The 72,089-nt window shown below is 27.7% G+C and overlaps 12 protein-coding genes across 12 annotated transcripts; 9 read left to right on the forward strand and 3 right to left on the reverse strand.

Annotated features, from left to right (window-relative positions):
* Positions 1-1,361: 1,361 nt before the first annotated feature.
* On the forward strand, positions 1,362-1,922 carry GO595_007284 (40S ribosomal protein S7; the record flags this gene model as incomplete). The annotated part of the gene is made up of 1 exon (XM_067920731.1): positions 1,362-1,922. One exon carries the CDS (start codon positions 1,362-1,364, stop codon positions 1,920-1,922), a length of 561 nt encoding a protein of 186 aa, XP_067772803.1.
* A 1,250-nt stretch (positions 1,923-3,172) lies between these two features.
* On the forward strand, positions 3,173-4,264 carry GO595_007285 (HEAT repeat family protein; the record flags this gene model as incomplete). Its single annotated transcript, XM_067920732.1, has 1 exon — positions 3,173-4,264. The coding sequence occupies one exon, from the start codon at positions 3,173-3,175 to the stop codon at positions 4,262-4,264; it is 1,092 nt and encodes a 363-aa protein (XP_067772804.1).
* A 410-nt stretch (positions 4,265-4,674) lies between these two features.
* Positions 4,675-5,685, forward strand: GO595_007286 (UDP-glucose 4-epimerase GalE; the record flags this gene model as incomplete). Its single annotated transcript, XM_067920733.1, has 1 exon — positions 4,675-5,685. The coding sequence occupies one exon, from the start codon at positions 4,675-4,677 to the stop codon at positions 5,683-5,685; it is 1,011 nt and encodes a 336-aa protein (XP_067772805.1).
* A 923-nt stretch (positions 5,686-6,608) lies between these two features.
* On the reverse strand, positions 6,609-7,436 carry GO595_007287 (SAGA-associated factor 29; the record flags this gene model as incomplete). The annotated part of the gene is made up of 1 exon (XM_067920734.1): positions 6,609-7,436. One exon carries the CDS (start codon positions 7,434-7,436, stop codon positions 6,609-6,611), a length of 828 nt encoding a protein of 275 aa, XP_067772806.1.
* Positions 7,437-12,275: 4,839 nt separating this feature from the next.
* Positions 12,276-13,283, forward strand: GO595_007288 (uncharacterized protein; the record flags this gene model as incomplete). The annotated part of the gene is made up of 1 exon (XM_067920735.1): positions 12,276-13,283. The coding sequence occupies one exon, from the start codon at positions 12,276-12,278 to the stop codon at positions 13,281-13,283; it is 1,008 nt and encodes a 335-aa protein (XP_067772807.1).
* Positions 13,284-15,488: 2,205 nt separating this feature from the next.
* Positions 15,489-16,508, forward strand: GO595_007289 (39 kDa initiator binding protein; the record flags this gene model as incomplete). Its single annotated transcript, XM_067920736.1, has 1 exon — positions 15,489-16,508. One exon carries the CDS (start codon positions 15,489-15,491, stop codon positions 16,506-16,508), a length of 1,020 nt encoding a protein of 339 aa, XP_067772808.1.
* Positions 16,509-16,824: 316 nt separating this feature from the next.
* GO595_007290 (Acetyl-CoA hydrolase) lies at positions 16,825-18,381 on the forward strand (the record flags this gene model as incomplete). The annotated part of the gene is made up of 1 exon (XM_067920737.1): positions 16,825-18,381. The coding sequence occupies one exon, from the start codon at positions 16,825-16,827 to the stop codon at positions 18,379-18,381; it is 1,557 nt and encodes a 518-aa protein (XP_067772809.1).
* Positions 18,382-19,085: 704 nt separating this feature from the next.
* GO595_007291 (WD40 repeat-like protein) lies at positions 19,086-20,639 on the forward strand (the record flags this gene model as incomplete). Its single annotated transcript, XM_067920740.1, has 1 exon — positions 19,086-20,639. One exon carries the CDS (start codon positions 19,086-19,088, stop codon positions 20,637-20,639), a length of 1,554 nt encoding a protein of 517 aa, XP_067772810.1.
* A 9,496-nt stretch (positions 20,640-30,135) lies between these two features.
* GO595_007292 (60S ribosomal protein L22-1) lies at positions 30,136-30,456 on the reverse strand (the record flags this gene model as incomplete). Its single annotated transcript, XM_067920741.1, has 1 exon — positions 30,136-30,456. One exon carries the CDS (start codon positions 30,454-30,456, stop codon positions 30,136-30,138), a length of 321 nt encoding a protein of 106 aa, XP_067772811.1.
* An 11,036-nt stretch (positions 30,457-41,492) lies between these two features.
* Positions 41,493-42,641, forward strand: GO595_007293 (IQ motif, EF-hand binding site; the record flags this gene model as incomplete). The annotated part of the gene is made up of 1 exon (XM_067920742.1): positions 41,493-42,641. One exon carries the CDS (start codon positions 41,493-41,495, stop codon positions 42,639-42,641), a length of 1,149 nt encoding a protein of 382 aa, XP_067772812.1.
* A 5,196-nt stretch (positions 42,642-47,837) lies between these two features.
* GO595_007294 (ARF GAP-like zinc finger-containing protein) lies at positions 47,838-48,737 on the reverse strand (the record flags this gene model as incomplete). The annotated part of the gene is made up of 1 exon (XM_067920743.1): positions 47,838-48,737. One exon carries the CDS (start codon positions 48,735-48,737, stop codon positions 47,838-47,840), a length of 900 nt encoding a protein of 299 aa, XP_067772813.1.
* Positions 48,738-57,209: 8,472 nt separating this feature from the next.
* Positions 57,210-59,156, forward strand: GO595_007295 (ARF GAP-like zinc finger-containing protein; the record flags this gene model as incomplete). The annotated part of the gene is made up of 1 exon (XM_067920744.1): positions 57,210-59,156. One exon carries the CDS (start codon positions 57,210-57,212, stop codon positions 59,154-59,156), a length of 1,947 nt encoding a protein of 648 aa, XP_067772814.1.
* Positions 59,157-72,089: the final 12,933 nt, after the last annotated feature.

Genomic DNA, 72,089 nt, shown 5'->3' on the forward strand with positions numbered 1-72,089 from the left:
AAATATTTGCTGCTTTGATATCTCGATGAATAATATGGTACTTATTATGAATTAATTTTAATCCAAGTAATAAATTATACATAATAAATGCTATTTGATCTTCACTAAAAACTTTTTTCCTTGAATCAAGAATATCCCGAAGAGAACCTTTATCACAATATTCCATTAATATCATTAATGAACCTTCATAATCAACGCACCCATAATATTTTATAGCATGAGTAGAATTAATTTCTTTCATTAATTTAATTTCATACTCAAGATCTTGTTTTGATTCACTATTAATTAAACTATCAATAATTATTTTTCCTGCAAGTATTTTCATTGAAGGCCTATGAAGAATTTTAAAAACTGTTCCAAATCCGCCTTTTCCAATTGTTTCTAAAATGGTAAATATTGTTTTTGGTTCTACTGATACATCAAATGTCCATTTTAAATCATTATCGATATGCAAAAGATGTTTAACTTTTAAAGGATCTGAAATTTTTCCAAATTGCTTTTTTAACCTAGGCATCAATGATAAATAAAATATAAAAAATTGAAAGAATGAGATAAATTTGAAGAATTTCATTATCGTTCTGTGTTTTCATTGGAGCTCAAAAATATCCTAAATATAACATAAGATTTTTTATTAATGACAATTAAAAAAGGAATAATCAAAAAATCTAAATAACGAAAATAATATTGGAAAATTAAAAAACATAATTATGTCATAAATACTGCAATCAACACTATAATATATCTTTTAATTTTGAAAATGCAATTCATAGGTGGCAAATGAAGTTTTATTAAGCTGATGCCATAGATAAAAGATTATGTAAGTATGTTTTTCATTACGGTAAAAAACTTAAAATTAATTTTTGTATTTCTGCTTTCTTATTGGGAATATCATATATATATATATATATATATTTGAAAAAATTTGCACCGAAGAATCAGCAAGAATTTCTTCTGCAGGAGGATTTTACACATGCTTCGTTTGGGGATTCTTAAACCCTTATGATATGAGTATCATGATGTCAATTTACTTAAGACCATCATGCAAACCTCCTATTCATATATTTTCAACCATTTATTTTCAGTTGAAATATGATAAACACTTTAAACATGCTGAATATGATGAACCAGTAGATTTAGATGTAAGCTGTTTGTTATTGGATTTGTGGAAGCTATTATAATCATTTTAAAAGCTTTTTTATATGATGATTACAGTTGCACATATCCTTTACTATATAAAAGCAAGCTTACAAATTTAAACTATAAATATTTTGAAATGTTTACAATTCCTGGAGAATTGACAGTCTCTGTTTGTTCATGAATTGAATGTCATTGGCGGTTAGCTTTGGCTCTTCCTTTTTCAAATGAGCATCCTCGAAAAGAAGGGTGAAGCAACAGCTCTCGAACAACAAGTTGCCACAGCCATCACCGAAATCAAGGCCTCCGCAGAAGAGGGAATCAAAAAGTCTATGAACTCCCTCAAAATCACTGGCGCCAAAGAAGCTGATTCTAATGGTGTTAAGGTTATCATCATTGAAGTTCCATACAAGCAAATCAATGGCTATCACCAAATCCAAGGTATTGTCATCCCAGAACTTGAAAAGAAATTAGGAAACGCTCAAGTTGTCATTGTTGCTAAGCGTCGTGCTTTTCCAAAGACACCACAACCAGGACGCCGTTACAAGGCTATCCGTAACGCTGGACGTACACTTCGTGCTGTTCATGAAGGTCTTCTTGATGATGTTGTTTACCCAACAGCAATTGTTGCAAAGCGTACACATTACGGCCTCGATGGTAAACTTACAACATACGTTACACTCGATGCCCATGATAAGACACGCGTTGAAGATCGCCTTAATTCATTTGCTGCTGCATATCACAAGCTTACTGGATTAAAGACGGTCTTTGAAATTGCTACTCATTAAAAAAGACCTATAAAATATTTTTTAATTTAATGTAAATCTTTTAAAAATTTAGAAAAAATGAGAAGTTGGATATTTAAAAAATGTATTTAAGTTATTAATTATGTTGATGTTTTTATTTCATTGATCGAAAGGTCAGGTGGCCGAGTGGTCTAAGGCGCTAGTTTTAGGCACTAGTCAGAAATGGCGCGGGTTCGAACCCCGTCCTGACCATTTTTTTCCTTTTTTATTGATATGTTTGCCTTTTTTGTTTTTTTCTCAGATATAATGAAATAATCTTCATTAATATTACTACCATGTATATTACTCAATTGTATCCATCAAATTCTATTAAATTATAATTTGAGGTTAATTTATTTTTCAAATATTATGAATTTGTTTTTTGCTTCATCTATATAAGACACATTGATGACTGTCATTTGATGTTATATGTTTTAATGAAATCGTATCGATAAGATTAATTTCTATAATTCAATATTTGTTAATTATTTATTATTAAATTTTTTTTCGTTTTATTGATATTTTTTGTTGCAGCCTAGGTAAAGCATTATAATGTCTAAATTCAATTTAACATTTATAATATTTTCAACATGATGTCATTGATACTAAAAAGGTCAAATCTCCTCTCGAAAATTTGATAACAGAAAAAACGTACAGCTTCATAGAAAAGTAAATTTTTACAATCAATGTAAATCAATTTTTTATTCACGCCTCACAAAACGAACTTTTCTCTATTCAAAATTGAAAGCATTCTATCGTTATTGTGAAGTCGGTTATAAAACAGAAGGATGGAAATGCTCTCTCACATTCAATGCTCACTCAACACAGAAGATATCAATGAGATTATCAAATTTCCTAAAATGTTGGAAGAGTGTGTACTTGATATTGATATTCGAGCATTCCTTACTCAAGTAATTCCAATTATTAAAAACTTAGTAACTTCTGAATATGAAGAAGTAAATCAATCAATGGTCGAGTCAATGCCTTACATATGTGAAGCTGTCTCAAATATTATGAATGGAAAAACATATCAAGATTTTATCATCAAAAATATTTTACCAATCTATTTATTAATTGATGACTCAAATAATGAAGAAACGGTCGAGCTAGTTGCAAATTCCCTAACCACTATTTTTGAAAATTTTTTTCAAAAAAATTTTAAATTTTTACCTTTTTTACATCGACTTGCAAATGAAGAAAAACATGTTCTTCGAGCAGCTGTTGTTGAAACACTTGAATACATTGGGGAAAGTATGGAAATAGCTTCTGTTTTTTCAGGCATTTTACCAATAATTTCAACACTTTCCAAAGATCCATTATCAAAAATCAGGGGAATGTTACCCAGCATGATAGATTCTTACATCGGCAAAATAAAAGACAAAAATTTAGCAAAACAATTATATGATATAATTGCAATACTTTCCAAAGACAAAGTTCCTTATGTAAGGCTCAAAGTGACAGAGGCGCTTTATCAGTTTTCGCTCAAAATGGACGAAAATTCTCGTATGGAAGTAATTGATCCGATTGTTTCAAAAGTAATAACAGACGATGACGCATCTGTTCGGACATTAGCCATCTCCAGACTTGCTCCTGTGATGAGCACATTCGGTGAAAAGGTTTCAAAGAATTTGGTTTCGAAATATTCAGAAATTTTATTATCCGGAAATCAGAAAGACTCTTATGCGACTGCGTTCTGCTTCTCCGCAGTTGCATTGTCGATCGGAAGAGAGCGATTTAGGGATGAATTATTACCCTCTTTTCGTCAATCTTTGCATAATAATGATAAGAAGATCAAAAGAACACTTTCGTTTGCATTAATTGCCCTTACTCAACTCTTCGAACCATCGGAGCTACAAGAATTTGTGGAACTGATTCTAAATGACTTGCCATTTGTTGCAATTGGAGTCATGTCGAATTTGTCAGATTTTTTGGAAAAGATTGTTGACGTCAATAAGATACTTCCTTTTCTTTTAGAACCTTTGTCTAAGTACCCAGAGTGGAGAATGCGTCTTCAAGTATCAATTCAATTACGAAAATGTAAATCATTTTTCCCCAATGAAAAACTTATAGAATCAGCTTACTCACTAATCGGAGACAAAATTGCAGCAGTTCGAAATGACGCAACGACTTCATTTGCTGAGTTAATGACAGAAAAAGATTTACATTACATAAACGTTCTCGCAAAAAGTGACAACCACTGGGACCGTTTATGCGCCGCTGAAATTATGAAAAAAATGAATCCAATGTTTATTCATCTTGTACAAGATAGTTTGGATTTGTTATTAGCGGATCATGTTTTTAGCGTTCAAAATACTGCAAAAAGTATAAAAAATGGAAATGATTAATTTCCATTTATGTTATTAGTTGAATTGAAAAAATATTTAATTTCATTTTCGCATGAAACAATGTTTTGGGGTTCATGCGTTGGAATTTATATATATTCAGATATTTGTTCTTTTTGGTAAAAATTGCTTTCTTACATCATGTTTTTATTTTGTTGTTGTGCAATTATATGTTTTTTCATCTTATTTCAAATTTATTGGATTGAATGATTTGATTCTAAATCGAAATATTAATATTGTAGTTTGGTATTTATAAAGATAAAAAATGTACGTTTTTACGCACAAAAATAAGCTAAACATAACATAAAAGAATTTTTCATTTCAAGTTGAAGGAATTGATATTGAACGACCGTTAAATGTTGACGATGATAAAAACGGTTTTGATATTGGGCCGCCCTAAGCCTTATCTGTGGATGTCGATCCTTGTAACTGGTGGCGCAGGTTATATTGGAAGCCATACTGTTGTTGAATTGCTCAACGCAGGAAAGCAGGTAATTATTATTGACAACTTTGTCAATTCTAAACCAGACGTATTAGATAAAATCAAATTAATCACGAAGAAAGACTTTAAATTTTATCAAGTAGACCTCCTTAACAGAGAAGACATTGATAAAGTTTTCGCTGAAAACCAAATAGATGCAGTTATTCATTTTGCAGGCCTCAAAGCTGTTGGTGAATCAATGCGTTTACCAATTCTTTACTACCATAATAATATCACAGGAACTTTACATCTTCTCCAAGTCATGATGAAATACAATGTTAAACGTATTGTATTTTCCTCCTCTGCCACTGTTTATACGCTTAATGCCCATCCTCCATGCAAGGAAACTGATCCCCTTGCTACAACCAATCCATATGGCAGTACTAAACTTTTCATTGAAAACATTCTTACTGATCTCTATAATTCAGATAATGAATGGAGCGTTGTTTTACTCCGTTACTTCAACCCAATTGGTGCCCATCCGAGTGGACTTATTGGCGAGAATCCAAATGGAATTCCCAACAATCTTATTCCATATGTTGCTCAAGTTGCAATTGGCAAATTACCATATTTGAAAATTTATGGTAATGACTATGACACTCCTGATGGAACTGGTGTCCGAGATTACATTCATGTTGTTGATCTTGCCGAAGGACATATTTGCGCATTAGATTACAGCATGAAACATAAAGGTGTTGAAGCTGTAAACCTTGGTACTGGATCAGGAAGCTCTGTGTTCGACGTTGTTCACGCATTCGAAAAAGCTAGCGGAGTGAAGATCAATTACCAAATCGTTGGGCGAAGGCCGGGCGATGTTGCCATTTACTACAGCGATACGAGTAAAGCATTGAAATTGTTTGGCTGGAAGGCCAAATATGACCTGAATAAAATGTGCGAAGACACTTGGAACTTCATTAAAAGAGTAAAAGAAGAGGAACAATAAAAAATTTATCACATATTATTTTGTAAAGTTAATGATTTATGGTTAGTTACAAATTGAATTATTTAAAAAAAATGTTGATAAATCTTGTGGAAAATTATATTGATGATGAAAGTAGAAGTACTGTCATAAAGAATTTAAATCATTTCCAAATATTATTTGAAAAATAAATTTTAAATAAAACAAATAATATTCATTTTATTAACATCAATATCTTTTTGTTCAAGAAGTAATTTAACTATTTTGATATAATATTTCTCAATTACTTAAAAAGACTTTGAGGAAAAAATTGAAATATATTAAAAATAATATTATTTTCTTTTGGTTTTTCATTAATTAATTTTAAGTAGTCAAGATAAATTTTTACTTCTTTATTTTGTGCAATAAAAGAGAAAAAAACATTTTGCCATATTTGGAAATAAAATGAAATTGGATTTTCGGAATCATATAAACAAATGTAGAAAAAACAGATAAATCAAGATTATCTTCACATAAGTTCCAAATGACATCTTGGAGAGCATGTAAATATTGAAATATTTGATTGAATCTTGGGAGCTTACTTTTGTTTTATTATTCATGAATAATAATAACTATTGCATTCGAAATAAGTTAGTGACCAAATAATATCAACAAACAGATAAAATTTCAATTCATTCACTATTATGTAAATTATTGTTACAACATTTTTGTTTATTTAGAAAATTTTAATTTTCAGACCTTAGGTATTTTCTTATAACTTTTAAATGCAGTGAAAGTCTTTTGTTTCTTATAACAATAGTTTCGAAATTAAAAAGACATTTTTTGTACATAAATTTATATTAAATCAAATTTCACAAAAAAATTTATTAACATTTTATTATTACAAAACAAAATAAAACATTTATATTTATATTTACAATCACGGATACAAACAAACATAAGATTAGTTAATTATAATCTGTCGCATATTCTGTTTCTTGTTCTGAGCCTGAAATTTCTTGCGGCGCTTGAACAACAAATTTTTCCGGAACGTCCGCAAACACAGGCGGATCGCCGTCAAACTGCAAGTAATACCATCCGGGCGATGACGTTGGCTGTGTGATCACTGTAGCGGTATAAAAAACTGATGTCCATCCAACAATTTCATCATGCCAAAGAGACAAAACGCGAGCGCCAATAGGGTACATTGTAGCCTTAGAGCGACGCGCTGGTGATGATGTTGGTAGGGGAATGACTTTTGATGCTAATGAATATATTTCTACAATTACATTATCTTCTGGATCAGCATCATAGACTAAATATTGGAACGTTTCAGGATTGAAGCTCTGGATGATGCCAAGAATATAATCATTGTTAGAGTTAAGAACACATACAAATGAACCTTTTGATAATAACTGATCAGGTTGAAGTGGTAAGGCACCACAAAGTGGTGGATAAGGAGCAGAAGCTAATGGCTGACGATTATTTATGAATGCTTTGGTTTGTTCACGAATTGTTTCAATATCTGGTACTTCGGGTTCCGGTGGTGGGTGTTTTCGTTCTGCTATTAAATGATCAATTTGTATAAGAGCTTCTTGTATCCGATGCTTTTCGGTTTCGATGAGATTATTAACATTTTCTGATAATTGTTTGAGGGATCTGTATTTTTCTATGTTGTCTTGTATCTCCATTATTGAGCTAATTTTAGTGGAGCATTGTTTAATATCATATGCACGTTTGAGAAGTGTGTGGAACCTCCATTTGTGATCTTTTGTTTGGAAATTTGTTTCCCTCATCTAAAAAAGTGCCGCCGAAGCGAGGGTATTCGACCGTTTAAATATAATTTGCAATTATTAACTCAAAAAAAATCAAAAAACGCCCTATCCCATTAAAAGAAGAAAATTTATAATTCTTTTAGTCTATAATTCTTTGTAATATAAGTCAATAACTAAGATCTTATTTATCAGTAATTACTAAATACTATTCGAGAACTTTCATTATTATATTATATAACATCTGCGCCTGTTGCGCAACTTTTTCATCTTCACTAATTATCAATGTTTCAAGGATATTGGCGATCGAATCCAGACCATTCAAACTTTTCATATCTTTTTCTTTCTTTTCTATAATACTCAACAGCTTAACCAATAGATCCATTGTTACCAAAATTGCGTCTCCATTATCAGAATCGAAAATATTTTCAAATATCGAAAATACATTTTTTTTTATCAACTCTTCTACTAAGCCAATATCATTCACATCTAATACAACAGCCAAATAGTTAATCACAGCAATTCTAGTTTCAAATGATCCATTAACTACAAATTGAATTGTTTTATCAACAAAATTTTCAATTTGCCTTGGAAAAAATTTCACAAAAGAAAGAAAATCATAAATTTTTGGCAAGTCAACACTATCATGTTCAATATGAGACATAAAAGCCTCCAAAAGGCCCATCTGGAAGCAACGCGGTATCGCATTCGTTTCCCTGTCAAATTTGAGTAAAAGCCGCAGCAAACCGTCAATTACCCTATTACCCATCAAACCGATTTCAGCCAATTTGGCAATTAATGCGTCGTCTGGGTTAACATGAAGGCCACTCCCAATCAAAGATCGCATAGACCCAAGACCTATATCAACAGAAGACCATGTCATCTCGTCTGAGATAAAACATGTTGAAATATACCATAATTTTATCATATCTTCATTTCGATAAACTTTTAAATGAATGATGGTGTATAAACAATGGGAAGCAACTTCACATGAGTATTCAAAAAAATGATGTGAATCTTTCTCATCTTGTGAATAACTTGAAAAATCAATCACAGAAAGAAACATATCAAGAAAACCAAAATTAACAAGAACTGGGAAAACATTGGGATAATCAATGAGAATGTCTGTAATAGCATCAAGAGAGAGTCGTGAATAAATTTTGTCATTGGAACGGAAATTAAAAATCAATTTTTGCAAAAATTGTTCATTTGTAAAAAACGATAGATCTACACCTTCTAGCCTGAGGAGCAAGTCAATAACCATGAGTGAGTTGAATTCTTGAACTGCATTGGATGAAAAAAATAATGTCATCAAAAATTGGAAAAATTGTAATGGTGTTGTGATTGAGTTAAAAGCATCAAGTGACCTTAACTGGAAATGCCTAGCAAAGTATTCGCACTGGTTCGTGTCACCATTTAAAAAAAGAGATAATTTTTTAGAAAATTCAATTGAATCACATTCTTCTTCTTCTTCAAAGCTTTCATCGTCACGGTGTGATTGATCTTTCATGGGAGCATACTTAAAATTTCCCACACTTCTTAATTGATTTCGAATTGAAGAGAAATTCTCATTTTCCATATGATGAAATGTTATGTGAAATCCACAGGCTAAATGAAATTGGGAATAAAATTTGGAATTTTATGCTATCTAGAACATATGAACAAAATACATTTCTTACCCTGATATGATTTGCGTGGAATTACATAGATATAAATATTAAGAGATTTATAAATAAATAAAAACAAGAAAGATTTTAATTCAAAACAAGATTATTTGGTGATTTTGGTAGACACATACTCCGAAATTTGAGCTTCGATTTCTTTTGTCAACGCGCAATAAAATATCTTATAAATTAAATAGAATAAAACGCAAAGAAGGAAAACGAGTAACAATGTCATACATGCCATGCTCCCATATGTTCCTTCAATTGGAGTATTGATTTCTACAAGTTTTTTTGGTTGATCATCTGAATAATCTGAACTACACTGATCACTTTGTATATCTGACCACACTGTGTATGTATATACGATGGGGTTTGGTGAAAACTGGACTTTCTTTTGTGGTTGGTTTCCACTGCCAGAACTCATCTGAGGCTGTTGTGAAAATTTAAATATGAACCAGTTATTTACTTAATTTGTGAGGTACTCAGAAATTTCGCTTGGACGATATAAACTTTTTAAAAGGAGTCAAATATTTGACTTTTTGTGGGGTATGGTTCAGAAAACAAGGAAATAAAAATGTACTTTTAGTTTCACTTTTGAAATGTTTACAAAAAATTTTTTGTATATCAGGAGGATCAAAAAACTGCAGTTCTACCGATGAATTTTTCTGTCAAAAACGATTCACTCTAATTGAACCTATCTATCGTTCGGCTGTTCCCTTGTGGAAGAGAACGGTAAAATGAACACAAAAAAGTGTTTCATTATTTACCACTGGATCATATCTGATAATGATTAACAAACTCAAATTTATTTTAATATAAAATCATATGTTTTTGTAAAATTAATTTAATAAACTTATATTTTTCAAATGAATTTTTTTCAAAATATTCATTTTAATATATCAATATTTATCATTACTAAAAAGATAATTATATGATTTTGTTCACAAGAAACATAGTACATTCGGAACATGGACAGTTTATGTTTTATTTTAAACAACAACAAAAAAAAAAAAAAAAAAAAAAATTAATACAAAAGATAGATAGTTTATATAATCGCAAAATTGAATTTTGAGTTCATTACACCAATTCACAAGTGTAAACAACATCAACTATTTCAACCTAATAAATCCAAAACAAATGTTAATAAAACGCCAACAACTGCACCACAATTTTTAGCGAGAAAAAGTATGTCGTTTGCAATGCTTTTCTTGTCAACAGTTAATCTTTCATTTTCATTAATTGCAAGATATATAATATTATTTTCGAAGTATGTATCCGAAAAAGCAAATGGTATGACCCAAAATACTGTCCAATAAGGATCAAATTTAATTATGTTTTGAATCGATATAATAAACAATGGATAAAACGATAGACGGAGCAACGATAAAAACCGTAACGGTTTTCTTCTGAAAAGAAAATGGTTGGCAGTTTGATTGCCACAAAACAAAAATATGCAAAAAAGTACAGTAATAATTACATAGATCCAATTTCCAATATTAGGAAACGTAGATATCTTAGTTAGGTAGCCTGGGAAAAGCGAATAAGTAATGGCACTATTCACTAAAGTAAGAATAAAGTCAATGAGAATTAACTTAAATGTCTCTAAAAAACTGGTAGATAAAGGCGTGCCTTGAACGAATCTGTTAAAGGTGTTAAAAACACTTTCTATTTTGAGTTTGACAATAAAAAGAATAATTGGTATGATATAAAGACATGAAGCTATACCAAAATATGCAGCTGAATCAACTTTGCTTTCGCTTTTTGTTGAGCCTTTTGTAAAGAGTCGAAGTCCAGCAGCAAATATTCCACAACATACATATCCACTGTAAAAGTTCCTTTTTTCTTGTTCACTGACATAATTAACAAGAGCACTTGTGCAAGATGATATGATAGATGAAATCATAGCGCAAAAACCAATTGATATCATTATTATTGTGAAAAAATATTGGGAATTAAAATCAATAAGAGCAAAAAGAGAAATACAAAGTAATACTATTGCTAGAAGAACAAGGCATACTATAATTGTAATCCGAGGATTTTTGATATTGAAAAAAGGAAAGAAAATACATAAAGTGTTATAAGTCAAGCAAAAAGCCCTAGAAACATAACACCCCATGTTTTGTGCATGAGAAATCTCTTTGAAAATATCAATACTATTTACAAAAATATAATAAGAAAATAAAGATGAGAGTCCCAAAACAAAAAACAAAAATGGTTGTGAGTCATTCCCAAGTTCTTCGCTACCTTCTGGTTTATCTTCAATTAAGTTGTCTTTGATGCCATCTTCTGATTCTTTTGTTTCCATTTGGGAATTTTTGGGAATTATGTAAACCATTTAAATAACGAGAAAGAATTCTTTCTAATTAGCAGTTTTCATTCAAAGGTTTCACGTAAGGGGTCGTTTGAACACTTTTTGTTGCTGAAATTTAGGTGTTATAAAATCTGGTAGAAAAAGTCGATAATATAAACTTTTCAAAAAGTTTTGTAAGCAAATTTCATCTTGTTTGTTGTAAGTCTTATCATATGAATGATTTTATATTTCGAAAAAAGATTATTATATAATTATTTTATTTAATGATTTAATAAACATCATCATAATACATTGCATTATATATTTAAAATTAATATAATTTAATGAGGCCATTTTGGAGAAAACTAAAATTATTTCAAAAAGTTCCAATGAACGAAGTAGGATATACAAATGAAATTAAATATCAGAATATTACCAGAAAAACTCGATATTATCTCTTAAGGTTTCCTAAACGGTTTCCGAAAAAATTGAGAAAGGATCTGTAAAGTATTCAATATTCAACCAATGATTTTTCCTGAGAAAGAAAGCGCGTCCCTGGGGAAAAGCATTCAAAAAGATAAAACAGAAGTTCCAAAAAATGAAGATTTAATTCAGTGTTTTCAAGGGATTGTTGATCCATCTCAAACTTTAAATTGTTTTAATTTCATCTATCAGTACTCCACACAATTTATCTTCCCAAAGGAAATATTTCCTTATTTTTCGCAACTTTTTTTGTTCTATGATGATAATTTTTGCGCTGACCCAAACATTCGTACATCAATTAGTCATTTGTTTTATGAAATTATGGTAGATTCAAGGTCTGCCACCTTATATCTTATACACCACAAGTTTTATGAAATAATTTTTCCTAGTTTTCCAAATTTTGATACTCTTCGATTAGTTGAAATAATGTTAGACGACGATATTCCTCCAAGCGACCTCGATATCCGGGAACCGATGCCTACAGACAAAGATGAGTACCAATCCAAGTTTGAAAGTAGCGCACTCGTTCAAGGTTATTCACATGTTTGTCACTATTACCTTAAGAACGGAGCAGCACAGAAGCTTCAAACCCTTAACATTAAGCAAATCCTCCACTGCTTGCTTTCCTTTGGTTCCTATTATATTTCTTTTCAATACTTAAGACCATTTCTTGATCAAGTTTATGAACTTATATTTACTGATCCCGACATTAAGCTCAAAAGCTTATGTATGCGTATTTTAAGCTTTTATGCTAAGAAATCTAAAGCTGGTTTATTTTTTTCTTTAAACAAACCGAATTTTCCGTCACTTTTCAATGTAAACAACGATATGGAATTTGTGAACTCTTTGCTCTCATTTATTCATCGTGCTCTGAAGCAATTCTCATATCTTCCTCATGAAACCTCATTATTTTTTATACAGTTTGTTGTATCGTTGTTTGATTGTAATGATGATCATGTTTCTAATCATGCAATTTATGCAATCTCAAAAGGAACATATGGAGGAGAAATATTTTCGGAATTTTGTTTAACTAATTTAATAACGACAAAATTGTTTCAAATCGTATACAACACGAATACATTTGAGAAACAAACGAATGCTGTCCGTGCAATTTGTGATCTTTTTTCGGTGTCGAGTGAAGTCGTTGCCGAAGAAATGGCTAAAATGGGATTTTTCCAAGTGTTACACGATTACTTTGAGCCTACCGCAAATATATTAATGAAAAGTTTATTAAATGCAGTAAACAAAGCGTTGGAAATCGCCGACTTGAATCCAAATTTCGAAAATTGGAAAGAAATAATTTTCGCTGATGACGAAATATTAAATACCATCGAAAAATATGCACCAGAACGTGGACATGTCGGAGATTACTCAGTGAACTCGTATGAGGTGTTGGCTTACTCAATATTGATGCAAAGTATGCAGTTCGGGTAAAAAAAATAAATAAAAAGTGAAATAATTTTATTAATGAATAAAAATTTTTTAAACATTTGATTTAATATCATTATTATTTTTTAAATTTTTGAACCACAACAAGCTTAAACTACAAATTGATTGTTTTATCCATTCATTTTCCATTATGATTTCATTGTTAGATGACAAAAACTTAATTTTACCGAATAAATGGTATTTGTTCTTTGTTTAGAATATTTATATTAGAATATCATCACTTTATGAAAGATGCTCATTTGTTAATACTGTAAATGTTTCATTGATTGATTATTGCGCATTTTTTGGTTCGATTAAATATTTTAAATATTTGTTATTAAATAATTCGAATATTAAAAATTTATTTTTATGCAATTGCAGGTCAAAACTTAGAAGTTATTAATTTATGTGAACAAAATAATTCATCATTTACAGACATATATGAAACAGCTATAGAATTTCATCGAAATGAAATTTTTCATTATCTTTATGAAAATAAAATCGGAAAATTTTCCAATGGTAGACAAAAGTCATTTTCAATGTTTTCTTTTACAAAATCGAATTCCAATATCGAAAATCAAGATAATTGTAATTTAATTGAAGAAAATTTAATATATCTCGGGAAAAAAATGTGTAGAATTTAATAATTATGAAATCTTCATGTTTTTAGAAAAAGAAGGCATGAAAATAACTAATAAAAATACGAAATACATTCCAATAATTATAACAAATTCCAAATTCAATTTTACTATATTTAGATAAATCAGGAAATATAGTGAAATTACTTTTAGATAAATGAATTGATGCTTATGCAAAAAGTATTCATTGAATAATTTTTTATATGTTTCAATAATTTACCTTCCACAACATATCAACCACAGGTGACATATCTATATTAGAAATATGACGATGCAAATAGATGAGTAAGGACTTGATCCCCAAATCTATTTAAAGGAAATATACAAAATATTGCATTTTTCATGTTTCGTACATAGTATACGATGGCACCAAGAATAAATATTTAATACATTTTGTTGGTCCAAAGGGTGAATTTCATTATTAGTATATTTATCAAAAGATATCATAGTGTTTAAATAAATTCACCAAAATCTTCAAAACATTATATTAAAGAATATATAAATCATGATTTAAAGAGAATAACGAATTGAAATTAAATATATTTATCAGATATCTTTTTTTATATAAATATAATATTTTTTTCGTTGTTTTTTATATCCGATTAACATATTAAATGTATTTTAATTTACTAACACTAAAATGTCATTGCATATAGTTGAAACCATCAAACACCAGTATCGGCAATGGATGTGCAAAGAAATTTTCGAGATTTTGTTCCCAAATTCATCGAGTTATGAGATTCCTCATCAGGAATTATCGTTGCATACAGAGATGCTTTTCTTTATCGGAAATATTCTTTTGTACGTCATTTTTCCAAGTCGGCAATGAAACATATTTTCGTCGTTTCTCCCGATCTGGACGAAATGTTTCGACTTACGCCTGAAGTATCCTGTGAGAGCTAATGCGCATGGAAGATTGTTTGTTCACTTCTGATTGAAGGCATAATCAAATTTTTATCCATTTGGAAAGGAGAAACCTCAACGGAGTGGCTTGGGAATTATGATATCATTATATAATTCATCTTATAATCCATCCCACTGGGATATATGATAAATTATATGATGACTTTCTTTGTTACAAGTAAATGTATGGATGTAATAGATAAACGAAACCCGTAGCTAGGGGTGTATTTTTAAAAAAATTAAATTCAGGTTTACAAAAGATCTTGTTTAATATTTAACATACAAAACTGACCTTTATAGCATCTTGTATCATCTGAATTAACTTTTGAAAATATTATAATACTAAAAGAACTTTTTGGAATAAAATTTATTTGCATTTCATTTAATATTGAATAAATACCATAGGAATGTATTAGATAATTCAAACATATTTGACTTTCCATATTCATATAATTTTCAATTTTCTAGGTTATTATATTCAATATTTGCATCAGAGATAACCAACATAAATGTATATATCATTATAAATTTATTTGGTGAGTGATTTTTAATATAACTACCAACGACTTAATAAACCGTTTATGTATCAGACTTGTCCTGTGAAATTTGACAAAAATCAACCGTTAGAAACCCGCCAAAAATCAAATACTTTACAAATAACAGTCAAAAAATGGAAGAAACCAAAACAATTTACCTCCCAGAGAACATCAAAGAAATTATATCTCGCCGTAGTACAAGAGACCCACAAACTAGGTTTCCAGCAAAATTATATGCACTTCTTTCATACGTTTCAGGAAATCCAGAATTAGAAGAAGAAATAGGAATTGCATGGGTTGATAATGAGATTTTTCAGATATGTAAAGCAAAGCTATTAAAAGTCATGCAAATTAAATTAAATACATTAAATGTCAATTTGAAAATTGGAAAGTTCAAACAATTACATTGTGAAAAGCATGGGTGGACTCGATGGCGCCGTGATGGCTTTACCAAACGTGAATGTTTAATGAGCAACTCATATCAAAACTTCAATGAATCTGGGGAAATGGACATATCAGACTGGAAGCAATATCATAAGGATAGCACTATTCAAAGTGAACCCAAAGAATTCCATCTTGGTAAAATGACACCAGATCAAATAGATATGGTTTCACAACAAGCCCTTAAAGAATGGATTGAAATCATTGAAAGTGATACATTTTCATATCAAGCCTCGACCACATATTTTGTTCCTCAAGCAGCTAAGAGATATTGTGCTCCGCGACAATCATATCAAAATTCCTTTGAAGTGCTTATGGCAATTTTTGCACCACAAGAAACGAGTTTTATACGCTTTGATGATTTCTATCGCATATATGCATTTTTTGGACCTGCCGATACATTGATGCTTAAAATTGCATCTCTTTTAGAATGCGCAACAACAGGAACACATTGGCTATATTTTGGCCAACTTCCAACTAATAATGTCACTGTATATGGACATATTGACGAAGTTGAGTCAAATTGTTTGGTAATTCATGAAGCGAATGGTAATGTCACTAAAGTTTGGAATGATCCATTTAAGGACTCAAACAGTGATTACCTAATTGATCAAAATGATAATAGATATAGTTCATGGGAACAGTACTTTCGAGTTCACCCAATAAATGAGACAAATGTGTATACTAATAATGAGATAGAAGAGTTTCATTAAATTGTTTGCACTCCAAAAATTATTTAAAACTTTTACCAAAGAACAATCTTATTTTTTTCTAGATTAATGATGATATTTTTAAATCCATTGTTACTTAGTAAACATCATTTATTATATTATGACCAGAAAAATGCAAAATATTTAAAGAAATAAATAACATTTTACTTGCGGTTCAGAAAGGTTTCTGTGTGTGTTGGCACTTTTTCGTAAGAAACATGAATTTTTGCACGTTGCCAGAACAACCATCCATTGAAAAAGTGATGCCCCGGCCACTATCCCAATTCAAAAATTTGAATAGCTTACCTCACTTCTCAGAATGTCTGTTTCAGGCGCGCTGAAGGAACGTTGCAAGTACACACCATACCTCTCCAAGGTTTGTGACGCAAAAGATACAATTCCTTTATTCAAGAATGGAATGTACGTTGGCTGGTCAGGCTTTACACCAGTAGGTGATCCAAAAGCAGTTCCAATTGCTCTTGCCGATTATGTTGAACAAAACAAGCTCCAAGGAAAGCTCAGATTCAATTTGTTCATTGGTGCTTCTTCTGGTAAAAAGAATGAAGATCGTTGGGCTCAACTTGATATGATTGCTTCTCGTCACCCATATCAAACATCCGAAACTCTTCGTAAATCACTCAACAGTGGCAAAGCTAAGTTTGAAGATAAGCATCTTTCTCAATTCCCACAAGATCTTACATGGGGATTCTACACAAAAGATCGTCATGGCGGCATTGATATTGCTATCATCGAAGCCTCCGAAATCCTTGATGATGGTTCGATTGTTCTTTCAGGTGCTGTTGGTTCAGCTGTTGAAATGTGCTATTGCGCAGATAAGATTATCATTGAACTTAACACAGCTATTCCATCATTCAAGGGATGCCACGATATTGTTGAACCATGGGTTCCACCTGGCAAACCATTAAACATCAGATCTCCATCAGATCGTATCGGATCATTATCAATCAAAGTTGATCCAAGAAAAGTTGCTGCCGTTGTTGAATCCAGACTCATCTTCCCAGGACGTGCTGTTAAAGGCGCCGATAAGGATTCTCGTGCTATTGCATCTTATATTGTTGATTTCCTTCAAAACGAAGTTAAGCAAGGCCGTATGCCAGAGAACCTTTACCCACTCCAATCAGGTGTTGGTAACATAGCTAATGCTGTTGTTGATGGACTTAATGATTCACCATTTGGAAATCTTACAGTTTACACAGAAGTTCTTCAAGAAGCTATGCTCCCAATGTTTGATTCTGGAAAGCTTAAATTCTCTTCATCAACATCCATGACTCTTTCCAAGTGGGACAAATTCTATGATAACTTTGATTTCTATAAGAACAAGATTATCCTTCGTCCACAACAAATTTCTAACTCACCAGAAGTCATCCGTCGTCTTGGTGTCATAGCAATGAACACACCAGTTGAAGTCGACATGTATGGCCACGCCAACTCAACGCATGCTGGGGGCACCCGAATTGTTAACGGTCTCGGCGGTTCAGGTGACTTTGAGCGTAATGGTTACCTCTCAATTATGCACTGTCCTTCTGCACGTAAGACAAAGGCATCACCAACAGGTATTTCTTGCATTGTTCCTATGTGTTCACATATTGACCATACAGAACATGATCTTGATGTCATCGTTACTGAACAAGGTCTTGCTGATATGAGAGGATTATGCCCAGTAGATCGCGCAAGACTTGTTATTGAGAAATGTGCTCACCCAGATTATAGAGATCAACTTACTGACTACTTGAATATGGCTATCAAAGAAACACAATCGAAGGGCCGTGGACATGAGCCACAGATCTTAAGTAGAGTTTTCAAGATGCATACAAACCTTCTTGAAAAACAAACAATGCACCTCGACAGTTGGTAAACATCGAAAATAACATAATAATTTTGTTTTTTTCTTTAAAGATAAAACATGTGAAATGAGAAAAACTTTAAAATTGGGTTCCAAACAAAGAAACAATTTGGCAAATAGGGAAAACTTCTGATGAAATGGATAATGAGAACAAGTCAGAAATTTATTGTTATTAACGTTAATAATAATACATAAGTTTCGTAAAGGTTTGATTTTGGTTTCTCTAATATCTCTCCCTAGCTTGCCTTCGCAAGAGTACATGATACATCAGATTTACCTGGTGGGAGGGCACTCAACACAAATCTAATTACCTATCACCACAGCAGTTACAACGCCTGAATTCTAAGGGTAGCGTACACTTTACAGACTGGGATTACACCAATCCACCCATTATTTCTTTCTATGTTTGAGTTTGTGATTACATATTAATTTATATTAATTTAATTAAAAAGATCTTTTTAAATTTACAGAGATCATGTTAAAAATAACACAACAACACCAATACTTTTGCGTTTGCTGGTCGGATCAAGTATTATCATTGTGAATGATATTAAAATTCTTATTGAAAATTTTCAATTAATTTACTTAAATTTGATTAATAATATGTTATCAGGTGCTTCTTCTTTTGATTTAAAATCGCTGCATAATAAAAAACATTATCTAAATTTTTTTGAAGATTTTTTCAAAACGAAAATATTTGTCACTTTTTGTATTAGATGGAGAATAAACCAGAACAAAGATCTCTACTCTTTGACCCAGAAAGCCCAACTATCAAGAGGGAAATACTTGCAATGATAGTTCAATTTCTTGAAGAAAATGATTTTCAATCTTCAGCCTCAATCCTTCGAACCGAAGCAAGTTTTAGTACAAACTCAGATCTTGACAAAAAGATTGATTTTGATCTTCTTAAGTCATCTCTTTTATCCCAAGATTGGGCCAAAATTGATCAAATGATCAATGAAAAATCATTTTCTGGAAGACTTGTTTATTCTCTTTATAGACATCGTTTCATTGAAATACTATTATCTGGCGACACACATTCGGCTCTTCTCTTTCTTTCGTCTAGACTCCGTCCATTTCGGGCATTTGAAGATCAACCAGGCGATTTCGACCAACTTACCACAATACTCATTGAATCAGCATCTCCAACTTGTTCCAATCCACCACCAGAGCTGGAAGCTTCACTACAGCGCACATTATCCACAATCGATTCACAACAATCAATAATCTCAACACCATCGTCAATGAATGGAAAACTTCCAGAAGAACGTCTTATCCATCTTATTCAACAGGCAGCAGCAAGCCAACTTATGAGTTATCCTCTTGGAAGAATTCGATCAATTGTTAATGATTTCGAACCAGCTTTACTTCCTTCTTACTCAAACAAAGCACTCGAAAATGGCCACACTGGTAACATAAAAGCTATATGCTTCATACCAGGAACAGAAAACCTTCTTTCGGGTGGAAGCAATGGTCGTATTGTATTATGGGATGTAACTCATCAAAGTCAAATAGGGCAATTCATAGGCCATAAAGGACGTGTTTGGACAATTGCTACATGTCCACAATATGCTGTTAGTGGAAGTGCTGATGGAACGATAAAAATTTGGGATACAAAAACCATGAGTATTGCTTCTGCACTTGGTGTCGAAGGTAATGATATTTATGCCGTAGATATTGACAACCTTGGAAGCAAAGTAATTAGTGGAGGTTTTGATAGATCAATTAACTTATGGGATGTGAAAACGGGCTCAATCATTAGTACAATAAAGGGACACAAAGGTCCTGTTACATCCTTATGCTTGGATTCATCTGGAAATCTCGCAATTAGTGGCGGGAAAGACCTTGCGATCCACCTCTGGGATTTGAGGGACTCTATTTCGGTTAGAACGATAGCGCCGGTTTTGGGTGAAGTTTCTTCCGTCACTGCCGATAGGGAGTTTACACGTCTTTTAGCCGCTACCAAAAATAGCACAAATAGAATCTGGGATTTAAGGTCTTCCGACACAGCAATTCTCCTTAAAGGGCATAAAAACACATCAAAGCACTTCGTTAGAGCAAGATTTGGTAGCGAAGGAAGAACTGTTGTTGGCGGATCAGAAGATGGAAAAATTTATACATGGGATGCAGACACTGGAATATTAGTGGAGAAGTTAGATGCACATAAAGGTGGCGCTTTGGATATTATTTATTCAAAGAAACTACAAATGTTCGCTTCATGCGGAGAAGATAGCGTAATTAGATTATGGGAAGAAAAACAAATGGCTTAAATGAAAACACTTTCGTTGATTAGTGACTAGTCATGACTATTAATGATTTTTATTGAATAAATGCTTTTTTATAATAAATTTTTAAATTTTTTTGTTTTTTGTGTTTTATCTGATTTACAAATTTCCCTATTTGAAATACGGTATATCTTTTGGAAACATGTTTCTGGTAAAGGAACGATCAAAATAACTTTTTCAATACGTACTGAAAAACGGTCGCCGGTACGATAGAGCGAAAATTTTAAATTAAATAGTTTACTCATAAATTGAGTGATAACTGAGAATTTCTATACACAACAAAAACTTAGATAATTTTTCTAAAATGAATCAAAAGCAAACGTAGGAGGAGCGGCCTTCCATGTGTGAAAATAACAGAAGGGTTTGACAGAAAAGGTCTCCAGCCTGAAATGCACATAAGGTACTAAGCTCCAGGATGGAATAAATTCGCACCTCCCAAAAAACTATTGATATGACGACGGACTATGCCTTTCAATATGTTATTTTACAACCATTCAATCCGTTCCTTGACCCATGCTGGCTGGATTCGCACCCCCACATTTTATTATAATTTGGATTATCAATAAAGTATACAATATCGGAAACATTTTCAATTGATTATGATCATAATAACAGTTATTAATAATTTAACCATTTTATAAAGCAATCAATACTTTCAAGCTTTTTTCAATTTTTCAATATTACACAAAAAGTCGTGGATATATGATATAACGAGATTTGTTCAGCCAATTTAGAAAATTTTCTCGTTTTTTTAACTTTTTGAATATCGTAAAAAATAAAGTATAAGATAAAAAAGGCAATTGCCTACTCAATATATTCACATCTTAAAATGAGACAATGTTTCAATTTATATACTTCGAGACAACATATTACATGAATTCTTAATTTAAATGATGATATATTTTTTTATATATATTAATATTGAATGACGATACATGTAAAGAATAAACATCAGAAAAAATAACCGAAATTTTCTAGGAAAAACTGGGAGCCGCTCCGATAGATGAAATTGAATGATAATTTTCGAGGAGAAATTACGGTTAGAGTGTCACCCTCTGTTTCGTTCTCATATATTATAATAATATTCAAAAAACAAAATTCGGCGGTTTTTTAAACGGCTTTGTCGCCCTTTCTATTTTTCTAAAATGAATCAAAATCAAGCAGCAACAACAAATCAGAAATCTCAAAAGGAGTGGGAAGCATTTACAGCGCTCAAAAGCATAATCTTTGGTTTGAATATAGATAATTTTGCTCAATCATCAAATTTTATTATCAGCAAGTTTTGTAAAGAATATCCATTATCTTATGATATCATTATATTCCGAATGATATATATATATATATATATATATCTTCTGATTGATAGTAATAATTTTGATATATATTTGAGATTATTACAAGAAATTGAAAAATATGAAGAAAATAATAAAATCAACACAAAAATAATAAATTTATTTTCTCAATTTCTACTTAAAGAAAACACACAAGAATCATTTTATTTACTTAATTACATGATTAAGCATAATTTACTTGAATCAAAATTCATCAAAAATACATTTAATCCATTTTTTGTTCATATTAATCAAGATAAATCAAATGAATATAAATATTTATTTGATCAAGAAAATATTGCTTATGAAGAACTTTCACAAAATGACTTTGCACTTCATAAGCAATTAATTGAAGAAGGAGTTAATCCAAAAGAAATTGCAAAAATAATTCGAAATGATGAAATAGAAAAACTTCAAGATATATCATCTCAAACAAATTTTGATTTTAATCAAACAATTGAACCATCACTTTATGAAAGATGTTCATTTATTAATCATAAAAATGTTACATTAATTGATTATGCAGCATTTTTTTCTTCAGTTAAATGTTTTAAATATTTACTTATGAATAATGCAAGTGTAGAAAACACAGGTAAATATGCAATTGCAGGTGGAAATGAAGAAATTATTCATTTATGTGAACAAAATCATTCATCATTTGAAGGTGCATATGAAACAGCAATTAAGTTTCATCGAAATGATATCTTTAAATATCTTTATGAAAATAAAATTGAAGATATTAACAAATTAAAAGAATTAGGAGAAAAATGTGTTTCATATTTTAATTATGAAATTTTTACATATTTAGAAAAAGAAGGAAAGAAAATTAATAAAAATATCATTAATGAAGCAGCAAAAATTGGAAATATTTTTCTTGTAAAATATTTCCATAAAAATAATCAACTTCCAGGAAATATTTTAGTTTTTGCTTCATTTTCAGGAAATATTGAACTTGTCACATACATTTTAAAGCAAAAAGGAATTGATATTAATGCTAAAGATATTTATTTTAAAAAATTTTAATTTCAAAATAATATTTGGAAATTATTTAAATTATTTCAAACAGCACTTCTGATTGCATCTTCAGAAGGTCATACAGAAATAGTTCAATTACTTCTAGAACAAGAAGGAATTGATGTTAATACTAAAGGTGTTTATTTGTTTTATTTATAATTTATTTTTATAATTTAATATTTCAAAATAATATTTGGAAATTATTTAAATTATTTGAAACAGCACTTATATATGCATCTCGAAATAGTCACAAAGAAATAGTTGAATTATTAAATTCTCAAATCTAAAATGGTGAAATTAAATTAATAAAATTGAATAAAATAAGTGCCGTTTGGTATCATCCAAAATGAAATTAATAAAATTGAATAAAAAAAATTTAATTTCATAAATGTCATAACGTATATCTAAAAATGAAAGAATTTTATTATCTCCAAATTATAAATATGTGAACTTTGTTTGTATGAATAAAATCAAATATATATTTTCTATAATTAATATATAAATTCAGCAAAAAATTGTCTATGAATACAGATGAAATAGAATATAATGAAAATTTTGTTGAATTCTAATATGATCAAAAAATATTAAAATCAGATGTATGAATTGTTTAATAAGTATTTTTCTTTCGAATTTATTATATATTATATATGAAATATATAGCATATGTGATATCACATTATCAAAAAATGTATCTTATATGAGAAAAAAATTAAGATTAACAATTTCGTTGTCAAATAAATAGTAATTTTTATAAAAGATGAATATAAAATAGTTATTCATCAAATAAATGTATATATATCAGTATATATATTAATAAATTGAAAGATTAACTATATGTAATTATAATATATAATATTATCACTTTGGTTTTAGTTAAATTAGATAGCGAATAAAAGATATATATAAATAAGTTGATAATTATCACATAAGCAAATATCAACAACTACTTTTTAATCAGATTTCATTTTAATTTATAAAATAGGAGTGTGAACAATATCAAATAATAAATAAATAGTAGTGTAAATTATATTTTTATCAGTGAATAAAATAAATTAAATGAATTTTTTATTAGCTTCTGGTATGATTTATGCTAATATCAGGATTATATATATTATATTATTACTATTATATATATTATTACTATTATATATATTATTACTATTATATATATTATTACTATTATATATATTATTACTCTTATATATATTATTACTGCTGAACAATGTGGCTCCACTGTTATTTCAAGAAGCAACACGTTTATTCGCGACCATGGTATGCGACTTCATTATACTTTATCTTTTAGCAAATCGTAGACTTCGGGATAGCGTTTGACATCATGTAGCCAATTGCTAAGAGTTGTTATCAATTTACTCAAAAACAAATCGGTTTGAATCGTCGTTATCAAATTGCTTTCTTAAGAAATTGCTTCGTCTGTTTTGGATTCTTCCCATTTTAACATGCTTTCATAGTAATCAAGCTTGATATTGTGTTTGAAATTTTCTTTAATTTTCGATTGAAGATAATTTATTGTCAAAGAAGCAATTGAAAAATCTTATATATTTCTGATCAGTTTTTGCAATATATGTATTTAATTATGCATTGTTTCTTGCACTCATAAATAAATCGATAATCAGATTAAAAATCATTGATATCTCTTTAGTAATCACCTGAAATAACAGGAAATAATTTGTTGATATTCTCTTTTTGAATGACTGATGCTATTTTATTCGATTTATCATAATCATTATTAAATATATTCCTTTTAGAAGAAATGCTTCTTTACCATTTATCTTAGAAAAAACGTTTTTAAATCGTCTGTAATCCATTAATTTCCATGAGGAAGATGCTCCGTAAATTGTTCCCGAATTCATTATGATTTTGTTTAATTTATTGAATTTAAGTAATTCTTGTAAACAATGAAGCTTATGATGATTCATTTTTGGATCATTTGTCTATTTTTGCAACTTCTTCCCAAAGTCCCAATTTTTCGCTTAAAACGTCCTTTTGGCGTATCAAATCCCAATTTTTCTGCTTTCCTCAGAACACTGCCTGTAACAAGTTTAAATCCCAATTTTTGGTTAATCTGTAGTATTCGATTGCTGGAATTTTGCTCTCAAATCCAATTGTCCTCTTTCATAGAACGGGGTGCCCCAAAACGTTACATGGTTTGTTTCATTTTTTTTATAGCTATGATTTCGCTAAAGCACATGCCTATTGATGATAATACTATAAACACAGGAGATAAAAATTTGAATAATTTTCCAACCTGCTTGAAATTCCTAATTGAGATTGAGAAAACTATATTTGATTTAACCGAAGAAAACTTTCAGCCGTCCATTAAAAAAATATTGGAATTATTCGATTCAAATTATCCCTACACATTTAAAACTATTATAAGTAACATCGTTTATAATACATTTTCATCAAAAAAGCAAGTATTTGATATTTACTTAAATTTTTTAAAGACACTTCAAACTAAAGAAGAAGAAATTAATCAAAACACAGTTAAATTAATAGCAATTTTTACCAAACGTATATCTGCAGCAAACACACAAGAAACATATTATTTAATAGAGCAAATGATTGAACAAAATTTAATTGATAAAAATATAACTAAAAACATTAAATCAAAATATTTTGCTCATTATAAACCAAAAGAAGAAAACCTAATCTACCTGCGACTTGAGCTTAATGTATATGGTCAAATAGAAGAATACTTTTTGGAAAATTATGAAGAACTTTCGAAGAATGATTGGGAGCTTCATAAGAAATATATTAAAGAAGGAGTTAATCCAAATGAAATTGCGAAAATAATTCGAAATGATGAAATAGAAAAACTTCAAGAAATATCATCACAAACAAATTTTGATTTTAATCAAATAATTGAACCATCACTTTATGAAAGATGTTCATTTGTTAATCAAAAGAATGTTACATTAATTGATTATGCAGCATTCTTTGGATCAATTAAATGTTTTAAATATTTACTTATGAATGGTGCTAAAGTAAATAAAACAGGTAAATATGCAATTGCAGGTGGAAATGAAGAAATCATTCATTTATGTGAACAAAATCATTCAACATTTGAAGGTGCATATGAAGAAGCAATTGAATTTCATCAAAATGATATCTTTAAATATATTTATGAAAACAAATTAGAAAAAACACAATCAATACCAAAAATGTCTAAAGATAAAACAAATGATTTGATAAGTTTTTGTATTAAAAAAGATAACTATGAAATTTTAGAATTTTTAGAAGAAAACGGAATTAATGTTAATGCTGATAATATAAACGAATCAGCAAGAAATGGAAATTTATTTCTCTTGAAATATTTCCTTCAAAATAATCAAATTCCAAAAGATATTTTATTATTTGCTTCAGAATCAGGAAATATTGAACTTGTAAAATATGTTTTAGAACAAAAAGGAATTGATGTTAATGCAAAAACTATTCATTTGAATAATTTGTAATATGTTTTAATAATTTGAAACAGCACTTCATATAGCAGTTAGAAATAATAATATAGAAATAGTAAAATTACTTTTAGATAAAAAAGGAATTGATGTTAATGCAAAAACTATTCATTTGAATAACTTGTAATATGTTTTAATAATTTGATATATGTTTTAATAATTTGAAACAGCACTTCATATAGCAGTTAGAAATAATAATATAGAAATAGTAAAATTACTTTTAGATAAAGGAATTGATGTTAATGCAAAAACTATTCATTTGAATAATTTGATATATGTTTTAATAATTTGGAATATGTTTTAATAATTTGAAACAGCACTTCATATAGCAGTTAGAAATAATAATATAGAAATAGTAAAATTACTTTTAGATAAAGGAATTGATGTTAATGCAAAAACTATGCATTTGAATAACTTGTAATATGTTTTAATAATTTGATATATGTTTTAATAATTTGATATATGTTTAAATAATTTGATATATGTTTAAATAATTTGAAACAGCACTTCAAATTGCACAACAATTAGGTTACACAGAAATAGTAAATTTACTCCTTGAAAAAATTACAAACGAAAATTCTAATTCAGATTCCTCTTCTACAAATATCAAATCTTCATTTTCAACAAGAAATAGAAATGAAGCGTATATTGCTAATAATCAAAATCAACTCAAAGATCGAATGTATGCAGAAAAAAATCGAAATAATAGTATCAAAACAAAAGTTGATATAAACACACAAACATATGAAAATCATCAAAATTGCAATATACAACATAACAAATATCCCCACAAAGCAAAACGTAAATACATAAACACAATAATATTATAAAGTGCATTATAAGAAAAACTTCAACAAATAATTTTTGGAAAAAATATTACAAAGATAATGCATAAATATTTCATAATAATCGCTTTGGGTTCAACTGAATCGAAATTTTGATATCTGCAAATGTTCTTAAGGTATTTCTTCCGTATTTAATAATAAGTTCACTGGTTGCATCATCGTTTAGAAAATGAAACAGTTTAATTTCCATATTACAAAAGTTACACATAAACAAATGACTTTTTGAAATTGACATGCTTGGAAGCACATTATATAAATATACAATTAGAATTTACCAAAGTAAATATAAATTTTTTTGATAATGATTTAATATATTTAAAATATTTTTTGAATAGCTACTTTTGTGAGATTATATTCTCTTAGAAATTATTTTATTAGATCACAGAAAAAATAAAACCAAGTAATGAATTTTAAAATATATTTTTTTGAGAAATCAAAACACCATATGAAATGTTTTGAAAATGTTTGAAGATAATGAACAAAATATATCTTTAATTTGTATATCATAAAAAATTTTTTTGGGGTAAAATGAATGGTGCTCCCGGATTTGAAAGGAATTGAACGTTGGAAGTTGTTTGCATATTCCTTATGTGGAAGCTCTCAAATTTTGGAAATTAATTCATGAAATGAACATGATATATTTTTTAAAATTATATACTTGTATCCAAAATTTATCTAATTTAAAAGATTTTTGTCAAGACAGATTTTTGAAATTTTGCTTATATCAAAAGTAATCACAATGATTCCATATTTCAAAAACAGCCCATAGATTCCTCTTGATCATAAATTATTTTATTCTTTGATGATTTTAAGCGAGTGTGAACTTAAAAATTTGACATATAATATCAAAATATTTTGTATTATAATATTTTGTTTTTTTGATAAATTCTTCTATACTTTTATTTAAAAATATTCAATTGTTTTATAAATTATATATCCATTTTTGGCAATCATTCAATCCAAGTATTCATATTAATTATATTTATTCACATCAATTCGAGGGTAGCTACCCCCACGAAATTTTCGTTCTTAAGCCCATAACAAACTATGTCAAATTAATAATTGTTTTTTTATCTTCTTAAATGGCCATATATGGCCATTTGTGAATACATTAACGTACACCATACGTTAAGATCATTTGTTTGTTTAGTCAGATGGAAAACTGTTCCCCAAATGAACTAATTGAAGAGTTTGATAAAGAAGTTATTAAAAGATGCAATACTATTAGAATGAATTCAGAAAATACAGCAAGCAACATGAAAAATGCATTTGAATTAATATTATCATCTATACCCGAAAGCATACGCAAGATGCCAATTAAGGTTCTCGTTAAAAAATATGATGGAGATATACAAAAGGCCATTACTCATTTAAGTCACACATCATCAACTCCACACAAATCTCGAAATCCCCGCACTCCAAAGAGTGTAAAATTCACCAAAAGTATTCATGCAACTCCGGCAACTCCATTTCTTGCTCAGATTCTTAAACAAAAGGCTGAACAAGAAAATCGATTACTCGCTAATAAATCACAAAAGCGCACTCACTTACAAACACCCACTCGTGCCCGTCCTACGACAAAGAATATTACAAGTACACCAAAATCTCGAACATTTACACCAACAAAAACGAAAAGACCTCAAAAACAAGTTCGTTAATACACCGAAAAAAAATTGTTTAAATCAATAAATTTAACTAATAATTTCGATATAATTTTGTTTTCCGCCTCTAAATATCTTTTTATATGAACCATTCCAAATCACATATGCACACAACGAACCTAAAAAGAAACCAGCAGTCGCATCATCTGTGTGATTCCTATACGAACGGATAGACATTGACCCGATTATTAACCCTGCAAAATAAGGAAGAAGAGAGAGACATTGGAACCATGTTGAGCTTGATTTTGTGAATTTTTGCATGAAAAGCGTGAAGAAAAGAGATGATGAAGAAACAAGAGTGGCTGTTGTGGATGGAAATGAAAGGAATTCATTGTTAGTATCATATTTGCTGAGTTGTTGGCATGGATTTGTTGTATTTGTACCGCACCGAGAAAAGATATCGGGACGAGCTCGTCCAACAAAAAGGGAAACAGATATGCAAACAACGCATGACATCATCACCGAACATGCATGGATCCATATAGCAGAGAATAAATGAAATTCATTGGTGACGGAACAAATCTTTTTTTGAATGAAGTAAAGAATTACAAAAAGAATCCACATGAGTAAAAACGAAAACAAAAGAGGTAATATAAATTCGAATAAGGGAATATCTTTATACGGGAAATTGGAAAGAGAATCATTTTCTGGGATAAATAATCTGTGGGAATTAATAAATGAAAATCCAACATAAAAAGAACAGAGAACCACTGCAGTGATAAATTCTTTGATTGCAAATCTCTCGGAAAAACTTGATTTTGGAGGGTCCAACTTATTTTGGATTCAGGGTGCCCTAAAACGTATCGTTTAAACGTCTTCATTTCAAAGAGTTTTCACTCAAAAAATAGGAAATTTCCTTTCGAAAGCAAAAAAACACCTAACACATTAAACAAAATTAACAAGGACACTAAAAACTTGATTTACTTTGAATTTTACAAAATTTATTGATTGAACAATTTGGTAGAAAATCATTATTTTAATCTAAATCATCTCTCTCAAAATAAATAAATAAATAAATAAATAAAACACAAATATGTATGCTGTTGGACTCAAGAAAGCATTGAACATTTCTTTTACCCTTTAGCAAACCATATTTTCAATCCAGAAAAAATGGGATATGAAAATAATGAGTTTATGCCAAAAGTATGGATAGTTCACTCTTTGGAAGTTGGACCATATGTACGAAGCTCATATGTATCCTTTGCTGTTGAGATAACCCGATAACGTTCGTGGAATCCTTGCTTCTGAAGGAACTTACGAGCATAGTAACGAACAGCACGCTTTGAATACTCGACGTTGCATGTGATAACAATACTACTTTCCTTTGCGTCGGCTTCAATTGTTACCTTGTTTTTAAGATTGTTGACAAGCTTGTGAACCTTCATCTTCTTTTGAAGATATTCAACAAAGTCTTGAAGTGAGAAAACTTTATCAGATATTGGTGAAGCAGAATCAATCTTATAAACAGCAAACATTAAAGTGACTTGAAAAGTGACTTTTGGCCCAGCCACGACGATAGAAAGCCGCTACTATTGAGTCGGATTTGATCATCCACTTTTCTGTTGAACTTTTGAAAGCACTTTTTGAATCGAAATTACATACGTTATTAAATGGCTCAAACAGATTTATCTATTATTTCTGAAAGTATTAAAAATTTATATCAAATTGGATTTTCTGTTTATGTACATTGTTCTAAAGTTCATTCTCTTATTCAAGCATTTAAATCAGCAGATCAAATTTTATCCAATATCAAGTTAAGCCATAAAATAAAACTAGCTACTATTTTTTCAAACATAATTTCTACCATTGAACAATTCAAGCAAATTTGTATTAATTGTGGTAGAAATATTTTTCTTAATTTTGTTTTAACAACTCCATTAAGACAAGTATATACAGAAATTTTATCAATAAGAAATGCCTTAAAAAGCAACTTCAATAACCTTGGACTCAAAAATGTTAGTGAGTTATTTGAAATATCAGAACATGATTTACAAATGCAAAATATTGTTGATATCAAACGAATTTTCCATATTATTGTTCAACTTCGAAAACAAAAAGTTGTTTTATCACGACAAGATGTTCTTCAAAAAATGGCATCACGATTAAAATCAATTAATTCCTATAACATCCAAATTGGCGAAGAAGATTGTGAATTTGTTGCAATTCCACCACTTCCCATACGTATTGATTTCATATTAAATTTTTCTGATCTTGAAATCATTTCTGAGATTGGTAGTGGTATCTCAGGTAAAGTATACAAAGGAAGGCATAAACCAACGAATCGTTTTGTAGCCATTAAAGTTCTTCACAACCAAGATCAACAAACGCTAACATTTCGTAGGGAAATTTCAATACTTTCTTCGTTAAACAATCCATTTATCGTAGAATTCATAGGTTATACTAACAAGTCACCATTTTGTATTGTAACTGAATTACTTTCAAGTTCGTTACGTGCGAAACTTAACTCTCCTACATTTTTATCATCATCTGAGAAAACCATCATAGCCATTGATATTGCATTTGGACTTTTATATTTACATGAACGTAATATAATTCATCGTGATCTTAAAAGTCCGAATGTAATTCTTACTAATGATAATAGAGCGAAGATTTGTGATTTTGGACTTTCACGACTTCGTTCTAATAAACCATTAACTGGTAACATTGGTACCACTTCATGGATGGCACCTGAAGTATTAATATCATCACCTATATATGACACAAAAGTTGATATTTATAGTTATGGGATTTTATTATGGGAATTATTAACATGTGAAATTCCTTATAAAGGAATTCCAAGTGAAAAACTTCCGACTTTAATAGTGAATGAAAATTTAAGGCCAAAAATACCAAAAAATACTCCTCCGAAATTAACATTTTTAATTAATTCATGTTTAAAATCAAATCCTAAAGAGCGTCCCACGATAAATGAAGTTATACAATTATTATCTTCTCCTCAAACACATTTTCCTGGATCTGATTCACAATATGTATTACGTACAACGAATTTAATACGTAAACATTCACGTTCAATATCAGACCCTTATAAAATGATTAAAACAATTGATACCAAATTTAAGCCTAAAGTAAATTTAAATTCTTTAGTTACACAACCAAATTCTTCTACATTAAATAAAATAATTGATGATTATCGACGAATATTAAAATCGGGGAAAATTACAATTGTAATGATACAAAATTTAATTAATGCAATTAATATTTCACATATATCAAATAAGCCAATGTTAATACAGTTATTATCGGAAACTTTAATATTATTTCCAAAAATGATAACTTGTTTAAATCAATTTAATGGAATTGAAATTATAATTAAACTTTTAAATGAACCTGATATTGAAACCATTGAATCGACATTAATATTACTTCAAACTAATATATGTAATGAAATAATTAACATTGATTTAATTAAAGAATTATTGTTATTTAATTCAAATGAAAATTATAATATTCGGAATAAAGCAATTCAAATTCTATTTAAAATAATCGATTTTAAATTTGATTTTCTTTTAGGTTTTCCTTCGTTTTTAAGTCGTTTTATAATATTTTCTTTAAAACCTTTAACGAAAACAAATTTATTAAATTTACTTAAATATACTTTGTTATTTATACAAAAAACTTCTTCAATAGCAAATGAAACAATTTCTTGTTTAATTTATTTATTGGTAATGTTTCAAAACAAAAGACAAATATTAAATATACTGAAATATGTTTTAAGATTTGATAATTTTAATAATTTGATTTCACGTGATGTATGGGAATCAGCTTCATTAAGTTTTGATCAAGATTCAATATTTTTTACACATTACATTGATATAATACCAACACAATATAAAGAAATGATTTCTGTTTTATTTTCGACATGTTCCAAAGACAAAAACGCAATTTTAGTGCTAATAAAAATGGCTAAAAAAAATGAATATGGAATATGTATAAGTGATTTATTACCTATACATTTAAAAAACCAAAATTCATTAGTGTTAAAGTTATATGAAAATTTAATCGAAATTCCTTTTTGTCATGAAAAAATTTCATATCAAACTGAGTTCTTTTTAATATGTAAAGATTTTTTGCATACGAAAAACCAACAAAAAATTTGTAATTTAATTCGTGAAATTCCAGTTCATCAAGAAATTGTTGAAAATAGTGGAATACATTCACGAATCGTTGAGTTAATATTAGAAACAAATTCACATGAATCGTTATGGAATTTGATTTCTGTTGTTTTCCATTTTTGTGACGGCGGAAAGTTTACTTCGTTTAGATTAATATGTCCAAAACTTTCCGAATTGTTAAGTTCGACAAACGATAAAATTCGTCTTGCGTCTTTTTTATGTTTAACTAATTTAATCGATAAGAATTCATTTGGAATAAATTATACTTTGTTTTTAATGACTGCAGTGGAATTCGCAAATTCACCAATTAATAGTATACAAAAGAGTTCCGTTCTTTCTTTTAAAAATTTCGAGTTCCAAATGAAATCAAATGTTTCTGATGTGTTGCAACATTTTTTGTCTAATTTTAAGATGAAAAATAAGGCAACAATGGAAATAGCAAATATGTTCCTAAAGAATCCAAAATGTGATACATTTAGCAATGAACAAATAAATATGCTACAAAAAATCGCACAATAATATATATTGTTATTAATAAAATATAAAATTTATTAAAAATTCTTTTTAACTTTATATACAATTTTGAAGAATAAATAAAGTAATTATTTTTACTTTTAGTAATTTTTTTTGAATATATATTCTACATAATTCTTCAACAAGGTTAAATACCAAATTATTGAATGTACTAATAGAATATATTGAACTTAAAATTGTGAAGTGTGTTTGATTTTATCGTCGTCTGAATTCCCCTTTGTTCGAACAAAACAATTTTGGATGAATGGCAATTCTGTTCCAGAATTAAATATCGATTTCCTCTACAAAAAAGATAAATCGATTGACATCAATACTAAAATTAAAATGGCAATTGCACTTCTTCAAAATAATCAAATATCACCAGAAACCCTTTTAAATTGGTTACTTACAACATTTTCAACTGATGTTAATTTCCAAACTTCAGAAGCTCCATGGAATCTTCTTAATATTCTTCTTCATAATGATAAACTCAAAAATGTTCGTTTTTCTTTTTCAATCAAAACTTCTTCACTCGCACAAATATACAAAGCACCTTATCATGAAGTATGTTTTTCTACTCTCCAATATTTAATTCAAAATTATCCAAATTTATGGCGTCCATCATATCAAAGCTTAGTTCCACCAATTTCCGAATGTTTAGAATCAGGAATTCATCCAAATGAAATTTCTTTACTTTTACAAATTTTAATTAATCATCATGATGTAATTGCTGCTTCTGATTCAATCTTTAATCTAACAGTTGAAAAGCTAATGAAGCCATTACTTAAAAATCTCGAACAACTTGACAAACCTAAAGTATTTACTTTTCTTACATCAACTCTTTGTATTCCATTTTTTGTCAGAAAAGCCACCAATGACACAAACAACAAAGTTACAAGTTCACTCATAACCATATTCAATGAGTTTCCAAATGCTAGTATACAATTTGCAGGACCATTTATCAAAGCATTTTATCAACAAGTTTTTCTTCTTAATGTACAAAAAAACCTTGAATTTCCGATGGCCATCATCAAGAATAGTCGAACGCTTGACATTGCTGTCCCTATTCTTCGAGAAACTCGATTGATGAACATATATACAATTGAAGTTGAATCCAAAGATTTTGATTTATTAATGTCACTTGGCGAACGTAGTGTCCAAGAAAAGCATTCAGGGACATTATATGAGCTCGGGCAACTTGATTTTAGAATAATTCATACCTTATTAAAACATATTATACCATTTTCAGATATACTTACGGAAGAACTTCTTTTGCTTATACTAGACAATGTTTTTAAGCTTCGTAATCCACTAATTTTATTTGAAGGTGGTGAACTTCCTCTTTATATATTACAAAATGACAAATTCATTGGTCAATATTGTCAAAATGTCTCATATTTAGTCTCAAACCAATTAAGTTTATTGCTTAAATATTTAATATCCAAACCAGATAACATTGATACATCAGTCTTATTATATTGGACCATAAAATCCGGCCGGTTAACGGTCGAGCACATTGATATTTTGACATTTTTGGCAAACGATTGTTGTCAAAATCCATGGCGGTTTACGGCTGCGGTTATTGCCTCAAAAAGTCTACAAATTCAATTGCCACCTCCAACATCATTTGTTGTTGATGCGCAAACAAACCCTGTGATTTTGGATTGTTTCTTATATGAGAATTATGGCCTATTAACAATACCAACGTTTGTTAATAAGTATCAAATTGTACCAAAGATACCATCACCAGAAATGGAAGATAACGAAACGTTTCGATTAGCATTTATAATCACCAATTTACCATTTTTAGTTCAATCTTTTAACGAATCAGATTTAATGATTATTTTAAAGTTTATTATTCAGAAATGTATTTATGCTCAACATATTCAATCCCCACAGACCATATCAGATTATTGTTTATGTTTATTACATAACACAATGTTTTATGAGTCATATGAACTCCGAAATATCTTTACTAAAGTCATCAAAGAATTTTTACCAAGTTATCATTTCCAAAGAGTTACTGAAGTTACACCCAAACAACAAATTCGGAGTGCCATTATAGCATCAATGCCACAACAATTTCTACATCCCAAAGTATCAATGTCAGCATTTAATGGGATATTTAAATCCATTTGTTATCAAGAAAGCGTTGGACTCATAATTTGTCCAGAAATATTTTCACGGTTAAACTTAATACAATGTTTATTAAATTGTTCTAATAATATACCACTTTCATCAATTAATCATAACATTAATGATATTATAATGCAATGTCCAAAAGAAGCGATCATTGACTTATTACCTATTTTATTACAAAGGTATGGAAAGTTCCCAACAATTGATATCAATAATCCATATCAATTAATAATGTTATGTAAATATTGTTATATTACGAAACAACAATTACCATTTGAAGAAACATATTTTCAAGATGACATTAATTCATTTTGCGCACAACTTAAAGTAGGTCAAAAGAGTACATTTGAGATATTACAAAACAAAAATATCATTGAAATGAACATTAATGATATAATACAAATCATTGATTCCATCGAAACGTTTAATGATTTTTCGGATGAATTTATTAATAATATAATACAAATGTTATATGAAAATGAAAATGATATTGATCCAAATATATTAACAAATTTCGTATTAAAAATACCAAAACAAAATTTAATATATTTATTACAAAATATTAAAGTCGAATATTATTATTATATATTTTCGAAGTTAAATATAACAAAAGAAGATATTAATGATTTCACTATATATATAATACAAATGATTAAAAACATTTCGACTTTGGGTCAATACAAAGAAATTTGTACATTTCCAATTAGTAAATATTATAACGAAGAAATAATTCAATACATAATATTAAACTTAATAACTTTCACAAATAGAAACACATTAAAAATCGATGAAATTTGTATCATTGCAAATAGTATTACATTAATTCTGATAAATTGTCGAAGAGAAACATATAAAAATTTGTACATAATAACTGAAGTAATACGTAAAGTTTCTTCTTTGTTCATTAAAAATGTTGTAATAAATACACCAAATTATAAACAGTTAAGAACAATGTCGAAAATGTTCATCGAATTGGCAAAAATGAACGCTGATAACTTCCAATACATAATATCAAGTTTCGTGTCAAACTTTTCGTTGTATCAAATCGATGAAAACTTCGACCAAATGAAAATGAGAGTGCTCCAGTCAGCAATTTTCCCACTCATCGCGAAATGCGCAAAGGAACAAATAGAAGAAATATCAACTGCGCTCCACGACTCGCACAGGCAAATATTTAAGGAGCTGTACAACAGATACGTGGAAGAGGCGCAGTACAAAGGAAAAGTATAAGTAAAAATAGAATGAAATAAGTTTTGGATCAATACGGAATTTGTGAAATAATAAATAGTAACAAATGTTGTGAAGTGTAAATGTGAATTATATAAATAGTAACAAATGTTGTGAAGTGTAAATGTGAATTATATAAATAGTAACAAATGTTGTGAAGTGTAAATGTGAATTATATAAATAGTAACAAATGTTGTGAAGTGTAAATGTGAATTATGTAAATAGTAACAAATGTTGTGAAGTGTAAATGTGAATTATATAAATAGTAACAAATGTTGTGAAGTGTAAATGTGAATTATATAAATAGTAACAAATGTTGTGAAGTGTAAATGTGAATTATATAAATAGTAACAAATGTTGTGAAGTGTAAATGTGAATTATATAAATAGTAACAAATGTTGTGAAGTGTAAATGTGAATTATATAAATAGTAACAAATGTTGTGAAGTGTAAATGTGAATTATGTAAATAGTAACAAATGTTGTGAAGTGTAAATGTGAATTATATAAATAGTAACAAATGTTGTGAAGTGTAAATGTGAATTATATAAATAGTAACAAATGTTGTGAAGTGTAAATGTGAATTATATAAATAGTAACAAATGTTGTGAAGTGTAAATGTGAATTATATAAATAGTAACAAATGTTGTGAAGTGTAAATGTGAATTATATAAATAGTAACAAATGTTGTGAAGTGTAAATGTGAATTATGTAAATAGTAACAAATGTTGTGAAGTGTAAATGTGAATTATATAAATAGTAACAAATGTTGTGAAGTGTAAATGTGAATTATATAAATAGTAACAAATGTTGTGAAGTGTAAATGTGAATTATATAAATAGTAACAAATGTTGTGAAGTGTAAATGTGAATTATATAAATAGTAACAAATGTTGTGAAGTGTAAATGTGAATTATATAAATAGTAACAAATGTTGTGAAGTGTAAATGTGAATTATATAAATAGTAACAAATGTTGTGAAGTGTAAATGTGAATTATATAAATAGTAACAAATGTTGTGAAGTGTAAATGTGAATTATGTAAATAGTAACAAATGTTGTGAAGTGTAAATGTGAATTATATAAATAGTAACAAATGTTGTGAAGTGTAAATGTGAATTATATAAATAGTAACAAATGTTGTGAAGTGTAAATGTGAATTATGTAAATAGTAACAAATGTTGTGAAGTGTAAATGTGAATTATATAAATAGTAACAAATGTTGTGAAGTGTAAATGTGAATTATATAAATAGTAACAAATGTTGTGAAGTGTAAATGTGAATTATATAAATAGTAACAAATGTTGTGAAGTGTAAATGTGAATTATATAAATAGTAACAAATGTTGTGAAGTGTAAATGTGAATTATATAAATAGTAACAAATGTTGTGAAGTGTAAATGTGAATTATATAAATAGTAACAAATGTTGTGAAGTGTAAATGTGAATTATATAAATAGTAACAAATGTTGTGAAGTGTAAATGTGAATTATGTAAATAGTAACAAATGTTGTGAAGTGTAAATGTGAATTATATAAATAGTAACAAATGTTGTGAAGTGTAAATGTGAATTATATAAATAGTAACAAATGTTGTGAAGTGTAAATGTGAATTATGTAAATAGTAACAAATGTTGTGAAGTGTAAATGTGAATTATATAAATAGTAACAAATGTTGTGAAGTGTAAATGTGAATTATATAAATAGTAACAAATGTTGTGAAGTGTAAATGTGAATTATATAAATAGTAACAAATGTTGTGAAGTGTAAATGTGAATTATATAAATAGTAACAAATGTTGTGAAGTGTAAATGTGAATTATATAAATAGTAACAAATGTTGTGAAGTGTAAATGTGAATTATGTAAATAGTAACAAATGTTGTGAAGTGTAAATGTGAATTATATAAATAGTAACAAATGTTGTGAAGTGTAAATGTGAATTATATAAATAGTAACAAATGTTGTGAAGTGTAAATGTGAATTATATAAATAGTAACAAATGTTGTGAAGTGTAAATGTGAATTATATAAATAGTAACAAATGTTGTGAAGTGTAAATGTGAATTATGTAAATAGTAACAAATGTTGTGAAGTGTAAATGTGAATTATATAAACATTGAAATTAAATTCTAGCATTCAATAATTTAAAATGAATTTTAAAATCTTATTCCATCAGTTTACTTATTTCTTGCAAAAATTCCAAACAAGTTCCCTTTTATTTCATATCATAAAAATATCTCTCTGAATTTTGATGTATGTCCTGATTAATAAAAAAATATTATATAAATGAGTATATTTCATTATTTTGAGAATAAATGATGTTTATATGGTCACTGAGGTAATATATTGCAAGCAGATTTAATTGGATTACTTGAAAAATTTATATTATTAATGCTTACAATATATAAATCATATTATTTTAAGGGAAAAATTTATGGAATATTATATTTGTGCAAATTCATTTTCTTTAAAATCTGCTGCAAATGGATCTTCTTCCACATGTGACATTTGTATTCCTACCGATAATATATTTGTGTTTTCTTCTTCTTCTTCATCATTACTTATTGTAGATTGTTTTTCTTGTGTAGTTTTTAGAGTTTGATTTCTTTTTAATAGTATAATAAAAATTAAAACAATAATGAATAAAGATATAATGCAAACTACAATGATAATAATCGTTCTACTATTATTGTCAGCAATTATTTGTTCATTTGAATAATATATAGAAAAAAAATTGGAATAATATTCATAATATGTCGGGTAAATAATGAGAGTATAACTATAATAAATAAATTCAGTATAAAAATAATAATATTCTGATTCAATATTTGTTATGCAATATGATTTTATATATGTCGAATAATATGATAATGTTTTTGTAAATGTAAATAAATATGTTAATGTAAATGTATTTGTGAATGTTAAATTTAGACCAACATATGTATATGTTTGGGCAAATGTATTGATGGTGTAAATAAATTTGAATTAGTAAAAGTATTACTTTGTGAGAATGTATTTGATTTTCCAAATGTTTTAGAAAATGTATTCGAATATGTAAATGTTTGTGTTGACCAAGGAAGACATTCAGCAATTGTTGTTCCTTTGGAAACATTTAAACCGCCAAAAGTTTCATTTGAATATGTTTCCTTTGTCATCACTGATTTAGCTGCAATTCCAACAAAAGCATTTGATGCGATTTCTGGATGTGTTTCACCATAAAAATAAATACATTTAAGAGAGAAACATGATGAAAATGCATCAGCGCCAATTTTATCAACATTTTCTCCAATAAAAATTGTTTCAATATAAGTACAATTTTGAAATGAATATTGTTCAATAGAAGTAATTGAATTTGGAATATGAAATGTTTTTGTTGAATTTCCAATTGGATAAAGAATTAGTTTTGTAATATTTTTATTGTATAAAACGCCATCATTTTCATAATTAGAAAAATTTAAATTTTCTTCCGAAACTTTAATAAATTGAAGACTTCTGCAATTTTCAAATGAACTTGATAATATAGAAGAAACAGAACTTGGAATATAAATGTTTATCAAATTGAAACAATCTGAGAAAGCAGATTTTCCAATTGTTTCTATTCCTTCTTCAAAAGTTACTATTTCAAGTTTATCACATGAACCAAAAGCGCTTTCTCCAATAGAAGTTAATGATCTTGGGAATGTGATTTGAGTCATTTGGCATCCATAAAATGCTCGGGCATCTATTTCTGTTAAATTTGCTCCAAATTCGACTGTTTCCAATTTAGAACAATTACAAAATGACATCATTCCAATTGTTTTTACTGAATCACCAATTTGTACATATGATAATAAAGGCCATAAGTAGAAAGCAAAATCACCAACTTCTTCAACGCCGTTAATTACAACGTGTTCAGTAACATCCTTATAATCACTTGTAAATTCACTTAGTTGAGTTATATTAAGTGTTTTCGTTATATTATCAAATGTTTGTGATGTATTAATGAAAAATATCAACAATAAAAATGAAATATTTGGGTTAACCACAAAATTTTGTTCAGAGAACATTTAATTTTGAAAGAAAATAAAAAAATTATAAAGGTAAGTGAAGAAATATTAAGAAATCGTATTCCAATATTTTTGTAATTTATATTATTCTTTAATGGGATATTCATGTATATGTTTTGCATATAAGTAAATATTTTTTGATTCAAAAAATGATTAAATAATTCTTTTCCAAAAATTGAACATATATCTAAAATAGAGAAATGAATGTACGGAAGCATTCTAATCATGATCATTATAGACTGAAGGGTGATAATGTTTTGCATTTTTCCAATCCCTAAAGAGATTTGAAAATTTAACAAAATTGAAAAAATTCAATTAATTAAAACATATATTTTTATAAAAGTTTTTGCGCAATTTTACACGGGTAATGAATTTAAAATATTCTATGAGATCTAATAAATCAACAATTGAATATATAATGTAATAAACCGTTTAATTTAATACGTTAACTTCCAAGGCATGCAGTGCAAGCTTAAGCCACTGGAAGCTATTTGTGTTGCTGGTGCTGTTGAGGATTGTCTTGACCGGCTTCGTGTACTTCAAAGTCTCACACCAAATGTAATTACACAACGAGATGAACTTTCAAATATCTTAGGCGATACTGTTTCCCAACTAATCGATGAACAAAAAAAGAAAGAACTTCACTATGAGCAACTGATCAAGCAGAGAAGTGAGCTTAAATCACTTAGTAATAAAACACGATATAAGCAGAATCAAGAAGAAATTGAAAAACAAGCTCGAGAACTTCAAGATCTCACACGCGATCTTTGCCGCCGTCTTAGGGAATCTCCCAATGTATCAGAAAATCTTTTAAAAATCCAAAATGAGAGATCAGCTCTCATATCACTTTTTGAAGCATTTCGTGAAGATTTACTTCAGAACAAATCCTTTCAATGGATTGCTCAATGGACTAATGATCGTAAGAGCAAGTATGAAACCATGATGCAAATAATTCAAACAGATAAACAAATGCAGAAACAGATTGAAGACCTCAGTACCTCAATCCAAAAGACTGAGCAAGACATGAAAACCCGAATTGAGTCGCTTGACACTCAAATCAAAGAACAAAAAGAACAATTAATACAAATACAATCACATAATGATGCTGAGAAAGCCCAACGTGATGATGAACGTAATGCCCACCTTGCTGCAGTTGCCAAGATGAACCAACTTTCCCAAAGTGCATTAACCAAACAAATGCGAGATGCCAAAATGATGCTTGAAAATGAACACAGAGTGCATTCCGAAACATTAGCATACTTTAATCGTCGCCGCACGAAGATATCCGAGATGAGCCAAGAGTGGCAGCAGAAATACGAAAGCGAAACAAAGCTAAAGAAAACCGAATTGAGAGAGTTAACCGACAGAATTGAGAAGGCGACGAAGGAATATGAAGAACTAAAGCCGAAAAAAGAAGAAGCAGAACAGCAACTAAAACTTGAGCTTGAAAGAAGTAAGCAAAGAGCTAAACAGAATGAAATATTAGCGGAACAAAAGGCATTTATGGATAAGGTTAAACTTTTGTATTGCTTGAGACATAGAATAAGAGGACCATTACCAAAGCCTAAGCCAAAGAAGAAGAAGAGGAGGAGGTCACCACCAAAGTAAACGAATAAATGTTTAATTTACTTAAATTATATATATATTCATACGAAAAATAAAATATAATTTATTAATATAAAAAGATTTTGTAATTCTGTTTGTACTACGAAATGAAATAATTCTTTGAAGTTCTTCATAATTTGGTAATGAACTCACAAAATCAAAGTCTTTAATGCATATCTTGGAAGAGATTGGATTGTGTTTGGTCCAGTTTACAAATTTCATTATAATAAGAATAAATAATAACGGTGTAATCATAATATATAAACTCTGTTTCAATATAGATATTCGATGAATTAATTGTTGTAAATGATAATAATAATAAACCAAAATTAGCGAAAACTATACCTGGTAAAAATTCAGGTGAAATTGTGAAAATATTAGATTATAATAAAAAAACAAACAGGCGGTTGAGACACTTTTGAATGCTTTTGAGTACATACGTTTATAATTAATTATTAAAAAGGCAATTGCCTACTCAATATATCTACATCTTAAAATGAGACAATGTTTCAATTTATTATAGCTTGGAATTAGTGTACATGAAAATGGTTCGTGTACCTATCGTTTTATAAAAATTTTTCAGCGCATATATACATATATATATATATATATATACATATAAAAACTCATTAGACATGTGAAATGAAATATTGTATTAAAAATTTTATTTAGATATTTCGAGAATAAGTCTTGAACTTAGAGTTTGTGTTCCTAAATTGGTCATATAATGTCCAACATTGCAAGTGATTTTTTCTTCAAATATTGTTATCGGTTTCTCTTTCTCAATATTTGCGATTAAATTCATCGAATTTGTTATGATAAATGGTATGTAAAATTGTTTAAATTTGGAGTGTTATTGCCATATATTTTCCCAATATTTATCCCGCATTCTAAATTTTTTTGAACAAATGTATTAAAGTGATTTGTTGTAATCTTCGAAATCGAAATGTCTAAACAGCCAGTAAGTAATGCTGTTGACTCTTGAATTATTTTTCGAATTTGATTGTCTTGCGGGCGTGTTAAACTCATTGCGATTCTGTGTTTCGTTATATTTATTATTCTTTGATCATCTTTATCCTCGGGAATATCATATTTATGTGAACCCTTAAGGTGCTCTCTCCATTTGTTTTTTCTCTTGCATACACTTCATCGACGAACTTCACCATTTCATAATCTAACGAAAGCTGGACATCTCCACCTGGCTGTTTTATTTATGTAACATATGTCCCAATCTGCAGGTGGGTTATCATCATAATTGCGCGGATATGGTGGTTGCAAATGTAAAATAAATTTAAATGTTCCTGTGTGCGGTTTTCTAGCGTTTTGTTTGTTTTTGAAATAATTTTGTTTTATTACGATGAATTTTTGATAATAAATTTGACTACTACATCTGTTTAACCTCATGGTATAATGACTTTTTAAATATTTTAATACTGAAAATTTACATAATAACCGGAACAAATTGAATAGTTGTAATTCATCCAAGTCGATCAATCTCAACACAAACATCTGTTCTGAAAATACGACAAGTATTCAATCTGTTTATAGTTTTTCAGGAAGGCCAAATGACCCGCCCATGCTTGGTCTGCTCGACTTAGAATTATGTTGATTACACATCAAGCTCCTTGTAGATGTATTCACTAACTCACAGGCGTCCAATTAATCGAACGATATTTATATGATATTTAGAAGTTATAATTCATACTAGTATTTTTTTTCTTGTCCTATTTGGTGTAAAATAGATCAAAGAGCTTTCAATTAATTTTTTCGAAGATTCCAATTTCGAAATTTAGAAATATTCTACACCTGAAGATAGATCTATTGTTTGATGAGTTATTGAAATTGGCTACAGGTAGAATATATAACCCTATATTGATCCTTATATCAAAATGGTTGAAAATAGATATCTTTAAATCACATTTAAACAAAACATAATTGTATCTTCAAACGATGTTTCGACAATTACTCGAATTATATCATTTTTCTAAGATATGTAAAAAATTGATTGTTTTTATTTTTTCAAAGATTTTATTTTGTGACGAACTTTATTTTGGCTAATAATAAGTGGTATTCACAACAAATTATATTCAAAACGTCGCAGTTAAATTTGTGAAAATCATTTTGATAACACTATTATTGTTATTTTTTTCACATACGATACATAATCATGAAAACCGTTTATTTTGATTCCTCATTTCATAGAGAGGCCTGAATCCGTTAAAATCATTGAAAATATTGTAATCGATTTTACAACATATATGAAAAAGTGGTGTTGTATTTGATACAATTTTTCAATGCCGATAATGCACATGTAGGACCAGGATTTCAATAGCTCATGTGCATTATCTACCCATTGAAAATTGAAAAAATTAAAACAGATACAACGATTGTTTTTTATGGTTGTCGTAAAATACATTCAAATATTTTCAATGATATTAACGGATTCAGGCCTCTCTATGAAATGAGGAATCAAAATAAACGGTTTTTATGATTATGTATCGTATGTGAAAAAAATAACAGTATTAGTAATTAAAATTGACTATGCTTGCTCGATTATAAGTTCATTATAAAGCATTTTTATTAGAAAGATTCACACGATTTGCATAAAACTCCTCTAAATTGGTCATGAAATGCAATTCTTTTGCTTCTTTTATTTTTGCTTTTTTTTGCTCCCATGTACACTTTCAGCAAAAGTACGGGGACACTAAATCCGAGCTATACAATTTATATCCTTCAAGACAACATATTACATGAATTCGTAATTTAAATGATGATATATTTTTTTATTTAAGTTAATATTCAAAAAACAAAATTTGGCGGTTTTTTAAACGGCTTTGTTGCCCTTTCTGTTTTTCTAAAATGAATCAAAATCAATCAGCAACAACAAATCAGAAATCCCAAAAGGAGTGGGAAACATTTACAGCGCTCAAAAGCATAATCTTTGGTTTGAATATAGATAATTTTGCTCAATCATCAAATTTTATTATCAGCAAGTTTTGTAAAGAATATCCATTATCTTATGATATCATTATATTCCGAATGATATATATATATATATATCTTCTGATTGATAGTAATAATTTTGATATATATTTGAGATTATTACAAGAAATTGAAAAATATGAAGAAAATAATAAAATCAACACAAAAATAATAAATTTATTTTCTCAATTTCTACTTAAAGAAAACACACAAGAATCATTTTATTTACTTAATTACATGATTAAGCATAATTTACTTGAATCAAAATTCATCAAAAATACATTTAATCCATTTTTTGTTCATATTAATCAAGATAAATCAAATAAATATAAAATATTTATTTGATCAAGAAAATATTGCTTATGAAGAACTTTCAAAGAATGATTTTGAACTTCATAAGCAATTAATTGAAGAAGGAGTTAATCCAAGAGAAATTGCAAAAATAATTCGAAATGATGAAATAGAAAAACTTCAAGATATATCATCACAAACAAATTATAATTTTGATCAAACAATTGAACCATCACTTTATGAAAGATGTTCATTTATTAATCATAAAAATGTTACATTAATTGATTATGCAGCATTCTTTGGATCAATTAAATGTTTTAAATATTTACTTATGAATAATGCAAGTGTAGAAAACACAGGTAAATATGCAATTGCAGGTGGAAATGAAGAAATCATTCATTTATGTGAACAAAATCATTCATCTTTTGAAGGTGTATATGAAACAGCAATTGAATTTCAACGAAATGATATCTTTAAATATCTTTATGAAAATAAAATTGAAGATATTAACAAATTAAAAAAATTCGGAGAAAAATGTGTTTCATATTTTAATTATGAAATTTTTACATATTTAGAAAAAGAAGGAATGAAAATTAATAAAAATATCATTAATGAAGCAGCAAAAATTGGAAATATTTTTCTTGTAAAATATTTCCATAAAAATAATCAACTTCCAGAAAATATTTTAGTTTTTGCTTCATTTTCAGGAAATATTGAACTTGTTACATACATTTTAAAGCAAAAAGGAATTGATATTAATGCTAAAGATATTGATTTGTTTTATTTGAAATTTATTTTAATAATTTTTTATTTCAAAATAATATTTGGAAATTATTTAAATTATTTGAAACAGCACTTATGATTGCATCTGAAAATGGTCATACAGAAATAGTCAAATTACTTCTTGAACAAGAGGGAATTGATATTAATGCTAAAGATATTTATTTGTTTTATTTGAAATTTATTTTAATAATTTTTTATTTCAAAATAATATTTGGAAATTATTTAAATTATTTCAAACAGCACTTATGATTGCATCTGAAAATGGTCATATAGAAATAGTCAAATTACTTCTTGAACAAGAGGGAATTGATATTGATGCTAAAAGTATTTAATGTTTGATTTGAATCATAAACTATAACTCGAATTCGAATGTCCTTTTGATTAAATATCGATAATGTGCTTACTTGATTAATAGGAATTGGATTAGTCACAAAAGCATTTTGTAAAACGTCATCTATTTTTAATGAATGATAAACAATTCGACCATTATCAATAGTGATAATACCAAAACCTTTATGTTTAAGAAGATCTGATGCAACAACTTCAAGCATTCCATTCGTATGGATGAATGTTGTTTCACTTGGATGTGTATGACCTGTGATAAGCATTGAACAATTATTATTCGTTATAATTTGTTCAAGTGTTTTACCTGTTGAAGATGTACATGTGTATTTATCCCATAAGTCTAATGGATAATGACAATGAATTATTCGCGTTTTCTTTTGGGGATTTTGAATGAAAAATTCTTCAATTCATCTACTTTCATTAAATAGTTTTACTAAAAATAGTTACATTTATAATCTGAAGTCTTTAAACACTTTAAGACTCATTAACAAAAAACATTTTTTTCGATCGTAATTTTTTTTACTGGAAATCCATTGCTCCAAGTAAATTAATTGTTGCATATCTTTCAAGTTTGGTATTCTTTGTATCATTGCTTGCTTGCCACGACAAAGGATGTGGTGGCTTTAAGTTTGTAGCATGCTGTTCCATATTTTTTCTCTATCTCAATAAGGTAACATCATTGCTATAATTGCCTGGTTACCATTTTCCTTTGCTATTTGATATGGGTGTACAATATGTGAAGCATTTGGATTACAAACTGCATTGTAACAACACTTCGACTGCATCATTATTATTATATTAAGTTGCATAAGCCAAAGCTGACCATTCTTCATCTAAAGCATTTAAGTTATCTGTATTCAAAGCCAACAACAAAGTAATCAACTGGTTACCGGCTGAGGCTGCTTCGTGTAATGGGGTATAACCGTTGGTCGGATTGATTTGACGCTTTTTCATGTCGCAAATGCACGAGTAAACTTTGAGAACGTTACCATCTCTTATCGCTTCGTGCATGTCATAGCTTTCGCCGTTGTTGGCAAAATATGACATCTGCAAGTACTTCTTCCGGATATACTCTTCTCGTTTCTCTTCGTAACGCCAGGGTTGATTTTCTCGCTCCCAACGTTCTTCTCTAATATGGGAATTAGCATTAGAATTACCAATCGCTAAAAATAACTTATTGGTGGTGGGATCTAATCGATCTAAGGTTAATGATCGAACTTTAGAAACTGATGTGGTCAATGATCGATGAACTCCACTACAATTGATGCAGATGCAAACTCCCCAATTGATGCAACACCAAACTGGATTTGGTGCACCGCAATCTGCACAAACACAATTACACTCGACCGATAATGGTGAGTCATTGCTAGAATCTTTCGTAAATGTAGTAGTTTCTTTGATATCTTCCCCACTATGATCTAACAGATATTGAATATTGTTTTGGATGACTGCGATCCATTCGTTCATGTCCCATTCAGTTAACGCCTGTAGTACATAGACTTTTTCTTGCGATATGATCGTGAAACAAAATCGGCGTTCTGGATCCTTAATAGGTTTAACTGTGGTCAATAACAGGGGTAAGATACCTTGTGGCTTATCACTGTCTTCTGTTCCATGGAAATATGATAATGTATGATTTTTGACATATGAAATATCGCTTTTTGCCAAGATTTGGTAAAACCACTGCCTTTCTTCCATAAATAGCCTTCGTGGTTGATGGCAGGGGTGTGTGTAAATGAGACTTTTAATCGCTTCCAATATAACGTATAATATCCTTCGAGTGATTTTCCAAGAATATCTGTGTTCTTTTCAAAGTTGTTGACTTCATCAGAGGAAACTGGAAGTGTAAGTTGAAGATTTGAAAAAGAATCTTTGGCACATCAAAACTAAATTTTGTCGCACTTCCTTTCAATCCCTAGAAACAAGCAAAAACTTTATCCATCTTCAAATAGTATATATAATTATCATTACAGGGCGTGCTAATCAAATATTCATAAAAATTGTATATTTATTGATAATTATATTTGTTCAATAAATTTTTCTTCTTGAAAATCTTCAGCAAATGGATCTTCTTCAATATTTATGTTACTTATTCCCGTAGTAAATGTATTTGTCGTTTCGTTTTCATTTTCTTCTGATTTATCATTTTCATAAATTTCTTCTTTTTTGTTTAGAATATGTTTCAACAATATAATTAATAATATGATAATAACTATTACTATAACAATTACACAAGCTGAAATGATAATAATTATTGTTTTATCATTATTTTGATTATTATTAACATTAGTGTAAAACATTGTAAAGAAATTGGAATAATAATTATAATAAGTCGAATAAATAACAATCGTATAATTGTAATAAATAAATTCTGTTTCAATATATGAAAATGTCGAATTATTTATATATAACGAAAATGTTTTCGTTTGTGTTTCATAAATAGTTAATGAATGTGTAATTGATAATGTAATTGTTAATGTACATGAAAATGATAATGAAAATTCACTTTGAAGTGATTCAGCAAATGTATTTGATTGACTAAATGAATGTGTTGGAATTGGTTGGCATATCCCTTCTGTGGATTCACTATCAACACCCAAACTTCCAAAATAATCGCCTACATATGTTGGATATGTGATAACACTTGTTGAAACATTATAAAATGCACTTTCACTAATTTCTGGTTCTTTGTCTCCATAATAATAAATGCATCGAAGTTGATAGCAAAACGCAAATGCTGAACCTCCAATTTCTCTGATTCCATATCCAAGTATTAATATCGTTAAATTAGAACATAATGCAAATGCATAACTGCCAATTGTTGTAACTGAATTTGGAATTGTAATGTTTTTGATTGATGAACACAATGAAAATGATGAACCACCAATTGTTGTAACATTTTCTCCAAAAATAATCGTTTCTAAATTAAAATATGACGAAAACACTGAACCTCCAATATTTGTGACTAAGTTACCAAAATTCACTAAAACAACTGAAGGCCATTCTGAAAATGAACTGCTTGGAATTGAATAAATATTTTCACTGATAATTATATATTTCGTGATATTTTGATATTAATAAATATCTAAAATCATTTAAATTTGTGAATGAAAGTGTTGAATTATCTTTATGAAATATTTCATAATAATTTGTGAAAAATATAACAACAATTTTTTATTTTCTTTTGCTTTCAATATATATTTGGCCGTCAATATTTTCTGAACTAAAATTGTTTTTCTGATAAAATTTGATATAAATAACCGAAAATGTCATTGAAAAAATGAAGGTTAAATGAAGTAAAACATTGAAAATATTTGGTTTCTTTGTTGTAGTTTCGCATCATCAAAAAATGTGAAAATTCACGTTTTATAGAAGACATATCTTCATAGTATTTGTTCAAGGTTCCCTCAGATATGCCATTTTTGACAAATATCTTGATTTCAAAGTCTTTTTTCAAATTGCTTGAAAAATATGTTCTTTGATAATTTTGTTTGTGTTTAAAATCATGACGTACCATTGTTGCAGTTTTGTTATTAAGCCTTGAATTTAAAAATAAGTTGTTGATCAAAACTTTATAATTATTGTTAAATCTTTTAAATTTTTTGATCATAATTTCATTATTTAAAACTTCTCTATCACATTGGTAAATCATTCCTTCCTTGCTTTTGTCTTTTTGTATTTGTAATATTTCTTTTTGAATAGGTGTAATAAGCTTTGCATCAGTTCTAAATCCTTTCACCATGATCCATATGCTGAAGAAAAAAAAGATTTTCATGTTTCAGCTTGGAATATACTTTAGCAAAATTAAGTAATATTCCTTCACCAAATATACATCGACCATCACAAAAGTTTAAAATCTCAGGTTAAACATTAGAAAGTCTGTAGTTTTGTTGTGGTTTTTCAAATCAACTTAGAAATATTTGAATTTATCTTTTAAAGTGATGATCAAAGAAACCACTTTAAAACATTATGAAGACACTTTTAAATAAACATAATGAATGCATGTCATAGAATTAAATTTATGCTTTAATTTGATATGTCGTTTATCGATTTGAACAGTTTCTATCACCATAAAATTGATCCTTTTTTTATAACATTGGGAATTCTGCGATTTCTTTTTAAATTTAAATTTATTGTTTCATGTAAAGCACTCATAATATTGAACTTGTTACATACATTTTAAAGTCAAAAGGAATTGATATTAATACTAGAGATATTTTTTTTAATAATTTAATGTTTCAAAATATTGTTTGAAATTATTTAGTTAATCCATTACATATTGATCTTCGTACAAGATCTGAGATTTCTCTTATAAATGTAGCATAATCTTTTCCTGTTACACTTTTCAAAAACCATCTACTAATAACTCCAAATCCAGGTATTACACAAGATAAAATTGATAGCTTCCTACAAGATAAATCACCTTCAACAATTGGAACTACCCCAATCAAAGATCTCCCATTTATGGCATGAGGCAAATAAGTCACAGCTGCTTCGTCAACAAATAAAAATAGTATATTAGATCGCGATGTCAACTCCAAAACAATAGTTGCCCGAAAAGCTCTGAGGCACATTAATGTGGTAATTCTCATACAAATTATAATTTTCATCCCATATATTTACTCAAATTAAAAAATAATGGAATTTGAATTCGCTGTGTATTTTTTGTGTTATTGATTTCATTTATATTGATCGTTAAAACTTTAGGACATCTTTTGATTCTGATTTTTGCTATATAATTTGAATTTTCAATAATTTCTGATTGAAAATACTTTTTGATACTGCTCAAAATGTTTCCAGTTTCGAAACTTAATAACATAGATGTCATTGTATCATAAGTTAATAAATATTCCACCTCACTCTACCCATAGTTTTTTTCAAAATCATAGCAAAATTATTCTTCGTTTCTTCTGCTAATGAATTTATAAAATATTGATAGAATTCATGAACATCTTGTTGAACAAGAAAATTGCCATCATCGAATAGAAGAAAAGAATTCATCCAGCAGTCCCATTTTTGAATTAAATTCTTCAGTCGTATAATAAAATTATAGAATTTAGTACTTTCCATTTGATCGATGATTTCTTTAACTAGTATGTTTGAATATTCATTACTATGTGATCTAATTGAGTTAATAATTTCTTCTACAACAAGAATTGCTTGGAAATAAGAAATAATAGAACAAGAATGATTTGTATTTAAATAACCTTTTAGAAAGGCTTGAAACTTATAAACGTATTTCTTCTTGTCGAGTTTCTCGAGACCTGAGAGAATTGCTCCAGGTCGTTTTGAGTCATAAGTACCGGATTTTTCTCCAGTTTGCGTAAAAAATAATATAAAATCATCATTAATTCAAAATAAATTTCATAATAATCAAAATATCAATTTTTTCACTTAATTTTTATTGAAGGAATATGACATTTTCTAGTCTCCGACTGTTAAAAGTGGGCAATTTTTAATGAACGATGGATGAAAATTAACGTCCTGGCAGAAAACGTTTAGAAAACGTTAAAAAGTGGACAATTTTTAGCTTCCAATGGTCAAATTTTTGTGGCCGGCACTGTAGCATCAAAGGAATGGATTTTTGAATAAATGGGCACCCAAAAAGTTTGTTTCAACACAAGAGATTGATTTTTGTAATACAAGTAACCGCCAACCAAGAGGACGATATGTGAGCACAATTACCTAACACTTTTTGAAACGTTAAGAAAAATTCTGGATGTGTGGCATCAAGTAAAAGTAAAAATTCAAGTAAATTTACTTTCTGTTGTTGTAAAAAAATTATTAAACTTAAACAAATTATATTTAATATAATACAAGAAAAATGAACAAACCAGTTAAAGTGTCAACTTTCTGTTTTGTTCTTGTATATTGTAATCGTATAGAAGCATAAAATCTTTAAAATGAACAATTTTTATTTGATGAATTAAATATGTAAATATGTTTCAACATAACCATTCCATCAAAGAATGGTTTTGAAAGCAACGAACATATCTTTATCCAGATATTTTTCTCTTCTACAAGCAACAACGGTAAATATAATAATCATAACGAGAGGTATTATCGAGAAGCATGGACTCGTCAAACAGCCCCATGCGTCAACCATTTCGTTAAACAAATAATACCCCATAAAAGCAACAGCAGCGTCACAACACACAAAAACAATTAAGTCAATGGTGAAAATCGCCGACCAACTTTTTGCCAAAAACTCACTAAACGAAGAAGCAAAGACAAAAGTAGGCAAAGCAACTAATGCATAATATATAAATACAATGATTTGACCCATGACATCAAAATGATTTTTTCCACTCATTATGAATCCATATGCCCATAAAATACCAATAATACCATCAACCTCAACAAAAAAAGTTGGTAATACAATAGGATATATTAATAAAATAAATAAAATAATTCTTAGCCATGTTGGAAGATTTGAAATTCGTTCGTTCATTGCAAAGAAGCCTAAAAATATTGAGCCAAACTTACGACTTTCTTCTTCACCATCTTCAACTATCCATGAATTTAAGATTTGTCCATATTGAAACTTTGGGATAAAAGTCCTAAACGGGATTACTATCAACATTAAAAGGAACACAATAAGAAACATTCCAATTCTGGAGGTGAACGTTAAGTTGGGCCACCCCAAAACTTTTTCTTTATTGAGTTGAATTTCATCTCCAATAACAAAAGTCATTTCATAGTTATAATCTCCAAAGAATTTTAAATTATAAATACCATTTTCTTTTATATTAATATTATCAGAATATAAAGAAATAGTATTATTTGTATTTATATATCTATTAAATTTCAATTTTTTGGTTGTGTTTTCGTTATTAATTTGATAATTTATATTTAATGTTTGATTTGAATCATAAACTATAACTCGAATTCGAATGTCCTTTTGATTAAATATCGATAATGTACTTACTTGATTAATAGGAATTGGATTAGTCACAAAAGCATTTTGTAAAACGTCATCTATTTTTAATGAATGATAAACAATTCGACCATTATCAATAGTGATAATACCAAAACCTTTATGTTTAAGAAGATCTGATGCAACAACTTCAAGCATTCCATTCGTATGGATGAATGTTGTTTCACTTGGATGTGTATGACCTGTGATAAGCATTGAACAATTATTATTCGTTATAATTTGTTCAAGTGTTTTACCTGTTGAAGATGTACATGTGTATTTATCCCATAAGTCTAATGGATAATGACAATGAATTATTCGCGTTTTCGTTTGGGGATTTTGAATGAAAAATTCTTCAATGTTATCCAATACTTCATGTGGAGGATATATCCACATACCATACTTGGCATTAATGGTCGGATAACGAAATGGTGAAATAGAAATAATTTCACTTTGAGCTGTTTCATATTTTGATACATAAAATTCTTTCTGAGCTAAATTATAAGTTTTCAGATAAGAACTATAATTAAGAAAATAATGATGCTTGGATTCATAGTTATAAATACGATATTCATCATGGTTACCAGCAATGTCAATAAGGATTTTGCTGATGTTATACTTATCAATAACAGAATGATAATTAAGATAATCTTCTTCACTTTGTTTGGGATAACTAAGTTCTGTGGGTTTGTTGTCAACTAAATCACCTGTAATGATGACACTGGATGGCTCCCATTTCATTGAATAATTTAATGCCATATCAAAATGTTGAGCTCTTGATGATACCTCATGATTTATATGTGTATCTGCAAAGCTGGCAATAATTTCAGGATTTAATTCATCATTCCATTCGATATTTGTAGTAGATGATTTAATTGGGTCTATGGTTTTTGTGGTTGGCATAAATACACCAATTAAAAGGACGATTATTATGATTATTACCCAAGTATATTGTGAAAATAAGTAAAAGAGGGATCTCATTTTATTAAATGTAAAAGAGACCGAATCTATCTAATCGTTGAAAAAGTCGAATTGATTGTAAAGTGGCGGTTAATTTAACACTTTTTTTAAACGTGCACTGGCAAAAGCAGAAAAAAATGTCAATTCGGAATTAATTTTTATTTTGATTATGATAATGTTCTTGGTTGGTTTGGTAAAAGAAAAAAAAATTATAACACTTTATCAAAATTTTTATTTTACATCTTTAATTGATCTACTTTTATATCTTTATGAGAAGAGGTGTTTGATTTCATCTGAGAAAGTAAATTTGTTTGTTGTTTCTGCGGACTTGGAATATTGCCCTTTGAAGGAGATGACGATTTTTGAATTGTCTCTCTTATTATTGATTGGAGGGTTTTCTGAAGAGCCTGTGCTGATGGTGCCACGCATTTTTGAGTAGGATTTGTTTGGGGCTCTTTTTTAATGGTAGGAGATTGATTAATTTTGAAACATTCTAATTTGGATTCATAGTAATTTATTAAAGCATCATAATGGTGTTCAAGCATTTTATTTCTTGTTTTGATTTTTACTTCTCCCTTTTTATTTTTTATTTTGAATACTAAATTATTATTATATTTTGCAACACCAATAATTTCAATAGCCTCACTTCCTTTTTTAATGTTTGATTTTTTTGATTTCCAGTAATTTTCAAGAATTTGTGGACAATTTAGATTTTCCTCTTTTTCCCAAGTGGATTCCGATACAGGATATCCTTTCCATTTTAGAAGGTATTTAATTCCGCTTTGAGTATGTTTATGATCCATAATTTGTTCTACTTCATACATCCTGCTTGTATTTTTCACATCAAATGTCATTTATCTGCAAATGAACTATTGTTTAAATGCTTATATTTACATATTCATTTTTAATTTCATTAAAGAAAACAATATTTGATTGAACTACAAATCATCTTAAAGTCTCAGTTGTTAAAACTCTGGAATTATTTGATCATTTAAATTTATCATGCACTTTTAATAATGTTATTCATAATTTGATTTATTATAAGTTTTAAAATATCTTATACATTTGATATTGATTATTAATAATATAAATTTCGTTTCAATTTCGTAATAAAAATGAAGATTTGACGTTTAAAGAAGAATACAACCAAAATTAAAATTTTCGTTTGTACTTTTTTCACCAAGGAAATGAACAATTTTGATGGAATACTTTTGTTGTGCAATTTGAAATGTAGTTAAAGATCGTTAAAATATATTCAAAATTTTAAAAAAATATTCCAAATTATTCAAATGAATAATTTTTTCTTTAATCATTTTTTCTTCAGTTAAATGTTTTAAATATTTACTTATGAATAATGCAAGTGTAGAAAACACAGGTAAATATGCAATTGCAGGTGGAAATGAAGAAATCATTCATTTATGTGAACAAAATCATTCATCTTTTGAAGGTGCATATGAAACAGCAATTAAATTTCAACGAAATGATATCTTTAAATATCTTTATGAAAATAAAATTGAAGATATTAACAAATTAAAAAAATTCGGAGAAAAATGTGTTTCATATTTTAATTATGAAATTTTTGCATATTTAGAAAAAGAAGGAAAGAAAATTAATAAAAATATCATTAATAAAGCAGCAAAAATTGGAAATATTTTTCTTGTAAAATATTTCCATAAAAATAATTTACTTAATATATTAAAAATTAGAATTCTAATATTGTATTGGAATTTATCTTTGATAAATTTGGTTAATGTTTTTCGTGAATGAAATTCGAATGTATGATAATAATGAATATTAATTATGTCGGTTTATTTCATGAGTTTTCAAAAGCTCTATCGTTTTTACAGAATGAATTATATAGTAATGTATAGTATTTTTTCGGTTTAACTTTTCAATTGCCAGGGTTTGACTACACAGTTCTTCACTTTCCCACAATTACCGCCGTCAAACGAAAAAGTTTGAGAACATTTCAAAGCAACCGCTAATAACGATGTGACGCAGAAAATTCAATAGTTTAAAACGGCTGACAATAGAAAAATATCTCCAACAATAACTCAAGAGAAAATCATGTGAAAATGAAATCTAACAAATCAAATGCGCAACATAAACATTTGATTATAATATTTGAATAAAATTTTAAAAGTTTGCTTTAAATTGCAACGGATTTGATGATTTTTCTTCTCAATTTATCCGATAACTTTTTCGGATTAAACAAATTCAATCGATATTTGTTCGAAGTAAAAAATTTGACTGCATAGAAATCAGATCAAGAAATGGAAAAACAGTTTGAATTCATGAACCTATCTCCTCTCCATATGTCCACTCTGTTACATCGGTACGATATGGTTATGGAGTTAAAGGAACATGTTGCTGCCACAGAAAAGACTTTTCAACATTATGCTGAATGTGGTCGACAATTATGCGAGTGTATGGAAAAACTTTCCGGCACATTCCAGCGTTACGATGAATTTAAATCCGATCCTGCATTACAAAGCATATCAGAATTACTTATTTCATTTTCAAGTACCTTAAAGAGTCATTATGACCAAGTTGATCAACACATCATTACCTCTTTGAAGACTTTTATTAAAAAAGATATTGGCCGAGTTGAAGAAGACAATCGTCGAGTTTCACATTGCATTGATACATATAACAAACTTGTTGAACAGTTCGTTCAAATCAACAAGAAAAAGCCCGGTGCTGATCAAGAAGAGAAAGAAGCCCGTATGATGGCCTCACATTGGCAAGCTGTTTATTCCAGTTTCATGTTTAACCGTAGTCTCGACTATGTTGAACGAAAGAAGTTACTAGAAATCACAGGAACCATGCTTATGTTTATTAATCTCGTTGCTTTGGCATATAAAGAATGTTTATTTAGTTTTGATGATGCCAAAGATTCTTTTTCAAATCTTCAACTTGCACTTCCAGTTTCCTCTGATGAAGTCAACAACTTTGAAAAGAACACAGATATTCTTGGAAAATCACTCGAAGGATATTATACGTTATATTGGAAGCGATTAAAAGTCTCATTTACACACACCCCTGCCATCAACCACGAAGGCTATTTATGGAAGAAAGGCAGTGGTTTTACCAAATCTTGGCAAAAGCGATATTTCATATGTCAAAATCATACATTATCATATTTCCATGGAACAGAAGACAGTGATAAGCCACAAGGTATCTTACCCCTGTTATTGACCACAGTTAAACCTATTAAGGATCCAGAACGCCGATTTTGTTTCACGATCATATCGCAAGAAAAAGTCTATGTACTACAGGCGTTAACTGAATGGGACATGAACGAATGGATCGCAGTCATCCAAAACAATATTCAATATCTGTTAGATCATAGTGGGGAAGATATCAAAGAAACTACTACATTTACGAAAGATTCTAGCAATGACTCACCATTATCGGTCGAGTGTAATTGTGTTTGTGCAGATTGCGGTGCACCAAATCCAGTTTGGTGTTGCATCAATTGGGGAGTTTGCATCTGCATCAATTGTAGTGGAGTTCATCGATCATTGACCACATCAGTTTCTAAAGTTCGATCATTAACCTTAGATCGATTAGATCCCACCACCAATAAGTTATTTTTAGCGATTGGTAATTCTAATGCTAATTCCATATTAGAGAAGAACGTTGGGAGCGAGAAAATCAACCCTGGCGTTACGAAAGAGAAACGAGAAGAGTATATCCGGAAGAAGTACTTGCAGATGTCATATTTTGCCAACAACGGCGAAAGCTATGACATGCACGAAGCGATAAGAGATGGTAACGTTCTCAAAGTTTACTCGTGCATTTGCGACATGAAAAAGCGTCAAATCAATCCGACCAACGGTTATACCCCATTACACGAAGCAGCCTCAGCCGGTAACCAGTTGATTACTTTGTTGTTGGCTTTGAATACAGATAACTTAAATGCTTTAGATGAAGAATGGTCAGCTTTGGCTTATGCAACTTATTATAATAATAATGATGCAGTCGAAGTGTTGTTACAATGCGGTTGTAATCCAAATGCTTCACATATTGTACACCCATATCAAATAGCAAAGGAAAATGGTAACCAGGCAATTATAGCAATGATGTTACCTTATTGGAATGAGAAAAATATGGAACAGCATGCTACAAACTTAAAGCCACCACATCCTTTGTCGTGGCAAGCAAGCAATGATACAAAGAATACCAAACTTGAAAGATATGCAACAATTAATTTACTTGGAGCAATGGATTTCCAGTAAAAAAAATTACGATCGAAAAAATGTTTTTTGTTAATGAGTCTTAAAGTGTTTAAAGACTTCAGATTATAAATGTAACTATTTTTAGTAAAACTATTTAATGAAAGTAGATGAATTGAAGAATTTTTCATTCAAAATCCCCAAAAGAAAACGCGAATAATTCATTGTCATTATCCATTAGACTTATGGGATAAATACACATGTACATCTTCAACAGGTAAAACACTTGAACAAATTATAACGAATAATAATTGTTCAATGCTTATCACAGGTCATACACATCCAAGTGAAACAACATTCATCCATACGAATGGAATGCTTGAAGTTGTTGCATCAGATCTTCTTAAACATAAAGGTTTTGGTATTATCACTATTGATAATGGTCGAATTGTTTATCATTCATTAAAAATAGATGACGTTTTACAAAATGCTTTTGTGACTAATCCAATTCCTATTAATCAAGTAAGTACATTATCGATATTTAATCAAAAGGACATTCGAATTCGAGTTATAGTTTATGATTCAAATCAAACATTAAATACTTTTAGCATCAATATCAATTCCTTTTTGTTCAAGAAGTAATTTGACTATTTCTATATGACCATTTTCAGATGCAATCATAAGTGCTGTTTGAAATAATTTAAATAATTTCCAAATATTATTTTGAAATAAAAAATTATTAAAATAAATTTCAAATAAAATAAATAAATATCTTTAGCATTAATATCAATTCCTTCTTGTTCAAGAAGTAATTTAAATATTTCTGTATGAACATTTGAAGATGTAATCATAAGTGCTGTTTGAAATAATTTAAATAAATTCCAAATATTATTTTAAAATATAAAATCATTAAAATAAATATTAAATAAAACAAATAAATATCTTTAGCATTAATATCAATTCCTTCTTGTTCAAGAAGTAATTTGACTATTTCTGTATGAACATTTGAAGATGTAATCATAAGTGCTGTTTGAAATAATTTAAATAAATTCCAAATATTATTTTGAAATAAAAAATTATTAAAATAAATTTCAAATAAAATAAATAAATATCTTTAGCATTAATATCAATTCCTTCTTGTTCAAGAAGTAATTTGACTATTTCTGTATGACCATTTTCAGATGCAATCATAAGTGCTGTTTCAAATATTTTAAATAATTTTCAAATATTATTTTGTAATTTCAAATTATTAATATAAATTTTATCTTTAGCATTAATATCAATTCCTTCTTGTTCAAGAAGTAATTTAAATATTTCTGTATGAACATTTGAAGATGTAATCATAAGTGCTGTTTGAAATAATTTAAATAAATTCCAAATATTATTTTAAAATATAAAATCATTAAAATAAATATTAAATAAAACAAATAAATATCTTTAGCATTAATATCAATTCCTTCTTGTTCAAGAAGTAATTTGACTATTTCTGTATGAACATTTGAAGATGTAATCATAAGTGCTGTTTGAAATAATTTAAATAAATTCCAAATATTATTTTAAAATATAAAATCATTAAAATAAATATTAAATAAAACAAATAAATATCTTTAGCATTAATATCAATTCCTTCTTGTTCAAGAAGTAATTTGACTATTTCTATATGACCATTTTCAGATGCAATCATAAGTGCTGTTTGAAATAATTTAAATAAATTCCAAATATTATTTTAAAATATAAAATCATTAAAATAAATTCTATATAAAACAAATAAATATCTTTAGCATTAATATCAATTCCTTCTTGTTCAAGAAGTAATTGAACTATTTCTGTATGACCTACTTTAGATGCCCAAATAAGTGCTGTATAAAATAATTTAAATAATTTCCAAATATTATTTTGAAATCCAAATTTATTAAAATAAATTTTGAACATAACGAATAAATGTCTTTAGCATTAATATCAATTCCTTCTTGTTCAAGAAGTAATTTAACGATTTCTATATTACCTTTTTTAGATTCAATCATAAGTGCTGTTTGAAATAATTTAAATAATTTCCAAATATTATTTTGAAATTAAAAATTTTTAAAATAAATATCTTTAGCATTAATATCAATTCCTTTTTGCTTTAAAATGTATGTAACAAGTTCAATATTTCCTGAAAATGAAGCAAAAACTAAAATATTTCCTGGAAGTTGATTATTTTTATGGAAATATTTTACAAGAAAAATATTTCCAATTTTTGCTGCTTTATTAATGATATTTTTATTAATTTTCTTTCCTTCTTTTTCTAAATATGCAAAAATTTCATAATTAAAATATGAAACACATTTTTTCTCCGAATTTTTTTTAATTTGTTAATATCTTCAATTTTATTTTCATAAAGATATTTAAAGATATCATTTCGTTGAAATTTAATTGCTGTTTCATATGCACCTTCAAAAGATGAATGATTTTGTTCACATAAATGAATGATTTCTTCATTTCCACCTGCAATTGCATATTTACCTGTGTTTTCTACACTTGCATTATTCATAAGTAAATATTTAAAACATTTAATTGATCCAAAGAATGCTGCATAATCAATTAATGGAACATTTTTATGATTAATAAATGAACATCTTTCATAAAGTGATGGTTCAATTGTTTGATCAAAATTATAATTTGTTTGAGATGATATATCTTGAAGTTTTTCTATTTCATCATTTCGAATTATTTTTGCAATTTCTCTTGGATTAACTCCTTCTTCAATTAATTGCTTATGAAGTTCAAAATCATTCTTTGAAAGTTCTTCATAAGCAATATTTTCTTGATCAAATAAATATTTATATTCATTTGATTTATCTTGATTAATATGAACAAAAAATGGATTAAATGTATTTTTGATGAATTTTGATTCAAGTAAATTATGCTTAATCATGTAATTAAGTAAATAAAATGATTCTTGTGTGTTTTCTTTAAGTAGAAATTGAGAAAATAAATTTATTATTTTTGAGCCGATTTTATTATTTTCTTCATATTTTTCAATTTCTTGTAATAATCTCAAATATATATCAAAATTATTACTATCAATCAGAAGATATATATATATATCATTCGGAATATAATGATATCATAAGATAATGGATATTCTTAACAAAACTTGCTGATAATAAAATTTGATGATTGAGCAAAATTATCTATATTCAAACCAAAGATTATGCTTTTGAGCGCTGTAAATGTTTCCCACTCCTTTTGAGATTTCTGATTTGATGTTGCTGATTGATTTTGATTCATTTTAGAAAAACAGAAAGGGCAACAAAGCCGTTTAAAAAACCGCCAAATTTTGTTCTTTGAATATTATTTATAATATATAAGAACAAAACAGACGGTTGACACTCTAACCGTAATTTCTCCTCGAAAATTATCATTCAATTTCATCTATCGGAGCGGCTTCCAGTTTTTCCTAGAAAATTTCAGTTATTTTTTCTGATGTTTATTCTTTACATGTATCGTCATTCAATATTGAAAACTTTATTATTAGAAAAAGTTTCATCTTCGAATTAAATGATTTACTTACGCACTTTTTTTTTCTAATTGTTCGCGCTGCCAATTTTTTACTATATCATGTCAACCAGCGATCTCTAATGATTTGATTCATTTTTAAGCAATTTTTTTCTTTTTTCTCTTCTCTTAATTTTTTTCTTATCTTATTATTCACTGTTTTTAAGGGACTGCGGTCTAAACGGTCTCCCCCGGAAATTTATTTTTTTCCAAGAAATCTCTGTGGTTGAATGTAATACTTACAATTAATAACAAACAATATTTCTACCTAATGATTTACTTATTGTTTATTGAAATATTAAGATTTTTGATAAAATATGACAGATAATTAAATTTTATATTAAAATAAGATGAAAAAATCGTTATATTACATTATTACAAATTCTAAAATATAAATAAATATTTATCTGTTTTTAACTTTTTTTGGTTATTCATAAGTTCTGTTCATATTTAATCTATAAATTCGAATTTTTCGATAATGCAAAATTATAATTAATGAATTATCTTAGCTTTATACTTGGATTTATATTTTGTAATTATCTTTATTTTTTATTTTAATAATGTTGTTTAAATTCCAAAAATACGATTAAAATCCATCGAAATAAGCCCAAACGTCAAAATAATAAAATAGGGTCTGAAATATATTTATTTCGTAATTATATAGATTAAATCCAATTTATTATTAATAAAATAAATTACATGGATGTATAAATTTTTTAAACAGAGTATAATATTAATATTTATTGAAATATGTTAACAAATTGCATTTGAAATTTTTATCTTCAAATTTTCAATATCTCTCTATTCGTTGATTTCGATTGATTTTGTAATTATATATTTTATTTTGTTTTGTTTTATCACTTATATCTATCCCTCTATTCATTTTAAAATTTATTTTTTTAAATTGAATGCAATTTGATCGATTTGAATTCAATTTTTTGATGTGTTTTTTAATGAATTTTGCGTTTTTTGTTTTTTCTCTCTTATTTTTCTGGATTCTATATTAATTTCAGAAAATATGTTATCACATTATTAAATGGAATTTCTCATATTAATTTCAGTATTGAATTTTTCTTTTATGATCATTTGTTCATCATTTTTTTCAATTTTCTACAATTTCTTCTTTTTCAGAACCATATATAAGGAAAATTTATAAAAATGTAATAGAACGTTTTTTTCATCTTATTTTAATATAAAATTTAATTATCTGTCATATTTTAGCAAAAATCTTAATATTTCAATAAACAATAAGTACATCATTAGGTAGAAATATTGTTTATTTTTAATCGTGAGTGTTACATTCAACCACGAGATTTCTCGATAAAAAATTCCTATAAGACCGTTTATGCTTTTATCGATTAATCGTTTTCTATTCAATTTAGTAAACCACCTTTAAATAAGATTTTCTTTTCTTTGTTGAATTTGATCATTTCGAATTTTTATTAATATCCCTATAAATCATTTTTTTTTATAATAATGATTATTCTAATAATGATAGTTTAATAATTTCTGTCCTATTATATATATCAATCAATTGATATATCAATTATATAGATGTACATTGATTTTCCCGTTGATTGATGCATAATTTTTTTGATCTAAGAACAAAATAATTGGATTAAACTTTGATTTAAATCTCTAAATATGGTTTAACATTTCTTCTGACATTATTTATATTATCTCTCACAGAAACTCGACTTATTAAAAATACAGATCACGATCGAAAGGTGGTAATTAATGTTATGTTTCAGAATTATATTTGGAAATTATTCAAAACATTGAACACATCACTTATGAAAGCATCTAATAATGGTAATCTAGAAATAATTAAATTACTTATTGAACATTAAGGAGTTGATATTAAAATTATGATCCATGTTCATTATAAAATGGGTTTAACCATTTTAAAGAAAAAGTGATTGAACCTCAAAACAAAGCAAAAATATCTTCTTTAATAAACAATATTTTTTAAGATTAATAAATGAACCATGAATAGCTATTTAATTTTATATTGTAATATTATATTCAGAATTTAAAGAGAGAAAAAGAATGCGAAAAATTGATTATTTATAAATTAGAGCCTTTTCTTCTTGCTTATAAGAATATTGATCTAAGTTATTTTTTAGATATTAACTTCAATCATTTCCATGATTTTGTTTTCGTTATTATTGATTTTGTGCGTAATCTGTAGTTGAAATATTAATGTTTTTTGAATGAAATATAATATTGTCTTAATTATTGTTTTCTCGAAGTTGATACAAATTGTCATGTGAATTACATTATTAATTAATATTAAGATTAAATTTTTATAAAAAATATTAGTTAGATGGCGGAGACACTTTTTGAGCTCTGCTCAAAAAGTGGCATTACTTGTTAACTTAAATAAAAAAATATATCATCTTTGAATTCAAAAAGAAAAAATGAAAAAAGAAGCAAGATTTGGAATGCCTACAAAAATGTAAGGGAGAATATGACATTATTTGGAAAAATGATAATAACAATAAATTTGATAGCCTATTAGTGATAAATTAGAGAATAAAGAACTTTTCTTATGCAAGAGATATTTTTGCAATAGATGATACTGAATGAGCCAATAGATTTCAATATCTCTTTTTACCCTTTTTTGTATTTGATGAGAATAACAAAAAATAATTTTAAAAAACCATTGAGTTTTAACTTCCTTTAATATCTGATAATTATGAATTTTTTATTTTTGCCCGAAACTTTGGCAATGAAAAGGATTATAGATGAAAAATATTTTTTAGAATAAATAAAACAAAAGTGTTGATTTGCATTAGAAAGTGGGAAACATAAAAATTATTATTATTTCATTGAAAAAAATATTAATATTAATAAATTGGAAAGCTTTCAGAGTTAAATTATCCATAATAATGAGGAAAATTGTTTGCTAAATTTTCACATTTGGATGATTTCGTAATATAGAGATATTGAAGAAAAAAGATCTTGCAAAATGCAACATGAAAGCATACCCATACACACTTTATGTTGGAGAAGTTCTCTTAATTCCATTTCCACTTCCAATACCATCAAGATCACCGACAGCTTCTCCTTCTAAATCACCGACAGCTACTCCTTCTAAAACATTTTCTCCAACAGAAGCATTTACGCAATCAAACACATATTCTCAATCGAATGCCTTCACACCATCGAATACGTACAGTCAGTCAAACACATATACGCCAACAGAAGCGCCATAAATTTATTCCTTCCTCTCTGAAAGTATGTTTTAATGTAAGTGAATGTTTATATGAACAAATTTTAGAACATATTAAATGATGTGGATTCAAACATTTTCCTTATTTCAACTTGTTCAATTATAATTTTTTTAACACATAGAATTCAATGTTATGGATCCATAAAAACCTCTAAATTTTATTATATATTTAATGTTGTAGATTATATATAAAATAACATGGCAATTTCAATCCATAAAAAATATATAAATATTTATAATTTGTTAAACATGTTTAATGGATAAATTGTTTCAAATATATTCTTGTTTTTGTTTCAAAGATTTGCAAAATAAATTCTTTATTATTTGAGTTCTTCGGCAATCGATTGTGTGCTTTACTCATACGAGATACTGTATAAATATGAAATTAATATATTTTATATTTTAAATAATTATTGAATACAATATGTTATATAAAAATATTATAATATAATAATTATAGAATTATACATATTTATTAAAAAAAAATATTTTTCATATAAAATTTCATGAAATAATTATCTTCGTTTTACTTCATCTTTAAAAAAAAGATTTTCCATTGAATCTTCTGATGTAATATTACTTTCACTATTTTGTGATAACAACATACCTCCGCTTTGAATCGAATTTTGTGTGAAGGAATGAATGATATAAAGCGTGAAAAATTTGATTAAGCTACCTCTGATTTGGCAAGTTTGGACTCCTGGTGGAGAAAAAGAAATCCGGGTGATGTCTGCTTGATTCGTTTCATGTGCATCTAAGCCTGTTTCACTTGAAGAAGAAAATTATTTTGTTGAAGATTGTATTTTTGTCATAAACTATTGAAAATTGAATTCATATCTGGTCGAATTATCATTAAAAATTATATCGTAAATCAAAACTAAAAACAATCGAAACGTTTGGCCAACACACAAGTTTAAATGTTTATATTAATGAAAATATTAGAAAAAATTGAAGATCTTTAGTTCTTCTTTTGTGATCTGGGAAACTTAATACACTTTTTCAATAAACTATTATTGACTTAAACCGCACATATCATCTGGAAGAACATGCGAAAACGCAAAACAAATATAAGTAAAAAAGAAAAAATATTTCCTCAAAACATAAAACTAGAATTATTCTCTAAGCTTGAACAAATAATAATGAATCTAACAGAAGAAAATATAAATTTGTCAGCTAAACATACAATAAAATTATTTGATTTTAATTTACCATATTCATTTAATCTTGTTATAAATAATTTAATTTATTATGCATTTTTATCACAAAGAAATAAGTGTACTACGTATTTTAAATTTTTAGAAATAATTCAAAAGAAAGAAGAGGAAAAAATTAATTCTAAATACAATATTATTGAAATATTCCTTAATTATATCATAAAAAATAATTCTCAAGAAGCTCTATATCTAACTGAGCAAATGATTAGACAAAATTTAATTGATGCAAACATTACAAAGATAATTCCTTCAAAATATTTTGCTCATTACAAAACTACAACTGAAAACAAAGAATGGTTATGTGGTGATCGATTTTGTTCAACTTTTGTAAAAAATTATGACCAACTTTCAAAGAATGATTTTGAACTTCATAAAAAATATGTTAAAAAAGGACATAATCCGAATGAAATTGCAAAAATAATTCGAAATGATGAAATAGAAAAACTTCAAGAAATAACATCGCAAAATGATTTTGACTTTAATCAAACAATTGAACCATCACTTTATGAAAGATGTTCATTTATTAATCAAGAAAATGTTACATTAATTGATTATGCAGCATTTTTTTCTTCAGTTAAATGTTTTAAATATTTACTTATGAATGAAGCAAATGTAAATAATACAGGTAAATATGCAATTGCAGGTGGAAATGAAGAAATTGTTCATTTATGTGAACAAAATGGTTCATCATTTATAGGGTCTTATGAAATAGCAATTAAATCTCACCGAAATGATATTTTTCTTTATCTTTATGAAAATAAAATGGATAATTTGTGTGAGGAACATGATACAAAACCTCATAAAAATTATCTGAAATATGAAGATTTAATAAAAATTTTGTGTTATGAGTGGAAATTATGAAATCCTATCATTTTTAGAAGGAGAAGGAACTAAAATCAATGAATCTATCATCAAAAAAATCAGCAGAAATAGGTAATATATATCTACTCATGTATTTTCTTCATAATAACAAGAAAATACCAAAAAATATTTTAATTTATTCTATTAAATCAGAGAATGCTGAAGTTGTGGAATATATCATTCTTAAACATAGAAAAGAAATCAATTTTAATTCTGTAAATATTTTTTGTAAAATTTCAATGCTTTCATACAATATTTGATAATGATTAATTAAGTTATTTAGAACTCCTTTGATATATGTTGCTGAAAAAGGTTACACAGAAATAGTTAAATTACTTATTAAACAAAAAGAAATTGATATTAATGCTAAAGATATTTATTTGTTTTATTTAAAATTTATTTTAATAATATAGTATTTCAAAATAATATTTGGAAATTATTTAAATTATTTGATACAGCACTTATTGAAGCATCATGGAAAGGTCATATAGAAATAGTTCAATTACTTCTTGAACAAAAAGGAATTGATATTAATGCTAAAGATATTTATTTGTTTTATTTAAAATTTATTTTAATAATATAGTATTTCAAAATAATATTTGGAAATTATTTAAATTATTTGATACAGCACTTATTGAAGCATCATGGAAAGGTCATATAGAAATAGTTCAATTACTTCTTGAACAAAAAGGAATTGATATTAATGCTAAAGATATTTATTTGTTTTATTTGAGATTTATTTAAATTATTTTATATTTCGAAATAATATTTGGAAATTATTCAAATTATTTAGAACAGCACTTATTTTGGCATCTTATTATGGTCATACAGAAATAGTTAAATTACTTCTTGAGCAAAAAGGAATTGATATTAATTCCAAAGATATTTTATTCCTTTACCTAAAATTTATTTTAATGATATAATATTTCAAAATAATTTTTGGAAATTACACAAAATATTTAAAACAGCACTTATTTTTGCATCTAGAGATGGTAATTTAAATATAGTTAAATTACTTTTGGAACATAAAAGAATTGCTTTAAATGTTATAGATGATTTTTATTTATTATAATCGATATTATTTAGAGTTACTTTGGGTTTTAAGCCAAAATTTAAAGTTTTATTATATAATTTGAAACACCATTAATTTGGGCCTCAAAAAATGGTCATAAAGAAATTGTTAAAATACTTCTCGAAAAAGAAGGAACTAATATTAATGCCAAAAATTTTTGAATGTTTTGTTCAAGGTTTAAATTAATTAAAATGGATTTCTTAATAATGTTTGGAAAATATTCATATTGTTTCAAACAGCACTTATAAAGGCATCTTCAAGTGGATACACTGAAATAGCCAAATTACTTTTAGGAAAAGAAGGAATTGATGTTAATGCTAAAGATATTATTTTCATATTTTGTTTAGAATTTATTTATACAATTGGATGTGCTAAATGTGTATTTAGGATTTGTTTAAAATACTTGAAACAGCAATTGTGTTTGCTGCTAAAAATGGTCACACAGAAATCGTTAAATTACTTCTTGAACAAAAAGGAATTGAAATTAATGCTAAAGATGAATTTTTGTTGTTTTATATGATATTTATTATAATAATTTGATATATTAAGATAATATTTGGAATTTACTTAAAATATTTTGTACAGCACTCATGAAAGCATCGAGAAATGGTCATGCTGAAATAGTTAAATTACTTCTTGGACAAAAAGGAATTGATATTCAAGCTAAAACTATTTATTAAATTTATTTAAAATTCAAATAAACGATATAATATTTCAAAATAATATTTGGAAATTATTTAAATTATTTGAAACAGCACTCGATTTAGCATCTTCAAAAGATAACCAAAAAATTGTTAAGTTATTTATTAAAAAAAATTATAATTAATAAAAAAATTATTGAATAAAATTATGTGGATCACCACATTAAACCGATAGAATTTTTTGAGATGAGCGTTTAATGCATTCAAAAAGTTGAGAATACCGTTTATCCAGAGCCAATTCAAAAAATTCTATCGTTTAACGGTCGTCTGCCTGGAAATCATTTATCCACTTAATAAAGACACTGTCAACCAACTCTCCCTCTTATGGATTTCTTATTAATTTTAAAATTATTTGTAATGTATTTAATACATATCAGATTTTAACATATACAAATTTTTATGAAAATATAATAATTTTTTTAAAATTTCCTTTGAATTTAGTCACTTTCCATTTAAATTCGTGTACGATACAATACACAAACGGTCATCTAAGCGAAGACTGGATGTATCAATTAACCACATCTAAACCAGTATATACAAGAATTGTTGAAAAAATGTTTACAATATTTTTATCTTCTGTTTGATTTTGTGATTCCTGTTGTGAGTATCGCTCACTCGTGGAGGAACGGATCTTGATGGATTTGTAACCGAAAATCGATTCAAAAAGTTATTTTTTCTTCTTTGACCAGAGTATCCAATAATGAATAAATTGTTTCAAGAATTATCCTATTCATAGAACAAATAAATTATATAAAATTGCAAAGACAGATTTTTGAATTTTTGCTCTGATCTATAGATATTGAAAATCTTGTATAACTTAAAAACAGAATGAAAACTCTAGAAAAATTATATAAATTAATATTGATTATCATTAGTTCTATATATTTATTGAAGTTAAACTTTTGTATTTAATCCTAAAGCCCAAAAAAGCATTTTGAAATTTTGGATATTGCTCATAAAAAATAATACAACAAAATTTGGTTAAGATAATTTTATTGAATAGAATGTGTATACTAATTTATTTATATTTTTTTTAAAATTTAGTACAGTGGAAAATGAAAAAAATTGATTTTCTGATTTGAAAAGACCGTTTATTTGGTCGACTTATTTAATACAACAGACTTATTCATTTGATGTTTGTCTCAACATTTAATACCGCTTATTTCTTTAAACAATTTCAATTTATTAATTTGGCGCAATAATTTGTACACCAACATCAGCAAGAACAATTTTTGTGTCATTTCCAGTTAAACTCATTAAGGAATTTGAAGATAATTTTCTGAGTTTTACAAAGTATACTTTCACATGAATTCAAATTTTCTCTACTAACCGTTTATTATTATTTTTAACATTGGGAGGAAATATTTCACACGAAAAAGTACAAACCAAAAGAATTGTTAAAACGGAATTCACTATAGAAGTATTACAGCAAATCGAAAAGCTTATTTTTGAAGTGAATGAAAATAATATTTCAAAAACAGTTGAATCAATATTAGTATTCGAAAATAATAAGTTTCCTTTTTCATTTAAACTTTTAATATGTCAAATTATATATGTATATTATATATCAGGAAATTATAATATTAACATAATTTGTGAATTTTTAAGACAATTTCAAATCAAAGAAGAAGAAAATAAAGAAACAAAAAATAAAATTATAAATATTTTTGAATATTTTCTAATTTGTACTAAAACACAAGAATCTTATCATATTCTTTATAAATTACATGAAAATAAGTTAATTAAAGAAAAAATGACTGTAATTCAAAACTCATTATATTTTCTTCAATGCATTCCAAAAGAAGAAATATGTAAAACAAAATCCAAATTTCAAAATGAAATTTTAAATAATTATGAAAAACTTTCACAAAATGATTTTAAGCTTCATAAGCAATTCATTGAAGAAGGACATAATCCAAATGAAATTGCAAAAATAATTCGAAATGATGAAATAGAAAAACTTCAAGAAATAACATCACAAAGTGATTTTAACATTAATCAAAAAATCGAACCATCACTTTATGAAAGATGTTCATTTATTAATGAAGAAGTTTCATTAATTTATTATGCAGCATTTTTTTCAGCAGTCAAATGTTTTAAATATTTACTTATAAATGGTGCTAAAACAAATTATATAGGCAAATATGCAATTGCAGGTGGAAATGAAGAAATCATTCATTTATGTGAACAAAATCATTCATCATTTAAAGGCTCGTATGAAATATCAATAAAATTTCACAAAAATGATATATTTTTTTATCTTTATGAAAACAAAAGTGAAAAAATTCATAATTTGGAAGACTTAGGAAGGTTTTGCATTCTATATCATAACTATGAAATTTTTCTATTTTTGATAAAAAATGGAATGAATAT

Source organism: Histomonas meleagridis (genome assembly GCF_020186115.1).
Source record: "Histomonas meleagridis strain 2922-C6/04-10x chromosome Unknown contig_51, whole genome shotgun sequence".
Taxonomy (NCBI): domain Eukaryota; phylum Parabasalia; order Tritrichomonadida; family Dientamoebidae; genus Histomonas; species Histomonas meleagridis.